Raw genomic sequence first — 71827 nt, forward strand, 5'->3', positions numbered from 1 at the left:
GATCTGAGCAATGGCCTGGCCTGGCCACCTTGATCTGAGCAATTCAAAAGGTTGCTCTGGTCCCAGCAGTTCCCATGCTGCTAAGCTGGCAGCTGCTTCTTCTGCCTACTCCTGCTTCCTTCCTCCTTCCCCTCCACACAGCATTGGCCCTGAAGATGCTCCTTAATAAACACCATTCTTCATAAACTCTACCTCATGTCTCTTTCTTGAAGAAGCCAATCTGCAACCATAGAAAGTGCTCAATACAAATGCCTGTCAAATGAATAAACAAAGAAATAAATAAATGAAGTCAGCCCGGGATTTTCATCATGCCAAAGAGAGAGCTGAATATAAAAGAGTAAAATCACAACTCAGGGTTGATGAGTACTTATTTCAAACAGTAGGAAATACTCTCAGATCTTTAGTGTTTTAGATCTTTTTAGAAGCTTGTGTAGGATGAATAAAAGTTGAAGTTATTAATACTCCACATTAAGTCCCAAATATCCCAAACTGGAGAAGCTAGGCTAATGTTAATGAACATTGAAAACTATTTGCATGTTGGCTTTATTTGGAGAAAACTATTTCCAGGAACTACTTTTCTTCTTGCCATGTTTTGGTGCCAGAGATAGAGGGGAATTCATGGGTAGCCAAGCTCTCATGAGATCAGCTAAGGCTCTTATACTGGACGGCCCCAGCCTGGAGCTCGCAGCTCCCTCTCCATCCTCCATGGGGTCTCCTACACTCCAAGCTTTCAAATCCGGAGGCACAGAGCTGGAGCACTACCATCTTGGATTAGCCTGTTAGTGGAGGGCAGGAAAATAAATGCAGATTCATTAAAATGAGGTCTCGGTATTTTCTATGGATTTCAGTTAATAGTGATCTTTAAATCAAATCCCCTAGGGACCAATATTAAGGGATATTCTAACTTAAAATTTCTTAAACTTTCAGACACCCAATGAGGCAGAGACTGTAGGTTATTCCTCTAATATTCATCTCTAATATTCATTTACTGGCCTTCCTTAGTAACAGAATCTAATTCTTATCTGTACTCATTGTCACTTAATCAAAAGTGACATGCTCTGTAGTCCTTAACAGCCAGCAGTGGCCATGGACTAGTTTAAGTTAGTAAAGTGTGAATGGAAATGCCACATGAGCAGTGAGCCCTCCTTCCCCTTCTTGCTGCCTAGAATGAACAAAGAGCATCACCTTGGATGATGAAGGCAGGATGACCCACTGGGGATGGTGGCATGGAGAGCTAGAAGAACCTGGGTTCTGAAAGAGCTTTGTTTTGTTTCGTTTTGTTTCAGAGGCAGTCTCACTGTCACCCAGGCTGGAGTATGGTGGCTACTCACAGGTTCAATCATAGCCTACTGCAGCCTCAAACTCCTAACCTCAAGCGATCTTCCCACCTTAGCCTCCTAAGTATCTGGGACTACAGGTGCACACCACCACACTTGGCTCCAGGAAGATTTTCGACATTCCCATACCACTTAAAACATTGACATTTAGGCTACTTTTGAGGAGTCTTTGTACTTACAGATCATGGAAATTACTAACAGATTAAACTTAGAACACAAAAGTACAATATTCTTTATGTAAAAAACTGGATAGTTTATAAAAGTAACACATAATTTGTTTCTTTTAAAATAAAATAAATGTATATTTTGGCATCTCATAATTTTTTGTAAAAGTGGATTTTTTTTCAACTTGTTACTTGAGGGTTTCATAAGTAAACACCAGTGTTTCTCAAGGAGCAGTTTTGGAAATCTAACAGGCGTGCTATGCATGGTGTATGTGGGAAAATACAGAAGTTCAAAGGGCACTCTAAAAGGGGACAATTTGCTTCATGTGATGACCTGTGTGTAAAATAGTCCTATTTTGAATAATGTAATTTCAGTTACACAAAGAAACACACAGGACAGTGGCTTGAGTGGACATTCATCTCAATGAGAAGTGATGGCACCTGGGAGTGTGTCATTACCAGTGACATTTAATTATTTTTTCTTTTTGCCTAGCTCTATCTCCTAGTTTTTGGACAATCGGCTTGTATTTCCTGTGTCATTTGAGCATATGTCCCCTCCCCAACTGGGCCCTTGCCTGTCGTCCTGTGTAAGATGCAGGGAATTGAGTAGCTGGGCCAGAGTCCAAGGTACACTCCAACCCGGACGGCAAACAGATTTGGGGAAAGAACCTGTGCTCACCACCTCTCAGAAAACCACCTTCCCTTTTTCTTCAGTTAAAAAAGTTCAGCTAATTTTGTTTGTCAGTCTGCTCTTTCCATTTCTGGGCAATGGTGTGCTTCCTGCTTTTAACTACGTGGGCAGCTTAAGCTGCCTGAACCCTGGCGAGGATGCTTGTGGCTTGTCAGGCACAGACAGTCTGCAGAGGAGAAATCTCCAAAAGTCTGTATGTAGAGAGGTTTGCTGCAACCCAAGCTAAATGTGAGTAAATATGAGCTGGTGACTGAGGCTCCAGGTGGCTGGGGTGCAGGGCCTCTCAGGGTGAGATTCAGCCCGTGGCCTGCCAGCCTCAAAGATGTGCTCCGTATGCGGTGAGGTCTGGGCTGGCTGGTATTTGACGGTGATTTAATACACAGCTCTACACACTAAGAGACTTCAATCAATGTTGTTGACTGACTGCCTGACTGGCTTTGACCTCGCCTGAAAGGGGGTGAGGGATGCTAAATAAACTGAAGGTATTATCATAATAATACCTGCTGACCAAGAACGTTGTCAAGATGAATGAGGTCCTTTGGAAGGGCAAAATGTGCTTCTCGGAAGAATGACACTAGATGAATACTAAATGTAACATCATTTGAATAGAACTTTATATTGCTTCAACCCTGCCTTGATCACAATATCAGCTAGAGGTCTTCTGGAAATGCAAACCCTCTTATTGAGAAAGTTCAGACAAAATGTGACCTATCTTGACACCAGCGGTTTGTTCGGTCTTTATTATCCTGGAATCCTAAAATGGAATGGATCTTGGAAGACTGAACACGTTGTCACACCCCCAAGGCCAAGACTGCCCCGAAATCATCTAGAGGTGAGTCTCTCCCTCCCCGTTCCCCTCCCCCAAGCCACCCCAGGAAGAGAAATTCCCCAACTCTCCTAGGTAACGATCCCCAATGTCTGTCCCATCAACACTGTCAGGATGACCTCTTTGTGTTTAACCTTAATCCTTTGAGAAATGATTTGTCAATTCCTTATTGTTTTGTCTTTAGTGGAAATAAAGAAAAACCTAATACTTTGTGCTTGTATTGAAATTCAGATAGACCGACAGACACACACACACGCCCACACACACACACACACACGTACGTTAATTCACCAACCTGGCGCTTTAAAAATTGATTTTGTCCTTAATTCAAGATAAACTCTAGCTCTTCACTGTGCCCTTATCTTTTTCTCATCTCTCTTATGCTCCTACTACCTAGATGCTATGTTTAACTCAAGCCAGAACTTGGCACTTGTTGCAAAAAACTGACAGGTAAAAAATTACATATGTCAAAGAACTAATGCCTTAGATGCTTCGCTTGGGTTTCTTTTCCCTTTTTTGCTTGGGAGGTGGGACAGGCCTGTTGAAGGTGCAGACATGAAAGATAATTCTCCCGTGAGCCCAGTGATAGGATTATTTGCTGAGTGAGTAATGGCTCCAGGTCTCAGGCATGTGTCACATATGCTGACTGTAGCTCTCTACGGAACCCAGGAAAACCATTAAACAGTGAAAAGAAGTTAGCCAATTATTTTATATGACTGAGGAACCTAACATTTTTGGCTGAATTTTTTAAAAATTGTTGTACCAGAATAGTTGAATTGAATAAAAATGCACCCATACATCAATGATTTTCCACTAATTGATATGTAGCTATACTTATCCAATCTGTCTCATGCATTTGTGATGTATTATATGAGCACCAGAATTAATCAGCTGGCATTATCTCTTGAAATGCCTTAAAAATGAAAACTGGAAAGAATAGTGGAACACTTGGTCAACAGACAACGATTGTGATGATGTAAAGAGACTTAGGCAAAACTGAATCTTCTCCTTCTTGATCTTCTAATTTTTACTCTTTGGGAATGGCATCTTGGAAGAAGCTTATCTTGAGGTATGTGAACAAGACTATTAAATTATAGGAAGCTAATTTCGTTTGTATGGTGGATACATTTGGGATTACATCAAGGAAAGAGCAATTTCTTTGAATGTAGTGATTTATAGCTCTGAGCCGTTGACGTGTGTAGGTGACAGAAAAGAAGACCGTTGTCTTCTCCCAACCCGAGGTGCCACCGAGCAAAAGTTCTGTGGCAGGTTTTAATGACTAGGTTACAGGAATAAAAACAAAAGCATCAGGGACAACTCAATGGCTTCCCTTACTGGCAAAAGACTTCCACAGACTGTCAAAAGTGATCATTGATGTGTTGTTTTGCTGAGTTGTCCTGCTAAGCCTTTCTGGAATGTTTCTATTAGTACCCCATTTTCTGTGTTTTTAATAGTCTTTTCAGAGAAAGGATTTAAAATGTTTCTTCTACAGCCCTTGAAACAATCTGGCTTATATATTCAGGTTATTTATTAAAATGTGTCTTTTCAAACAGTCTAGTTGGTACATTCAGGTTCTTTATCCAAAGGTATCATCTCGATTATCTTCTGAGGTTTGAGAGCTATAAATCTCAGATCTTGTAGTAGCTCCGTGGACATCAGGAATTCATCAGCACAGTGCTAGGACCAGAGAGTCAGCAAGCAGGGGATTCACGGTGTCTACAAAAGTTAAAAGCAACAATAACTCAAAGTATCACCATGCATTGAAAATTCCAGATCTTATTTGTGATAAAATATGCCTACCTGGGGGGAAGGAATTGCTGATCTAAAACAAATTCTAAACAATTACTGTGATTACTGTTGAGTTTTCACAGCATAATACTTAGGTAAACGTCAAATTAGCACATTTCTATTACCCATCCTTTAGTAAACATTTTATTGACATGAGTTGGTCAATTATACAGTCAGCCATGGGCATAACATACATGGACTTAGCTATGTGCACTGATGTCTAGAGTAAGATCATTAGGGTTCAGAATTTTTGAGCTACTTTGGGTGCAGTTGGAGTCTCTGACTTTTGCATTTGAACAGTGGTTTGGAGCCAGGAGAAATGATTACAAACTGATTATAAAGCTGAAAAACAAGAATTTAAATTACTTCAATTTTGTCATTTATGCATAAATCATTCTCTGAAACTTGCAGAATCCATTCTTCTCTATTTTTTCCAAAATATACATTATTTCTATTTAAAATAATCTATTTCTTGTTTGCTTTTATGCACTTTGTTATTATTACTTGTTGGCATGATTAAATATGCAAAGTTCATTAAAAAGTGTTCCATGATCATGTTTCTTTTCTAACCACTATTATTACTTGATTTATTTCATGATTGGTACTGAAAATAATTGTATCATAAGGTGTGTGGTTAAAAAACAACCAGCTTGAGGTGTCAAATCTGCCAAGCATTACCCTACCTGGGACAGATAAAGCCCCCTATTCAGTGGTAGCTATGATGATGATGATGAATATTGTTAGTGTGTGGTGCTGCATAACTACATCCAGGAAAGACTTTTGCTCATAGGCGCCCACAGTAGGTATCAGAAATATGTCGCCATCCTTTTCCATATCAATGCCTCACCTCTGGCTCACCCTCCCCCAGCAGATATGATTCAGCACGCCATGTTTGTCAAGTCCTTTATCACTGGCTAGGGGCTGTGCCAAGAAGCAGCCCTGCAGAGGAAGGCCAACTCATGGCTGCCCAGTGCAGAGATAAGGAAACAGAACTCCATAGAGGAGGTCAGCATCCTGGTCAGGTATCAGCTGAGTGGCCTGGGAGCAGACTTTAGCTTCCTGGTACAGCTTATTTGTGCACACTTGACAAGTGATATCTACAGAAGACGTCATCATCTTAAGTTTACAACTGGAGAAACAAGGGAACAGAAGAATTAAGAATTGTAACCTGAAGGAAAAGAAACCATAGAACAACTAAGAACCAGTCAGTGGCATTAATTTGCGGGCTGAAAATTTCCCTTAAGATATCAATAATAGCTAGTGGTTATGTATTGCAGACTTGGAGTAATTTCCTCTTGGCATGTAAGTCACCTTCTGCCACAAGCATTCCGTAACTCCAAGTGTTTACATTTATTGCTGTTTCTATTCAAACTCGTCTCTGCATCACCTTTCCCACTCAGTGATGTTCTCCTGCCTTTTGATAACCCAGGGTTTATCATTTTTGAATCTTATAACATGCATGAAGCATTGTGATGGGCATGAAGATTGCAAAGAGACAAGCTGGCCCCTGCCCTGGATGAGTCATAGACAGATTCTGCCTCAACCACACAGACAGTTAATAGGATGAAACGTCACAGTGATCTTTGCCTAAACTAGGTCTTGAAAGAAGGGAGGCTAAACAAAGAGGAGAGCGAGACAGGATGAGAAGAGAAGCAATAAGAAGGCATTGCAAGCAGGAACAGGAGGAACAATCACTATTTTGAATGCTAGTTTTATTCACGCTGAAACATGCAACACACAGCAATGTTATTGATCCCATCTCAATCTATATATGTTGTTTTTTAAATCATCTGTTCTTTTACCTTTTTAAAATAATGAAACACATGCTCCCTTGAAAATTTCTGAATTTTTAAAATTCAGAGCAGTATAAAGAAAGCAAGAGAAATCGCCCAAAATTATGTAAACTGAAACAACCAGTGTTAGAGGTTGGTAAATACTATCTAAATCATCCATCTTTGCATATAGACAGACAGAAAGATAGATAAATAGACAGGCAGACAAACAGAAAGACAGCTAGATAGAGATACACAGATGACCTCAGAAAATTGCATCACCGTATTTATACTGTTTCAGTTGAATTAACTAAAGTATTTTTACTTTAACAAAAGAAAAAGATGTTGAAGTAAAATATGATAAATCTCTAGATATCAGATAATATTTTCCTGCTGCAGGAAGTAATCATTTCTAAACAATTCTTTAAAGTTAAAATAAAACGAATATCAAAACCTTTATGAGGCTAGGTGCAGTGACTTACCTAGCACTTGGCTTCCCAGCACTTTGGGAAGCCAAGGTGGGTGGATCACCTGAGCTCAAGAGTTCGAGACAAGCCTGGGCAACATGGCAAAACCTTGTCTCTACAAAAAATACAAAAAATTAGCCAGGCGTGGTGGTGCTAGCTTGTAGTCCCAGCTACCTGGGAGTCTGAGGTGGTCACTTGATCCCAGGAGGCAAAGGTCACATTGAGTGGAGATCACGCCACTGTACCCTAGCCTGTGTGACAGAGCGAGATTCTGTCTCAAAAGGAAAAAAAAAAAAAAAACCTTTATGAAAGTTTTGCGTGGTGCAGTGCACCTGCAGTTTCAACTACTCAGGAGGTTGAGGCAGGAGGATTGCTTGAGGCCAGGAGTTTGAGACTGCAGTGTGCTATGATCATGTTGGAGAAGAGCTCTGCACTCTAGCCTGGGCAACATAGCAAGACCCCATCTCTGAAAAAAGAAAGAGAAAGAAACAAAGAAAGAAAGAAAAGGAAGGAAAAAAACCTTTATAAGATTGTAGTCATTATTACTGAGGATACATTTCAACTTTTGACAATATCTGACTCTGGCTGTGAAAAATGAGGACATAAACAAACAAACTGTTTAAACATAAGTTATTTGTCTTCTATACCTATGATGTTTCCATTAATTGTCTAATTATAGTTAATTGTCATTATCTCAGGCTTTTTCTGGGTCACTTACACAGCTTTTAGCCCTGTTAGGTATATTCTTGGTAATTCCTGTTATATGTATAAGTTATGGATAGAAGTACTTTCTCAATTTATGCTCTTGGCTTAAAAAAAAAAACTTATTTCATACAAGTTTTTCAATTTCATGTTTTTGAGATTTTTTTATTTTTCAACTTGAAATAATTTCAGACTTATCAAAAAGTTACAAAAATAGTAAAAAGAACTTTCTTTCATATGTCTTTCACCCAGCTTCCTCAAAAGTTAATATCTTACATAATCACAATGCAAGTATCAAAACCAGAAAATTAATAGTAACGCAGCCCTGTGAACCAGCCTTTGGATCTACTCCAATCTTACCAATTGCCTCACCAACGTCCTTTTTCCGTCCAGGAGCCAGTCTAGAATCACACATTGCATTACGTTATTGAGTGACTCCTTCTTCTTCCTTAGTTCATGTTCTTCATTAGTACCTTGATAACACGAAATGATGCCTTCGCTGGTGGGGAACTTTCTTCTGCTTCCTGCATTATGCCTTTTCCAGTCTGGCTTCTTCCTCTCCCTTTTCTGCACATGGTGCAGCCATTGTGGTTGCCCACTTATTTGGGCAACATTCCCCCCTTTTTTACTTACAGAATCCCAACCTTATTCATGCCTTGAGTGGAGATCCTTGATCTCAGATAAGATGTGCCAGACCACTGGGCTGTAGTGATTTGTGACACAGTCCTGGCCAAAGTGACTTCAGGCAAATTCTGAGCTCTGCTGGGAAGATTCTGGGAAGGATTCATTCTCTGCAACGAGAGAACAGGAAGTGAGCAGAAGAGAACAGCCCCACATTGCCCCTACCCTTCCAGTGACTGTGCCGTGGGGATGAGATGCAATGAGCTACTGCAGTCATTTAGTGATCAGGAGGCCAGTTCTGAGACAACCGCACAGCTAGCTGACCCAGAGCACTGAGGTCAATCAGCTCCCCACCTCCAGACTTGTTATATGAGGGAAAAAATCCCTGTTTGTCTAAGAAATTGCTTGCCAGATGTTCTGATAGTTGCAGCTGGAATCATCCTAATGGACAGAGCACACTATGTCTCTTCTTTTTTGCTGAAGTTTATTTGCATAGTTGCTTTTCCACTTTTCAGCATGCTTATGAGTGAGTGGTTCTGTCTGGACTTTCTACCTCTGGCCTATGGTGACTACACTGTCACTGACTTCCTTCCCATTTTATCTGAATCCTAAGCGTCCTCCCCTCTGCAGTATAATTTAGGGGCTGAGGATTGTAGTCAATCTATATTTCTCCAGAGGTTTACTTCTGCAGCGATTTCATTTTGTTCAATGGGAAGCTATTGGAAAGTTTTAAGGATGGATGTGATATGATCAGATTTACATTTTTAAAGATTCCTGTCCGCCATGGGTTAGGGGCAAGCATAGAAGAAGAATGTTTACTTAGCAGCTCCAATGGTCCCAAGAACTACAAAGAGATAATAGATGGTTTGGACCATTAGGGCATCAGTGGAGGAGATGAGAGGTGTTTGAGGTTTGCGTCAACAACTCTTGCTAGTGGATTTGACACAGACTATGTGGGAAAGTAACAAAGTAAGAATAAAACTTGGGTTTGGCGTCTAAGCCCCTGAATGAGTGGAGATGACATTCAGTAAAAATGAACATTGGGAAAAAAGGAAGATTGGGCAGCGGGTGGGTGGAACGAAAAACAGGAGTTCTCTCAAGCACAAGCGAGGAAGAAGCAGCCAGGAGGGCTCACTATGGGGATTTTCTTCAGTTCCATAGATGAGGTTTCTCTCCGCATGGGTTCTTCTTCTCTCTTCTGGTGTTGCATATTGTGGCAGACATGGTGATTTTCTACACACTGAGCAATGTCCCCATGCCTCTTCCTTGCTATCAGATTCCCAACTTTGTACGAGTCCTAGGGAGACACTGGTCTACCTTAGAAATCGGTGGGATATCCTGAGGGTGAGGCTGGAAGTACTACAACTTGACTTCTTACCTCCTGTCCAAGAGGGTACTATGTAAGAATTTGTTCATTAAATAGTAATCCTCCAAAGACCTTGGGAACTTATCACTTCCCTTTACCCTCAGTTCATAGATAAGGAAATTGGAGTTCAAAGAAGTGAAGAAAGTAGCCCAAAGTGACACGACCCAGAAGTAGGACAACGAGATGCAAGTCTGTGTTGTCTCTCACTGCGGGTTGTTCTAGCACACAGCACGTGCTGTCTCCAAGACCCCACCAAGCCCATGGGAGTGCTTCGTTCACCAAAAACAGCACCTAATTATCCCCTCTACATAACCATTTGGCACATACCAGTACAGTGGAAAAAATATTCCTGCTGTGAACTTGCCATCCCTGTCTCCCAGCACTATGGGACAATCTGTGTGGCAATGGCGCTGGGCAGTGATGTCCTCCCCTTCCTTAGAAGGGCTTCTAGCAGACTGTCACCCCTACTCCTACCCTCACTCCCTACCCACAAACAGTGAAGAGGAGATAGCAGGGACACGCTACTGAAAGAAAGCATTGGTTTTCAGAAATAGACTCTAAAAAGAAGAAGGTCAATGAAAATGTATGCTGTTTTTTAAAGACTTAAAATTTGACGGAAAATGTCCATTCTTATCAATGTGAGAGAAGATATCTGTGACTAAGTGCAAGAAACACTGGCCAGCTCAAAGAAGGCCTGCGAGGTGTGGACCTTCAGAAAGGCCCAAGCACTCTGAAGTGCCTTTGTTTGAATGTGTCTTCTTGTTACAGTAATGAGAAAGGTGTTGCCTTAATGAGCCATATAATGCAAATTTTAATGGTAAAATTAAATTTTGAATAAACACTAAGAAAAATCAAATATTAGAAATCCATTTCTTAAAAGCTTACAATGGTGACTTGTCAATGTGCTAGGTGAGCTTAAGTAAGATCATTTCAGATTATGTATGCAGTGCTGAACTATTTCAATCTAATTATGTTAAAATTGTGTTTTCATTAAGGCTTCTTCCTAACACAAGAATGCTATTAAAATTATTTTCACTGACATTCGCCTAATAAGCTGGCTTAGAAATTGCATTTACATTTGACCAGGTAGTTGTTTTTAGAATTAGTGATGCCTCAGTGGGAACCACCCCCACCTCCCATCCAGGAAGCGCTGGTGTGAGGATTAAGGGAGACACTGCCACAGACGAAGCACAGTGTTCACAGCCTGACACACCCTGAGCACCTTATGAGGCTGATGCATTATTGCTGCCATTCTCAATCTCCATCTATAATTATGCCCTCTGTGGCAACAAATATGCAAGTAAACAGGGGCAGTTGTCAGGCTCCAAATTTTGTAGTTATTTCTTAGTTACAGCCAGACATTTCTAGCCACTGACCAATGCAGAGACAGAAGATGGGAAGCCACTTCCAGGGTCCCATCCCACCCTGTGGGCTGATTTCCTGGAGTATGTCTTAGTCTAGCCATTGTAATCCTCAATGATTAGTGAGAAGAGAGGGAGGGATAAGGAATGCTTAGATATTAGCAAGACAAAAGTCAGTAACACTAGGATTGCAAGGGGTTTAGTTTCATAGCTATACAGCTACCTAAGAAATAGTTGTGAGAAATGACCCTTAGGACCACGGCAGCAATGGTGCTTCCTCCACCTCCTGGATTCACAGGACATATTGAGTACTCAATGACTAATCCAATTATTTACTTCCCACATACTTATTAGATGTTTACCATGTGCTAGGAGCCCTTCCAGGTCCTGGAAATATTGCAGTGGACAAGGAAAAACAAGACCTCTTCATCTTAACCCTCTAGAGGGAAAGCAGATAAAAACGAGAAAATAAACTTCAGAGGGTGATGGTCTTCCCTGTCATAGCAAAAGCATTCAGTAACGTTCTGTGGAACACCCGCTGGGTTCCAGACCCACCTTCCCAGAGAAGTTCACCAGGGAACTTAAGAGGGTGATAACTCTTTTTTTTTTTTTTTTTTTTTTTTGAGACGGAGTTTCACTCTGTCGCCCAGGCTGGAGTGCAGTGGTGCAATCTCGGCTCACTGTAAGCTCCGCCTCCCGGGTTCACACCATTCTCCTGCCTCAGCCTCTCCGAGTAGCTGGGACTACAGGCGCCCGCCACCACGCCCGGCTAATTTTTTGTATTTTTAGTAGAGACGGGGTTTCACCGTGGTCTCGATCTCCTGACCTCGTGACCCGCCCGCCTTGGCCTCCCAAAGTGCTGGGATTACAAGCGTGAGCCACCACGCCCGGCCGATGACTCTTATAAGAAAAGAAAAGAGGATACCTAACATAGAGTGAGTAGCAGAGCAGGGGTGCAGCAGGCGAGCTGAGCCTGGGTGGCAGGAGGGTAACACTTGGGCCGGGAACCAGAGCCAGAAGGAGCCAACTGGTTGCCATGTAATCCCACCTCTCCTTGCTCCCAAGCCACTTCCTGTAACCCTCAGGATACAGGCGAAGGACGCAAGGAGGAAAGGCTGGAATTAATCTTTCAACACAGGTTGGCATCATCAGATGAAGCCCAGAAGAAAAGGAGATAGAAGAATGAGCACAGGGTGGGTGAAAGGTGGTCTGGAAAGACCCCAGGGAAGTTCTAAATAAGTGACGAGATGAGGAGACCCTTAGGGAAAATCATTGATGATTATTAGACTTTCCTGATGGCATTCCTTTTAGGCTACCTGAATGTCGTACAACTTCATGACTATGGCTGATTCTAAGGTGACCCCCCAGTTATCCCACCTCCTGGTATTTATGCCCTTACATAATCCTCTCCCCTTGAGTGTGGGTGCGACTCGTGACTTGCTTCTAACTGGTAGATGAGTCACATAAGATTACATACAATTGGAACATCGGTCTTGCTGGTCAACTCTCTGCTTTGCTGGTGTTGGTAAATTAGCAAGGGATATGTTGGGGGCCATGTTGGGAGGCCCATGTGGAAAGGAACTGAGATGGCCTCGCCCAGCTAGAACCCAGCTAGAGACTGAGGCCCTCAATTCAACAGGAGGCAAGGAACTGAATTCTGCTAACAGCCTCATGAGCTCGGAAGTGGATCCTCCCCTGGCTGAGCCTTGCGATGAGATCCCAGCCCCAGACAGCACCTTGAATTCAGCCTGTTGTGGGTCCTGAGGCAGAGGGCCTACTAAGCCGTGCCAGGATTCCTGACCACAGAAACCGTGACATAAAAAAAAAAAAAAAAAAATATGTGTTTCAAGCCTCTGAGCTTATGGCAATTTGTTATATAGCAATAGAAAACGAATACGATGGCATTCATAAAGGTTGATACAGCTGCTAAAGCGTTCAGAGAACCAGCAAAGCATCACTGGGAGGGAAGAGGTCTGGAGCCCAGGGGGTTTCACAGAACATAATGTAATGTTTTTGATATGACAGGAAAGACCTGAGCACAGGAATGCTAAGAATTAAGATTTCCACTCGTGCTTAAGAGATTGTCAGAGAGACTGAGGTGGCCAGGTGGTAAACTCTTGTTTACCACACTAATTCAGTAATGTGAATTAATTCGGGAAATATAGAGTCATGGCCACAGATGGATTTTTTTGCTTATTACAAAGAAAAATTAGGCTGGGTGCAGTGGCTTACACCTGTAATCCCAGCACTTTGGGAGGCTGAGGGGGGTGGATCTACTTGAGGTCAGGAGTTCCAGACCAGCCTGGCCAACATGGTGAAACCCCGTCTACTAAAAATACAAAAATTAGACAGGCATGGTGGAGCACACCCGTAATCCCAGCTACTTGGGAGGCTGAGGCAAAAGAATCACTTAAACCCGGGAGGGGGAGGTTGCAGTGAGCTGAGATTGCGCCACCGTGCTCTAGCCTGGGTGATAGATCAAGACTGCATTTTAAATAAATAAATAAATAAACAACCCTGATTATAATAAAATAATATACAAATGTGATTTTTTTAAACAAAGTCATACAAAAGCTTATAAAATAAAGAGCAAATTCTTCCTCCTCTCCCCTCAGATTGCCAGTTCCACACCTGAGAGACTACCAGTTGTTATAATTTCTTCTCTGTCCTCCAGGAAATTTTCTGCATGTATCTAAGCATATGTGTGCCTTTGTCTACAAAGAGGAATAAACTGTATCTGCCCTTTGCTTTTCTCGTGACACGGTGTCTTGGAGACCCCTCAGTGCCTGTGCATTCCAATTAGCCATCCTTTTTCATGGCTGCTAAAATTCCTTTGTATGAGTATGCTTTATGTAACTGGTCTCCTGGTGATTGGCATGATGTTTCCATGTTTTCACTATGACAATAAATGTGACATGTAAATCTTTGTTCACTTCTTCAGTTGTAGGATGAAGAACTAGAAGTAGAATTGTGAGGACAAAGCATGGGCTACCAAACTGTCCACAAAAGCTGTACTGATTTTATTCCCACACCTATACAAGGGCATATTTTTTAGTGAAACTTTGGCCAATACTGCATGTTAACAAATTTTAGAATCTCTGCCAATTTAACAGGTAAAACTAGTACCTAGGGTTTTAATTTGCATACATCTGATGTTTTCAAGCTTCTTACAGGTGGAATCTATTCAAAGGATGCAGAATCCAGGACAGAAGTTAGACATTAAGAATGAAGCCCTTGGCCAGGTGCGGTGGCCCACACCTGCAGTCTCAACACTTTGTGATGGCAAGGGTGAAGAGTAACTCAAGACCAGCAGTTTGAGACCAGCCTGGGCAGCATAGCAAGACCCTGTCTCCCTGCCACCAAAAAAAAAAAAAAAATTACCCCAGCATGGTGGCATATGCTTGTATTCCCAGCAACTCAGGAGGCTGAGGTGGGAGGATCACTTGATGCCAGGAGTTTGAGGCTGCAGTGAGCTATGATCATACCACTGCACTTCAGCCTGGGCAACAGAGTGATACTCCAACTAAAAAATTAAAAAAAAAATTAAAGCATGAAACCCTTTGCGATAAATGGAAAGAAGAAACAGTGTCATTTCAGAGCATCTTCTCAAGGGTAATGTACCCAGCACCCCACAGGTGGTCATGATCTTGGCAGCCACCTCATGAAAGCTCAGAAACTTTCTTCCTTATCTCAAAATTGCTACATACTTTGCTTAGAGTAAGATTAGTGCATTATAAAAGAAGCAATGTGCATCAGGCACAATTAAAACATATATTTGAGTACTTGATGAATGTCAAGAATGATTTGTAATCAAAATGTCCTTCTACAGAGTCTTCAGGAAAGAACTTATGATTCTCAGGTGATCATCCTCCTGAGTGTGGCCATGCTTGAAGGTTAAAAGAGCCTAGACACTTTTCTTCTACTTTTTGTTCCTTCAAGCTGAAACTCCATCCAGTGAAAATTGCTTAACGGGGTCCCTCCATATAAACCAATAGGTGTTATTTTAAAAAAAAGACTCACAGATTTATATAAAAAAGGAAATGCTTAATTCACACGTATTCGGTTTCTGTTCTGACTGTTTTCAACAGCTTTTGAAGTAGCCTGTGAGCTCACAAAGCCCTCAGCTCAGTGCAACACAAACATACAGCGAAAGCAAAGGGGCTACTCAGGTCTCTCCGTCTCGGAGAAAATGTGCCAAAGACTGGATTATTTTTTAAATCTATTTTTGCAGTGAAAGGAAGCCACAGGCATCTGAATACTGGCTCTCTAGCTTGACACCTAATTTCTGCCAGGGTATGAAGAGCTCCCTTCTGAAACTGCACCTCTGGAATTTGGGTTGGTTTAAAACGAGATTGGAGCATTTGGGTGGCTTTTGTTTTTGTTTCCCGGTTCTCCTTCAGGCTAGCATTTCTTTCCTCCAAAGGACACTGTGTACTCACCACAGGGACTCCTGATTATCCCAAAACACAAATCCTGATTCATTTTTTAAAGACTCATGATTGAGGGCTCGTCCTGTATTTTTGTTTTCCCCCAGCTATAGTCTACCTGAGCCAACAAAATGAGTGTATTCATTTTATTTTTAAAAGCCTCCTACAAATCTTCAGTGACTCTTTGAGTATAAAATATTCATACCTTGACTCCAAATTACAGTTGGGAGCATAACCACTCAACAAGTACTTTTAGTTCAGATTCATTTTAGATTCATACAAGCAGAAGAAGGAAACTTGGGAAACACAAAGTCTCCTTTGAAGGAAAGAAATCCTGAATGAAGAAACAGGGGGATATACTGCCGTCTTAAACCAACCCAAACGCCTCTGCCACAGTCGCAGTTATTTAGGGTGGAGGAGCGGGCTCTGGCAACTAGAGAAGGTGGCCGCAGCATGGGGACACCCGAATTGAGGAGCTGTTTGGGCAATAAGCTGATTTAGAGAATTAAGGTAAGTCAATCAAATGTAACTGTGTTCCAGCTACATCAACTTTTATCAAAAGTATTCAGCACTTGTGGAAGCTATTCTGAGAGTTTAGTCACATCTACTGCAGACAGCTAGAAAGGTGATTTTACTATGAATTTGGATGCCAAAAAAACATAATCTCGATATTCAAAACCCATTTTTTGATTTCCGTGAAGTGCTACCTGGCAGGTCTGGTTGCAAATCATTTTGCAAATGCAAATCCCATTCTCAAAAGTTTCAGGAGTTTTTCTTGTTAGCAATCCTCATAATTGTTGCAATCCTGGTATAGATATTTTTAGAATAAAAAAATAAAGAAGGCTCCTGGACTTTCAGAATGGAGACATTATGCTAATTGGAGATGGGAGGTTTTATTTGACAATGGTTTGAAAGAAATTCACCAGCATTTATGAAGTCTGCTGGGCTATGAGATCTTTGAAAGATACAAACATAGTAAAAGGCAATTTTTTTTCTGCCAATAAGATTAGGCTTTGCTACCATTTTAGCTAACCTAACTAAAGCCTTACTGGGAAAAGGCCATACGTGGATGCCTTTCAGGGATCACATAACTGGAAGTCCAGAGGTAGGGAAGCTTTTGAGTTTGTTTGATACTGTGGCCCAGTAAAAAAGTCAAGGCCTCTGGATTCTGTTTTTCTCGTCTTCATTCTGTGTGGTCAGCATCATGCAGGGTTGCAAATGGATCCCAGCAGCTCTCATGATTACAAGTTTCTTCCACCACCTTCAGAAAGGGAGGGCAGAGATGACTTTTCAGAAGAGTACTGCAGCTGTTTTTCTAATACCTGCAGCCTGCGTGGCTTACATGGCATAAAGAGTTCACTCTTGAGTTTATACCTGTGGCCAAGGGATAAAGTTGAACCTATTAGTTCAAAAGTGGGCCCAAGACACTTGCCAGCACCAGAAACTCCAGGCAAAGCCTTCTTCTTTAGCAGAAATCTTCTTCCCCTTTAGGACTGAGCTAGAAAATCCAAACTAGGGCACCCATCCATTCCAGTGCCCAGAGGAAGAGCAGCAATTTTTAGCCACCAAAATCTTCATCAAGAAATTAGAATTTTAGAGTAAATCCAAGACAGCCAAGACAGCATGCTGGAGGCCCTATTTGAACAGGCTATATGGAATAGATGGCTCCTTCTCAAGGGGCTAGAACCAGATACACCACGTCCAAGGCCTTATCCCAGCCGGTCCTAGAGAGTCTTAGTTCTCATTCCTCATAAAGGGCATTCACCTCACAAGAGCCACATGACCCAAGGCATAATCTCTGTGCAGTGGAACTTCAGCCAGTGGGAGGACAAAGTATCTGAATGCAAATTCAGTTAGCCCAACACCACACCCCTTTGTGCCAATGCTGAAAGTAACCAGCAAGACAACTGTCACTCACTATTCTAGCTCTTCCACTGGCCCACTGATTTCCCACTAACAATAACACTCTCTTATCTTGATTCTCAAGTGCTGTTGTCTGGAACTGAGTTCTAGTATAAATACGCCAATGATGCTCATTCAGCAGAACCAATGAGGTTCGTTCTGGGCAGCCACAGAAAAGGCAGAGACCTCCAGCTTCTCACTCTCTCAAGGCTGGCAGATAGCAGCACCATGAAGGGCACCAAACTATGAGAAAGTATTTAATTTACCTAGAGATGAAAAGTAAGCTGCCAGGTCCCGAGCATCCTCTCTTCTCCAGCTCCTGGACACCTCCTGTTCCTGCCCTCTTCTCAGTTGCCTTGCATCTGGATTACTGCAAAGTCCATCTATTTTCCTATTTCTAGTGTACCCTCACTCTACATTCTAGATGTTTCTAGCAGGTTAATCTACCACTTTAATCATGTGACTTCCCAGCTTTGAAAAATTCCGTTACTCCTCATTCCCTGTTAAAAAAGAAACCAGGATTTTGGGCCTGGCTTTCAAGGTCCAGCACAATCTGGCCAGTCCCTGACCTCCCTGACCGTCTCTCACCTTCCCCTTATGATCTGCCCATATTCCCACCCTACTATCCAGTCACTATTTCCGGAACATGTCTACGTCTCTGCTCCATATTATTTCTCATGCATTCCTCCCAAATGGGATGTTCTTCTGTCTCTCCCACCCAAACCCAGCTTAAATGCCTCTTCACTGAGCCTCCCCTCTCAAAAGCAATTTGCTTGCCTCTCATCTAGCAACCCAAATCACCATGTGTTGGATGAATTTATAGGTGTACATGTGAAGGAGCAGATCATATGCGCCACAGCTCATCCACAGAAGGTCCCCAGTAAATACTCATCATATGAGTGCGCAAGAATTTACAATTCTAAGTCATCTCTTATTAAATTACTGCTGAGTTCATCATTTCCTGTAAAGGGAACATTGACATGTATGTCTAATAGGTATATTACTCTCTGTATTCAATTGCTAGGGCTGCCCTAACAAAGTACCATACCCTGGGAGGCTTAAACAACAGAAATGTATTTTCTTACCATTCTGGAGGCCACAAGTCTGTGATCAAGGTGTGAGCAGGGTTGCTTTCTCCTGAAGCCTCTCTCCTTGGCTTGCAGATGGACGTCTTACATGTTCTTCTCTCTGTGTGTCTGCATCCTAATATTAAATAGGCCCCATCCATTAAATGACCTCATTTAAACTTAGTTACCTCTTTGAAGATCCTGTCTATCTCCAAAAATAGTCACCTTCTTGGGTACTGGGGGTTAGGACTTTAACATATAAATTTTAGGTGGGCAAAGCACATAACAGCGTATATATTACACACACAAAGTGTGTATACACATTCACACATAAACACATGTTTGTCATTTTTCACACTAAATGTTAACAAGGTTGAATATAACAAAATAAAGAGTAAGAAATCTAGACAATACATGGAAATATGTGTAACACAATGTTCAATTTTAAAAGACGATAAAATATCTCATTTACTGTCATGGTTATTAGGTAAAATACATAGTATAAAGCATATGAATTAAATAGTTTTATTTTAGTGTGGTAAGATTTAGTTTTGTGTATCGATTAAATGGTACTATAGCAGGACTGACATTCCACACCACTGTTCCCATGTGCCAAGAAAAAATGACTTCTTTATTTCCTATAATTGGACTCAGCTTTGAAGTTCCTCCCACTTTTTTTCCCTGTAATGACTGGGGGAAGCTGCGCAAGCTGACTTGTGGAGAGAAACAGCCTCCTCTGTGTAAGCCGCATCAGTCAGCCTCTTAGCATATCTATTCTAAAGCCACCTTCCACTACAGCTGTTTATCCTTCTTGTGCCTCTTCAAGGTGCCTCCAGGAAATGCTTATGTCCCTTTAGGTGTTAGGGGAGGCCTGGTCCCTATGCGGAGCTCCTGTATTTGTGGCTCCCAGGTAAAGGGCATCTCCCCTCCCCTGGTCGAGACAATATCCTCTGGTGCCACTGCAGAGTGCCGGTTCTGCCTGGTTCTCTGGGGGCAACTATGTAAGCTCCCCTTGCTAAAGTGTCTGTTGAGCATGGGCCTGGATCAGGACTGTTGGGGGGAGAGTCCACACACATGGCTCCCTTTCACCTTGGGGGGACTGCAGATCCAACTCACAGCAGGCATGATGGCCTCATCCCTCAGGGACTGCACTTACCCCCACAACGCCCATAGCAATGCCCGGCTCTCTTCCTCACCATGGAGGAGGTGAAGAAGACTGAACACACAGTGTCAAAACCCCGCATCCCAAACCCATGCCCGTCCTTGCCATTGTGGAGCTGCCGTGTTGGGGGGTCTTGCTGGGGAGGGAAACAGGAGCATGTGTTCATTTGTCTCTTGAGTCTCACAGAATACCTCCTAGATGTTTCCCTACCCTCCCTCTTCCTGAGATCGGCCCTAAGGAAGGCTAGACTGGACCCCAACTACTCCTCTCCTTCTTCCTCTGGCCCTCCTCTCAAAAATCAGGAAGATACTCCTATCTGCTTCTTGTTGCCTGCAGTGCTTTCACATGGCCTCCTGTAACCTCCCCTTGCCATGGCTCATGGAAAACCTCTAGGGTCTGAGTCATTCAGTCCTCATTCTGGATATGTAAGGGAGGATTTGGGAGTTTAAAACTTTTTTTTCTCTTTCCCCAAAACCTGGTTTTAAGATTATTTCTCTGCTGTTGGGCTCAAGAAGGAGAAAACTAAACCTCAAAGTAGGTCAAAGGCATTTTGTTCTTAGCCTTAGACTCTCAAAGAGTGGCCCTTGGAATGGGAGATTAGCATTGCCTGGGGGCTTGTAAAAAATACTGACTCTCAGCTCTCCCCTCCTCACTCCAGACCTTCTGATTCAGAATGTGTAATAAGACCTCCGGGTGGCTCCTGGGCACTAATGCACTGATCTAGGAAAAACTCCTCAACCTGTCCCTCATGGATTCCCTTTCACTTTCACAGTGGATGGGTTGAAAGAGAATATGACTGATGAGGCGACAAAGGCACTGGTTCAATATTTTCAATAATAAAAATTTGCTCTCCTATTCATCATCAACAAAGGTGTATCTCTGCAAGAACCAAACCCCTGGGAAGAACCAAACCCTTTCCATGCTCAGAAAGGTTTATGGTTTTTGAGATGAGTTCTGAGACCTGTTCAGCATGCACTTCCCTGTGTCCGTGGCCCCCAAGCTGTGGGATAACCAAAGCCTGGCAAAGCTCCTACCCTCCACTGATCTCATGCCACCTTCACAGTCTCTGGACAGCTGGATGTGTTCACTTTATTTTAAAAGGTTAAGCTTCTGAGGCTCAGTAAAATTAACCAATTCACTCAGAGTCACCCAGCTCCCAAGAGACAGAGCTGTGGCAAAGCTGGGTCATTTGAGTCTATGTCCAATGTCTTTCCCAAGCTGTTGAGAAGGAGAATGCCTAGAGTAAGCTTGTTTCTCTTTCTTTAGAAATAACCACTAAAAAAAAAATGCTTGCCTTGAGTTAGAACAACTTCTGTGTACAAATTCTGTGTAACTCAGGATTTTCTGTGGGAGAATATGATTGCCCTCTAAGATATCAATTTAAAATGTTAGAATTTTCCTTCACATAATGATGATGTTGATGACGTAACAACTAGTTAAGGATCCAGTTTTACTGGAGGAAACATTAACCACCCTCAAAAGAAATACACCCTTGGCACCCTTTTCTCCTCCTGGAGTAGGCACCTGGCTGCACAGGTGAGTGCTTGGGAGTTTAAAGGCAAGGCCTGCAGCTGCCATGGATGACATCTGTTTTATGATCCTCCCTAAGGGAGCTTCTCAGGCACCACACAGCATGTGGTGTAAGTCAGACCACTTCCAAATCAAGTGAAGATCCATCCAGCTACTCTACACCCTGCAATAACCAACATACAGAGAAACCATATAGAGTGTTCTGGGTACTGGTTAATATCTACAGCAGGCCCACTCTGAGTCACCACCATGTGCATTGCAGATCTAATCTCCATGATGCCTGGAGGAAGGAGAAAGCATGATCTTGTTTGAGGAAGATGAGGAAACTGAGGCCTAGGGAGGTTAAGTGCCTGCCCAATGCTACTCAGCTCATAAGTGAGAATCAGACTCAAATCGAGGTCTTGAGTCTAAAGGTCATGTTCTTTCCCACTACCATCCATCAATTTCTCTCCTCAACCAGTGAATACCATTGGCTTAGACCACCTGTTAGGCTGTATGAGAAGTCTCAGGGAGAAGCAATTACTAACAGAACCCTGAGGAAAAAGAATGCCTGGCAGGGGGCTGATAAGAGACTCTTGGGGATAGGGAAGCAGAGCTCCCCAGACATCAAAGGTAGTGACTAACAGAGAAGGTTCTGCCCACTGTGTTGACACAGTTGCAAGGAAAAGGTGGTGTTGATGAGTAAGACCAAGCTAAAGCAAAGCTGAGCTTTTTCCCAGCCCAGTCCTAGCTCCTTCTCTCACAACCCTTTGAGAAACAGTGCTTTCAACGTGCAGGACTGGTGTGCCTTCACCTTTTCTTGTCAAATTTTAAGTAAACCCAACCATGACCCTTCCAGGTACTTGGGACATGCTGCAGTTTTAATGAAGACACACCTTAGAACATTGTAATGTAGAATTTTCTACCAATCTGGTGGCCAAAAGTTTCCTTCCCAGGCCAGTTGCCTTCACATTTTTTCTCACAAGAAAATGTGGTGATCCATGCAATTGCCCACTTAAAAGCAGGAAATTGGATCCCTCTGGGTTTTGGACTCCTAGGAAAGGGGGTGCTCCATAATAAATTGTTTAAGGGAAGGAACCAACCTCATCACCTATCTCTCAACACCTGCACACACCACCTGTCCACCAGCTGGTGCAGCCTGCAAGCCACTCAACCTACCCTCTCTACCTTCCCAAGTCCAAGCAAGATGGAGGCCTCTGCCCAGATGCCTTATGATTGGCTGTGGCTGAGCACTGGCATCCACTCAACATCCCCAGAGAACTCAGACCCCACCACAGACATCAATGGTGGGAGATGAATAGCAATTCCTCTGTGAAGACCCTTGAGAATTCATTATATGGGTTGTTCTGAACACTCCTTTAAACATGCAAATCCCTTCAGTACCTCTATACTCGTGATGGAATAGAATATGAATCAAAGGCTCAGCTCTTTTTATGCTCAGATCATAAAGTCTGAAACATAGCAGGTTTATGTGTGGGGTTTTTTTTTTCAACCAGAGGGCATAGTTAAGGCTTTACTTACTCAGTGCTGGCTGAAAGAAGCTTAGGAAAGGGGAAGTAGTATTTCAAATGTTATCTATTTTTAAAATTAAAATGATTAATGACTAGAACATAAAACTCAATTATTGAGTTTTATCACATTGAGACTGTGATTAAAAATACAGAGAGGGTGGAATCTCCAGATAAATTCCAAAGAGTCTTGTGATGGATTTAAGGTCCCATTAGCCTCATGGGGATCAAATCAAAGGCTTTTGGTTAAAAGTAAATCTGAGACTCAGGAGTGAGAGTTCTTACAAGGACAGGAGAAATTCCACCAGTACTTTGTAGCAATGGCCCTGAAAACTGGAGGACTCTTCTGACACATGGTGGGAATTATCACCGTCCTGGTATTTTGCACAAAAGTGCTTCCGGTCAAATTATAAGCGCTTTCCTCTGTAGTCTATTTGAGCCCCCCAGATATAGTCCCTTTTCTTGCCTCTGGTGTTCAGGGAAGAGCTAGATATCTAGCCTTTCCTTGAAGATTTTCCATGATGGTAGTATCTTATCAGGAGTCCCTATTCACTGCAAGTGAATCACCACACCAGGAAACTCAAAGCAGGGAAATCATTTACCTTCTATTTAATAGGGAACACAGTTCACCATTACTCAATACTCTAGCTGACTCTTTCACCACTGAGCATTGGAAATGCATAGTTCTAGAAAGTTTCTGTTCAAACTGGGCATTTCCATATGCCTCCTTCAAGTAATGATAATAATAATAATAAAATTTAATTAAATTTAAAAAAGCCTTGGCCGGGCACGACGGCTCATGCCTATAATCCCAGCACTTTGGGATACCAAGGCGGGCAGATCACCTCAGGTCAAAAGTTCGAGACCATCCTGGCCAACCTGGTGAGTGAAACTCCATCTCTACTAAAAATACAAAAATTAAGGGCCAGGTGTGATGGCTCATGCCTGTAATCCCAGCACTTTGGGAGGCCAAGGTGGGCAGATCACCTGAGGTTGGGAGTTCGAGATCAGCCTGACCAACATGGAGAAACCCCGCCTCTACTAAAAATACAAAAAAAAAAAAATTAGCCTGGCATGGTGGCACATGTCTGTAATCTCAGCTACTCGGGAGGCTGAGGCAGAAGAATCCCTTGAACCCAGGAGGCGGAGGTTGTGGTGAGCCAAGATTGCGCTATTGTACTCCAGCCTGGGCAATAAGAGCAAAACTCTGTCTCAAAAAATAATAATAATAAGTAAATAAATAAATAATTAACCAGGCATTGTGGCACACCTATAATCCCAGCTACTCAAGAGGCGAGAATCAGGAGAATCATTTGAACCTGAGAGGTGGAGGTTGCAGTGAGCCGAGATCCTGCCACTGCACTCCAGCCTAGGCAACAGAGAAAAACTCCACCTCAAAAAAAAAAAAAAAAAAAAAAAAAAGAAGCCTTGGGCTCAGTGAGCATCTTGAGGGAAGAAGAAGGGTTCTCTATTCTGCATTCAGCTGCTGACCCTCCAGGTGACACTGACCTCACTGTTCCTAAATGTTATCCCTAAAAAATGGGACAGTAACATTTCTGAATGCTGAGATATCTTTCCAGTACCTCATTGAATAGGCCCACAGGTCGTTGGCAGAATATCATGTTTGGTGAATGCAGGTGACTCACCACCCATGACTCTGAAGACTCAAGTTTGAAAAGTTGATTCTATCTTTTTTTTTTTTTTTTTTTTTTAGATGGAGTCTCACTCTGTTGCCCAGGCTAGAGTGCAGTGGTGTGATGTTGGCTCACTGCAAGCTCCGCCTCCCGGGTTCATGCCATTCTCCTGCCTCAGCCTCCCAAGTAGCTGGGACTACAGGTGCCCGCCACCAGAACCAGCTAATTTTTTGTATTTTTAGTAGAGACACGGTTTCACCATGTTAGCCAGGATGGTCTCGATCTCCTGACCTCGTGATCCGCCCACCTCGGCCTTCCAAAGTGCTGGGATCACAGGCGTGAGCCACCACACTGTGCCAAGTTGATTCTATCTTAAATGAGTTGAAGGGGACTCGTGGCCTCTCCACACTTGAGAATGCAGTTTGGGAGTTCAGGAAATGTGATTAATATTATATGTCTACTGGTCTTTCCCTTCAGCCATTCTTAAATATATTATTCACATTTGAACCTCACAACAATTACAACACATGTATCATTATCCTTGTTTGATGACTAAAGAGCTGAAGCTCTGTATGGATGAGGCCTCTAAGCTCTTGCCATTAGGAAATGGAGACACTAAAACTTAGATAATATCTGAGCCCTGAGTATATCCCACATGCCTACCTCCCACCTGCCACCATGTGTACCTTTGTGCTTCAGGGTAATTTCTAGCAGCAGAACTCTATCCTACCCACAAAGGACTGGAAGTACCTGGAGAATTAAGACACCTGAGCAGCCATTGTCAGTCAGTGACTGACAGGAGTTGGTGCATTAATACCTCAGCTCCCCTACCCCTGCGAGGGACAACTCTGAGGCACATGTTCTACTCTGGCTCCCAGAAGTCCCAGCAGAGTTAAGCATCAGTGCCCCACAGTAGTAACCTGCCTGATGGCAGGCCCCTGCCTGGCTGCCTTCCCTTTCCTCTCTCACCTCATCACTCCCCTACCAGCATTTCCTGGCCAAATATCCTGCTTGCACTCAAATCTTTGCATCAGAGTGGATTTCTGGGAGAGCCAAAACTAAGACACAGAACTTTTGAGCCCAGGTTTTATGTTTTCATTTTACCTGACACTTTCCTGTCTGTGTGGGTTTGGAGTTTTCTGGAGAAACCATCAGAGGCCTGATCTACCAGAGAGGTAGATCTCTTCTTCCAAAACTGAGCTGTCTCCACTGTGTGTGGAAACTGGAGGGGATGTTCCCACACCCATCCTCTCTATCAGGGTTGGTGCTACAGCCTCCCGAGTGGTTGTCTCAGCTGGGCTCCAAAAAGGCAGCCTTTCAATTGGAGTTTAGCATGTGGTGTGTTTATAGTCAGTGGGGCCAATTGGCAGGGATTGGGGAGATGGAAAGAAGGCAGGAGTGAGCAGAGGGAGAATCTGGTCCCCAAAGCAGCCTTGGCCAACTGTATGGTGAGCCCCAGAGCTGGCATAGTTCTCAGAGTTATCTGAGTTTGGCTGAGATGGCCAGGCCCTTGTAGACTGTCATCCAACAAGACTGGATTTGGGCCACCCTAGAAAAGACCATGACCTCAAGGGAAGTGCTCTCTGCAGTTGAGTTGACCCCTGAAAGGGCTGACAGCTGAAGGCAGCTTGTGGTCTGTACTCCCAGCAGCAGACCAACAAGCCCAGTGACACCTCAGTGTCCACTGAGTAGTGATCCTGGTTTCAATCTCTACTTCTCTCCACCTTACTGAGAGAGGAGCTGTTGCAAACCCATCCTGGGCTTTTCTCTCCTGCTCAGAACACTCTGTGACTCTCCATTCCCAAGGGAAGAAGCCAAACTCCCTAGCCTCAAAGCTCCTCAGACCAATTCTCTCTTGTCTTTGAGCTGTTCTCGCTGCCCTTCCCAGGAAGCTCCTGCCCTAACACCCACTGCCCAGTTGCTCCCCCTGTCTTTGTGCTGGCATTGCCTCCCCACCCCAACTCCAGGAGCCCTGTGTCACTTTCGGCCTGGCAAACTTTCTTTTCCTCCAGTGTTTGGCTTAAATATCAGCCCCTCAGGCAAGAAGCACCCCTCCCTTCCAGCCAAGGAAGAGTGAATTGCTATTATCTCAGGGGTGCACAGTCCTGCTGCTGCAATGATGAATTTTGTTGTGTTCATACATATTTCTGGTTTACTCCCAGCTGTGTGAACTCCTGGAGGACATTCATGCTGCCCCATGAGCTGTAATGTGAGCTTACGGGACATACTAGGGATTTGGTGTTTGTCAAATGAATATTGGCTGAGCTTCTCTGGGAAACAAACAAACGTGCCTTTAAATAAGAGCTAAGGCCAACATTAGGTCACACCCCTGTCACAACTGTGGCTGCAAATAAAAAGGAGAGGGCCATCTGCTGTGGGGCTTTCAGCAAGCTTCTGCACCTGCAAGCTCTTCATCATAGACTGCTCTTGGGTGCCCAGAGCCACCTGGTATACTCTCGTAGACAGCTTCACGTGTCTGGAATGTGTGAGACCCCTGCCCCCAGGAGGGCCCTTAAACCAATGATGGGTGCAGCGCTGACCTTCGTTCACACACCTGAGTCCCCTTCAGGACCAGTCTGAAGCTCCTCTCTGCTGGGCGTAGCCTGAAATGGCCCACACTGGGCTTCCCTGCCTTCCCCACTCCCTTATAGACCTCTCTGAGAAGCACACTGACTTGGTAATTCTCATGCACAGGAGTCCTCTCCTCAGGCTCTGCTTCTGGGGAACTCACCTGAGACACCGATAGTAATAGACTGACTAATGAACTATGGAATATACACACTGCACTGCAGTTAAAAGGAAGAGGTCATTCTATACGTGTGAACCTGGGAAGACCTCAAGTCATACTTCTGTGTGTAAAAGTAAGTTGAAATCTGATAAGTGAGCTAAAGTACTATTTAAGGAAAAGAAAATACTGAGTAATGCTATTGGAAAGTTAAGAAGTGCATTCTCCTTCTCAACACCCACCCCTGTGCACTCCAGCGCTGGGCTCTGCACCCCCTGTCCAGTGACCAACCTGTCTTCTGTGTTTCCCAGCAATGAGCAAACCAGCTGCTGATCATGGGGACCTCTGCTCCCACTCATCAACTAAGAAAGTCCCTTGGAAAAGGGAGCAATATTTTTTATGAACTATGTAACTATGTTGGTGAGCTTAAAGAGTATGACTTTCTCAGTTACCCGCAAATGAATCCAAGTGGCATTTTTTTAGCTAATGGGTGAAACTTGACAATGGTTCCACCCCCAGAGCAGGCCTCCTGGGCTGGTCTGAAGCAGCTGGTATGGAAGAGGGTGTCAAACTGGCTCTGGCAACTGAGGGTCCTCCTAGAAAGATGGATGGAGGAGGCTTCTGCCAGATTCAGGTCACCTGGAGAACATCACTTGGAAGAAAGATGGCTTTACAGATGGGAGAGGAGGGGAAGTGCAGAGACTACTAAAGGAACAGAAAAGGAAATCAGAAAGTGGAATGGTGAACAGCATGTTACCGGGGAGGGTAACAGGGAGGTTGCAAAAACATTTGGAAGCTGAGGCTTCTAGGACCAAGCGACCTCAGGAAGAGGGCAGAGAAAAAATGGAGGCAGTGTTAGCATGTAGTAAAGACTTTAGAAAAAAATGGAAATATGGAAAAGTTGGGAGTTATTAACAGCAGTAAAAATGAAATGCTGACTTTAGCCTTCAAACGAAGGGAAAGCCATGGAATTGAAGACAAGTTCTGGCGCTTGGCTAGGGACAGTCACAAGTGAGTAGAACATGTTTTCTAATTCTGGAGCAGTCTTTGGCCCAGAGCTCAGCACAGCTACTATATCATGTATAGAGATGAGAAATAATCTTTTCAAATGTGTGGTGTCATTTTGAGCAAATGTGTTTATTTTTTTTAAAGGGTTGTTTTAAGTAAGAGTTGAGAGGACAAATTATAAAACATAGTATAATGCATCTCTGTGTAAAATGTTGAGAACTTTCTCAGCTGTCATGCTGAGAAGCTGCAGAGGATACAGGAGAGAAGAAAAAAATTGATTTAATGTTCTCACTATGCCAGACTCTGGGCTAAGCCATCACCATGAGTCTCACTCATGTCATCCTTACCTAGTCTGAAGAGGTGGCTTCTGCTATTATCCCCCTTTTGCAGATGAGAAAACTGAAGCTTCCTTGCAAGGAGAGCTAATGAGCCCTCAGCTCCCAGTGTATACGGTCACTTAGGCTTTCTAGATGAGAACCCACAGTAAGGAATGCATTTTCCATCCAAATGCAGATACACACACATTTATAACAGAAACAGAGGTTTTCCAAGACTCTGTTTACTATGTGAGATGCGTTGAGAACTTCTATTCCGTTATTTTCTTTTCCAGTACTTGTAATGAAGTAAATTGCTGTCACACACATTAATGGGTCACGAATGGAAGTTTGAAAAGCTTCCGTCTAGGATTTGTTATTATCTAATTCTATCTCTTCAAAACCAGTGCTCACAGGTAAACTGGGTTTTTAAATACAAGTAACAGAGAATCTGTGCTCTATTCTCCCATCCACCCATCCATCCACTCACACATCTACCCATCCATCCATTCAATAAACATTGATTATCACACAGACTTATAGTCCAGATTCCTCATTACAGGAACTGATGCTATCTCATCAACTCTCTGCTCTCAAAATGGAAAAACTCAAATCATCAAACCAGGCAAAAAAGTCAGTAAATAGCAAATATACGTCCTAAAAACATCCACTGAGAAATTATAGATGCTTCCAAAGCTAACATCTTTGTGCATCCCCCTATCTCTCCACCCCCAGAAAAAATAAACTCTTCCTTCAGACAACCAATCACAAAAACAAAGAAACATGCAAAGCATGATAAGTGAAAACAATCACCATAACGTTCCAAGATATTGGTATTGGAGGCATCACCAGGCATAAAAAATGAAAACTAAAACCACGCATGCCCAAAGTATGCTTGCATTCTGAATTTTTTGTGAGTCCTGCTAACCATGACCACAGGCTGTTTAAAATTACACCATTTGCCTTATTTAATTTTCTTCTGCAGTCATAAATATTAATTAAGTGAAGCCACATAGAGCCTGCATTTCAATCCTTTCACTTCCTGAGGACCATAAGCAATTAAGAGCCACAGCAATTTAAGTACTAGCTGGTTCTTTAGGTCTGCCCCGTGACAACCACTTTTTTTTTTTTAAATTAAGTCAGATTTATTAAGTCTTGGTGGTTTCTTTTTCCTACCTGACTTCTGGCCTGTGGGTGTTCCGAATTTAATTTCTCCTTTTATAAATAGGAACTGTTTTCCTGCAGGGGAGGGGGCCTGGTCATTTTCTCTAAAAGACGATGCAGAAAAGCATATGTTTTGATTAATAAGAACCAGAAATATTTATGTGCAGCATGTCAGCTAGCTGGTGGCCAAGACCGCACTTATCAGTGTTTGTTTAGAATTATTTTATGACAAAATCAAAAGAGATTATTGTACAATGTAGGGAAGATATAAGGTAAAATGTGGAAGTCCTGTCACAATCCTCGTAAGTCCCACGCTCTAGGTGTATCATTATTAATAGTTTGATGTGTAAACTTCAACCCTTTTCCATGCAGTGACAGAATCAGGGTTTATTTTTATAAAACTTAAATCAAGTTACTCATATCCTGCAACCATTTAGGTCTTCATTATAAAATGATCATACTTTTTATATTGTTTCATAGAGATATCACTGCTTATAATAGCTAGAAGATACTACGCAATAAAGTTGAGTTATTGTTTATTTAACTATATTTCACTAGCAATAACATCTTGGGTATATTGTAGATAAACTGCACACACACACACACGTTAAATACATACACACATAGGCATACACACATGTACAAATGCACACTATTCCAATAACCTGGAAACTTTACCTCCGAGTATTTTCTTTTCTCCCAGGTTTCTGATAACTTCTCCATCTCACTAAAGGAGTGCCTTTTGGGAAGAAAAGAAAATTATAAAATGAAAACAGGTCAAGATTTGGGTCAGAGGGCCTAGGCTGTGATCGGAAGGGTTGGGTGAGCCATCAATGTCTCTCACCCCAGTTTTCCGAAAACCAAAGTGAACTCCCTTATGTAAAAGGCTTGCATGAATCATCAAGTCTGAAGAAAATATTAGCCTCTACCCTGACTTCTCTCTAGTCTTTGAGAGCTCAGTCATTTGGAGAAGGGTAGGTAGAGGAAACTCTTGGGTAATGTACATGAAGAAAGAATGCTGTATTTCTAAATGTAATGTTAAGAGGGAGAAAAGGATGAAAGAAAACAGGTGAGTAGAGATAAAAGTCTCTTTTCACTTTCTACTTAACTATGAGAATGGGGGTAGTGAGGGTCAGATCAGAGCTCCCACCCCAAGGGACTCTGACCCATGTTTCTCAACATTAGCATCTACTTAGCAGTTTATTTTGAAGAATTAGAAGAATGAATTTGCCAGATTTCACACTTAAAGGGCACACCTAAACTCCTAAACTTTTGAAAGGTATAGACTTATTCATGTAGACTCCTCCGGAGAATCTTATGTGTCACTTACATCATAATTTTTCATATAACATAGTATAATTCATTCTCAGGCAGCATTACATATTCCAACCTTCTCGACTAACAGAGACAACCTATGGGGTGATTTAGTAGCCAGGTGTGAAAGGGACAACTGAAAAATAAGTTTGTGTGTTATATCCGGTTCCATCCAGGAATCTCAAAGCAGCTTAGTATAATTTTTCACCAGTTTTATTATCCCCAATCCACACTGCCTTAAAAGCACACATTGATTAATTATTGGTCTAAATTTTTTAGTGTTTCTACATTAATTATTTATGTGCCTTTATAAATATGGTAGGAATTTTTTTAATTTGCCCCCAGAAAGAAATATTTTCCCTCCCTTTTAGCAGTTCATATGTGAAAGAAAGGAGCCTTTCCAGAATGAATGCTTCATTTCAATTCCCCCAAAGAGAAAAATTATCTTATCACTAATTAGGAATGTATACTGCAAATTAAATAAGCCCAATTTGAAAAATTATTCTCATCTTTGAGACACAAATTTTAATTTCTGAGCATTTTCTGTTATATATGTTGGGAAAAAATTGAGTGGCACACTAAGAACAGTTGTATTTCTTAACAAAGGGGTTAATTGTGAAGCCTATGGGTTCAGTTTTAATTTTTCCTAATAATGTTATTTTCTCATGCATGGGTAGGCAATGCCAACTCAATGTCAGTCCAAATTTTGTGGAGGAAAATTCCCATTTCCAGTTGCCATCACAAGAGACTCAGGTCTTTTCCAGGAGGACCATGAAAATCTCATTTGAAACTCAATAAGCAGGAATTTCTTCCTCACTTTCCCTTCTTTTTGATCTTTCTATTTTGTTTCTTAAATGCATATTGGGATCAAGGAAGAGGTTCAGGGGATGTTTGGGAGAGGTCAGTCCTATCCCTTTTTTCTTTTGAGTGGGAAGCCCTGCATAGCCTTCCTGAGGGCCAGCCCAGCCCCAGAGGTGGGCAACTGGGCACAATCAGTCTGCGTTCTCTGGGGCCTCTTCCTTAAGGAGAAAATTTATAAAAGTCTTGGTGAGTGTTTGCTGATGCAGTGAGGTTGCAGCTGACACTACTCAGTCTGGCTTTTATATATATATACTTTTAAAATGAAGTTTCCACATTGAGAACTGATAATTGCCACAGGTCCCCTTTCCTACCCAGTCAACCAGGGAGGTCCCTGTCTCCGGAAAACACAGCATAGGAGGGGGAGTGTGGGGTGAGCTAACAGTGCACCATAGGGGGCATGGGGGGTGGGCAGCTGTGCTTTGTGGGAGGACCACTACATCGCTTGGGCTGCACAGAGAAGTTCTGACTTCTGTGGGCTGGGGACCATGAACTGTGGCTGCGAGAAGAGTCCGTGTGGCTCAGAGCAGCTGAGAGGCGAAGGACGTAGATGCACTAGGGAACCTGCAGGAGCTGAAAAGGAACGTGTACTTCTCATTTTATCAAGTCATATATCACCACCTAGCTAGGGATAGACTACAGGATCCTTGAGAGAAACAGGTCTTTAAAGCTGTGCTATTCCACCTGTGGTCAGTGGACAAGACTGACAGCATCAGCATCCCTTGGAAGCTTGTTAGGAATGCAAAACTCAAGCCCCTCCCTGCGGAATCAGAATCTACATTTTAACAAGATCACCAAGGGATTCCTATGCACATAAGGGTGTGAGGGGCCGTCCCAGTCCTAGTTCATTCGCCCAGTCCCAGTGGGTCACTGTTGCAGTCATATGGTACCCCTACCTGAAGCTCTCCTTTTTGCAGAGAACTCCACAATCTTTCCTCTGCAGTTGCTCTTGGGAGTGAAATTAACAAAGAGCTAAATAATGCAGACACGTGTATTGCAAAGCATTAGGAGCTATGTTTGACACAGGATGAGGCTCCCAAGCAGCACCCATCACGTGCAGCAGCACCTCTGGCCGCCTTCATCCTTCTTCCTCCTGGAAGCCAGAAACCCCTAGTTATCCCTTTGATAGGAAACTGATATTGTAGAGGAATTGCCAATGGCAACAGGACAGAATTGGGCTACCACAGGGCTGCTTGTCTGCCTGACAACTGAGCCCTTGGTTTTTCTATTGATTCTGGGTCAAAACAGGCTCTTTGCCTTGGGTTTTAGTCCATCTCTGCCAGCAGATAGACTATTTTAGAATGGTGAAATGTATAATCTTCCCTTTGGAATAGGTTTTTAGCACTTGGAAATTCCAGGGTCATGATTGGAAGAAGCCTCAAAAGTAAAGAGGCTGGGACCTGTGGCAGAAAAAGGGAGAAAGGAGGAAGTAAAAGAGGAAAACAGACTTAGTTTCTAGAAGCCCATGGCTTTGCCTATTTGTCCACCATCTGGAATATAGTAAGTGCTCATTAAATATTGGCTGAATGAATCCAAAACATATAAACTCCCCATCCTTGTCATTGCTTAATATTAGAGCAAGTTATATATAGCTCTTTTTGTTGATTCAGAGCATGTGTACCATTTGAGATGGAAACGAGAAGCAAACAACTGCTTCCTAAGCATCAGCCAGGAAACCCAGGACTTAGTAGCTTCTTTCTGATCTCCATGTCTCTCATATGCTTCATTGTTTCATGCTTGTTGAAAGTGCATTTGTTTATCCAACTAAGTAATCAGCAGCTCATAGGCCTAATGGTATCACTTCTAAATTACCTCCCTGTATAACACAGAGGGTTCCTAAGAAAGAATGCCTGGGGTTGGATTCTCCAGATAGGCTGTGACTGATGCCCCATGACTCTTGTCCTTCATAAAGCTTACTGCTTGCCTGTTTGGCAGGAATAACTGAGATTTCTCCCAAGAATAACATCCAAATGTATGAAATAGCTCTCAGGGCCACAAATGCAGATGCATCTAATTTAAGCATCCCTCAAAGAAAAGTTTATTCTCACTCACCATGGTATGTTGTTATTGCTACTAAAAGTTGCCATTTTTTATTTTTATCTCTTCCAATTATTTTAATTACCTGCTATAATAGTCCCACATACCAGAAATGTGCTAAAAACACAAGAATGGTGAACAGGATGTCAAGTATATACCAGAAATATTTGTCAAACCCTGGCTCAGAATGGGCAGAGCACTGACTTTCTTCACAGACCTACACAGATGGGAGTGGAATCCGCAACTGCTCAATCCATCCACTGAGAAATCCCATAAAAGATGGACAGTCCACAGCTGAAACCCAACCTTCGGCACAACGATCAAATTCTACATGCATAAAGCAAGAGATCTGTGTGCCAGATCCATCTTAAATGCACCCCACCCAGAGGACAGAGTCTGTCTCCTTCCCCTAAACAATATGCAGAAACCACCCTGGTAAGTCAATACCTGTGGTTGACATGAATATTTCTTCTCAACTCAGGGAAGATCACAGTTCATCCCCTGATACCGGTAAGACAAAATAATAATGGCTTGTTTTTCAGAACTCAAACCTGTCGTCAGTTTGTATGGTGGCTTCTCTGATCTCCTTTCAAGGATGAGAACTGAATGAATATTTGCACAAGTTATTTTGCCAAAGTTTCCTTAACATCAGATCCAATATCCTTATTACATATTGCTCCATAAAATAGTAAAAGAGAATGTAATAATAAAGTAATGATATTAAATGATACAACCCATACTGCAAAAAATATAGATTGAAGATATAATTCTACAACCAAACATAATCAATGTTACTAACATCGTATTTATTTAATTCACTTTATTTTCTCATTTTAAAAATGTATGTTCCATCTTTTCTTGTGGATCTTGCGGTGGAGAGATAGATTGCATGCAGGTGCAGAGTATTACACTTAAAATGTTGCACCTTGCCTCCCTTTTTATCAGCATTTTCCTGAGCTTTTGCCGAAGGCTGCAACAGGCTGATTTTTTTTTTCTTTTACATAAATACCCTCTGATCAGGTGTTCGTAGCTAATGACCTTTCCAATTGCCCTCTCCATAAACAACTGGTCTTTTGACCATCTAAGAACTATGAAAGCCAACATAAGTGTTTGAAGGTGTTCTCAGTGCTAAGCAGACAAATTTTGATGGTCTGATTTTTTTTTTTTTTTTTTGAGATGGAGTTTTGCTCTTGTTGCCCAGGCTGGAGTGCAATGGCGTGATCTCAGCTTACTGCAACCTCTGCCTCCCGGGTTCCAGCGATTCTCCTGACTTAACCCCCGAAGTAGCTGGGATTACAGGCATGGGCCACCACTTCTTGTTAATTTTGTATTTTTAATAAAGACAGGTTTCCACCATGTTGGTCAGGCTGGTCTTGAACTCCTGACCTAAGGAGATCCGCCCGCCCCAGCCTCCGGAAGTGTTGGGATTACAGGCGTGAGCCACCGTGCCAGGCTGATTTTTTAGTACATTTCAGAAACAACAACCCATCCAAAGAAAGTGAAATGTTGATTATAATCTTTGACACATGATATGCCTTTTCTTCATTGAGACTTGAGATTCATCCAGAGAATGAATAAGGGGTGTTTGGACATCTGCTTTTTTACCAATTAAAAAGCTTATAAGAGAGTAAAAATGCATATTTTCCCAAGACTGTGTTGTCACTTTTCCATCCCCTCTGCCTTCATCTTGCCTACGTATCTGCCTTATGTTGCCCTAAACACATTGGGGAACTTTGAGCAAGGCCTAGCCTGGGTGTTTACTCTCTGAAAGGTTTTAAGAATTGGAGTATTAATGGGACTTTTATTGTTTTTCTCCTTAGGTATTTCATGGGTTCTCACTTAGGAAAATTGAGTTCTGTTCAGTGATGCCCCTTCTGCACTGGTTAGTTTCATGTGACAAAGAGAGCTCTAGGGAGGACTTTTGCTAGGGGAACGCAAGATTGTTTCAGCAAGATGAAGGCCTAAAAAACCTGGATGGCCTGGGTGTTTTCTTCCCAGGGAGAGCAGAGGAGGCCTGGATTTGAACTCGAGTCTTATGACTTTGCCTTTGAGGCAACATCCAAAATAAAAATAGCGTGCTAACCCCAAGCACAGTCCTCAGTTATAAAGCAGCTTTATTATAGAAGCCGGCGGTGACCTAACAAAATGGAAAGGGAAGGGCTTTGTAGGTCTCGGCCCTACATGAGCGTAGACTAAAGAGGGATCGGGAGAAACATCTGCAGCCCAAGTTCCCCGCGAACTTTTTCCTGGAGAGAAACTCCGGGAGCAATCTTCAGCATTCAAGCCTGAGCCAGAACTCTGGATAACCCTTTAGAAATCGGAGCTCCGGGAAGGAGGAGCTCCAAAGACGGCTGAGCTGGAAGGGAAGCGAACCCCAGGCTGTCTGAACGTCCCTGCTTCCTTCGCAGCCCGTTGGTGTCCCGCTCCCCGCTACCTAAAGCTAACCGTAGACCCCACTCGCATTCCCATGGGGCGGGCGTGCCAGGAGGGCGCGGGAGCGGCTGCTCGAGACTCTAGGCGGCGTCACCCAGCCCTACCCTACCGGAGCTCCCAGAACCTCGTCAGGGTACAGGAGGGCGGTTTGGGTTCGCGCACAACTTCGGGGTTGGGGCTCCAAAAAGGCCGAGTTCCCCCGAAGGCGTTTTCGGAGCGACTGGGAGAGAGGGGGAGAAGGTGCTCGGGTGCCAGAGCTGCGGGGTTGGGATCGCGGGGGTAAATGAGGACTCGGGTCGGTCCCGCGGGCCTGGCGGCCGACAGGGGTCGCCCTGTTACTGTGGAAGCCCCCGCCGAGCGCTCTCTGGTGTCCCTGACCCCATCTACCAATAGTGCTGGGGTGGAGGTGGGGGCTTGCAAAGTCAGCTCCTTGGAAGGGTAGCGCACCCTACTGCGGCCCTCCAGCTCGCTCCTTCTGTTCCTGGAATAATTTCTGGGACCAAATTTTCAACCAGGAGCAAAATAGAAAGGGGAGTGGGCACCCACATAAGCTCACAAACACTCTCATACAGCACACGCACAGACTAGGTCAACCATAACATTCTTTTGAGTTTTGGGGGTGGGGTAGGTGTGTGCGTGCGTGTGTGTCTGCCCTGGCCTGCGGAGAAAGCTTTGAAAAATTGCTCATTCTTTGAGCTCCAATGCGTACTCCTCTTTCCCTGCCCTCGGTGGAGTGATGAAGTTGCTCCCATCCACGCGCTAGGTGGGACCCCGTGGGAAATGCTGGGGATCTATCCCCTCTGACTCCTCTGCGCACACCTCCACGTTCACTACGTAGCCGTACAGACCATCAAGCCCCTTCCCTGGCGCACCGGGCTGGCCTGCCCCTCGTGGGAGCCTTCAGCACTCTGGGGACCGATGGGCATGGCTTCCGCGGAGATGCAGACCTTGAATTTGTGGGAGAATCCCGCCCTGGCGCTCACTCAGCGGGCTTATTAATGCCCTCTTTATGAATAGTGCAAACCATCTGCATTTCAGCAGCAAAAGGTGCTGCCGGCAGCTTCCTCCTGTGTCCCAAACCGTGCGGACCTGAGTCCTGGGGTTGGGGAGGTGGTTCCCCTGTGCCTACTGCTCCCTCCTCGCTTGCCTTCCAGCCTTACCCTTACTCAAGCTTCAATGCGAAGCTCCGTGTCTGCCATCTCGCCTGTCTTCTGCCACCATCCCCCCCAATTTTGGACAGGTGGGCTGGATGCTTTCTCTGTGTCTGAGGGGGTGGGTACAGGGCTGGATCCCGAAGGCCCAGCCATGTTTTCAGAACCAAGAAAGAGCCTACACATCCAAACACCTGCAATATCCATCCCCCCACTCCAAATCTGGGCTCACAGGCTAACCCAGAACAGAAGACAATTTTTGAACCCAAGAGCTGCAGGGGAAATAAAAGTATACGATTGCTGGAGTTTCAATTTCTATAAAGCAGCCCCTCTGGAAGACAGAGAGGACAGAGACGCTCTTGAAGTCAACTCCATATGCCCCATCATTGATTCCTGGATTCTTCTCTCCTCACCCCTCCCTCCCCACCTCCTGCCCTGTTTGTTTTAGTTACGAAATGCTGTGGGCACCTCGGTTGTGACTGAAAAGTAACCTTGAAACACGCCGGCCTGAATATCAGAGACAAATCTCAGACTCCCAACCGTCGGCCGCGGCTAGAGGGGCTGCTTGCGCCAGGCGCCTGCCGCCCCACTGCGGGTCGCTGGCGGCAGGGCTCTGAGGAGGCGAAGAGCCGAGGCGGCCAGACCGTGCGCCCCGCGAGTCTCCCGAGGCCGTTCCGGGTCTGAACTGTAACAGGGAGGGGCCTCTCAGGAGCAGCGGCGGGCAAGTTAAAGGTGTGTACATAGTTTTTCTAAATAGGACAGCGCTTTGCAAATTGGCTGTCATGGGCTTGCTATTTTGACAGAGAAAGAGCACTGAGAGCGAAGAAACCCGGCATAAATAAATCCGGCTTTCATAGGGATCTGCCGGGCACGGAGGCCGGACGCGCCCTCCGACAGGCGCACCGGGCGCCCGGCGCTATGGGACGGGGCGGGGGCTGGAGGCCGGAGCCACCCCCGAGGGTGGTCTCCTCCCAGGTCCCTCCTTCCTCAGGGGACTCGCCGTGGACCCGGGAGGAAAGGGGACTCGACCAGGGATCTCGCGTGCCCGATCGCCCGCCCGGCCCGCTCCCCTTGTCCGCCCAGGAGTGCCGGGCGCCGCGGCAGCGGGGCGGGCGGCAGGCGCTGAGGGGCAGGTGCGGAGCGCCGGCTGCGGCTCCCTCTCACCTAGGTGTGAGCTGATTATTCAAATGGGCTGCCCCGGGTCTGGGGATTGGAGGCCCGCGCCAGCGCGCCGCGCTATATCACCAGCCGCCCACGTCACTGCGGCACTTGTCCGCTCCGCGGTCCACACCTCCTCCTCCTCCACCACCTCCTCCTCCTCCTTCTTCCTCCTCCTCCTCCTCCACCACCTCCTCCTCCTCCTTCTTCCTCCTCCTCCTCCTCCCCACCCCCCAACCAGCCCCCGCGCCGCGCGCTTCCCGCCGCCTCGGGGCAGCTCGGCACTGCCAACCTCAGCCGCCACCCGGCAGCCCGTGAGCGCGGCGGCGGCGGGCGCTCCCTACCGCGGGGCGCTGGCCTGGGCCTCCTCCGCTCCTCGCCCCCCCCACCTCCCGCCCACTTCCAACTACCGCCTCCGGCCTGCCCAGGGAGAGAGAGAGAGTGGAGCCCAGGGAGAGGGAGCGCGAGAGAGGGAGGGAGGAGGGGACGGTGCCTTGGCTGACTTTTTTTAAAAGAGGGTGGGGGTGGGGGGTGATTGCTGGTCGTTTGTTGTGGCTGTTAAATTTTAAACTGCCATGCACTCGGCTTCCAGTATGCTGGGAGCGGTGAAGATGGAAGGGCACGAGCCGTCCGACTGGAGCAGCTACTATGCAGAGCCCGAGGTAAGCGCTCGTCTTTTCCAGGGGGAAGTGGAGCGGCGGCGCTCGCTCCTTCCCCAACCTCAGGACCGCTTCCCTCGCTGGCACCCCCTACCCCGCCCCACAACCCCAGCCTTTCTCGGCAGCCGCCTTTTCCGCCCTCCTTGGAATCAAATGGGTCTCTTTTTTATACGACACACTGTTAGCCTTGAGATAATATTAACTTTGTGATCAAATATTGACTTGCGGCGCCTCCAAATCCTCTTCGTGGCCGAGCCACGCACTATCCTAACAGAGTTATGTTTGGCAGCGCGCGGCTGGGGAGGGGTGGGAGGTCGGCCGGCGAGGGGGTGGGGAGCTGAGGAGGAGAAGATGGGTAGGAGTTGGGGGCTGAAGTGGAGGCAGAGTCAAAGACTAGTGGACAAAGAGAAAGAAAGTTTGTGCCTGCAAAGCTCAGCTGCGTGTGGTTCAGGTCTCGGTTCCTTCCCTATTGCCCGGTTCAGTGCCTCCGGCCGCCCCCGCACTCCGCACAGGCACTGCCTTTCAGTTTCCCTGGGACGAGGGAGGGGCTCCCTGGAGGGAGATGGGACAGAGCGGGCCCGGGACAGTCTTCGCTGGAGGCAGCCCGAGGCGCCCCGTGCGGTGTCCCGCAGGTTGCTTGCTGCGACCGGAGGTGGCGTCCGGGGACTTCGGGCCTCGGCGCCAGCTCAGTATGCTGGTAGGATAGTTTGGGGAGACTCTGGGGTAGGGGAATGCATTTGGGGTGCTGGCTTGGGAGTACTCCATGGGACCCCTGTTCTAGAATCTGGGCGAGGTGGAGAAGGACTAGAAACGGGCCACATGCCCAAGCAGCAATCCGCTCGCCACCTTCCCAAGGGCGATCATCGATCATGACTGTCCCTGGATGAAACAGACTCGGAGTCCCGAGACTGGGCCACAGGGGAGGAAAGGGCTCCCCGGAGGCCTCCCCGGAGGTGGAGGCCTGGGCAGTGGGTGGGAGGTCTAGGCACCCTCCAGCCGCGGTGCTTAACGCTGTCGCCTCCCTCCCGGGGCTCTGTCCGCAGGGCTACTCCTCCGTGAGCAACATGAACGCCGGCCTGGGGATGAACGGCATGAACACGTACATGAGCATGTCGGCGGCCGCCATGGGCAGCGGCTCGGGCAACATGAGCGCGGGCTCCATGAACATGTCGTCGTACGTGGGCGCTGGCATGAGCCCGTCCCTGGCGGGCATGTCCCCCGGCGCGGGCGCCATGGCAGGCATGGGCGGCTCGGCAGGGGCGGCCGGCGTGGCGGGCATGGGGCCGCACTTGAGTCCCAGCCTGAGCCCGCTCGGGGGGCAGGCGGCCGGGGCCATGGGCGGCCTGGCCCCCTACGCCAACATGAACTCCATGAGCCCCATGTATGGGCAGGCGGGCCTGAGCCGCGCGCGCGACCCCAAGACCTACCGGCGCAGCTACACGCACGCAAAGCCGCCCTACTCGTACATCTCGCTCATCACCATGGCCATCCAGCAGAGCCCCAACAAGATGCTGACGCTGAGCGAGATCTACCAGTGGATCATGGACCTCTTCCCCTTCTACCGGCAGAACCAGCAGCGCTGGCAGAACTCCATCCGCCACTCGCTCTCCTTCAACGACTGCTTCCTGAAGGTGCCCCGCTCGCCCGACAAGCCCGGCAAGGGCTCCTTCTGGACCCTGCACCCCGACTCGGGCAACATGTTCGAGAACGGCTGCTACCTGCGCCGCCAGAAGCGCTTCAAGTGCGAGAAGCAGCTGGCGCTGAAGGAGGCCGCAGGCGCCGCGGGCGGCGGCAAGAAGGCGGCCGCCGGGGCCCAGGCCTCGCAGGCTCAACTTGGGGAGGCCGCCGGGCCGGCCTCCGAGACTCCGGCGGGCACCGAGTCGCCTCACTCGAGCGCCTCCCCGTGCCAGGAGCACAAGCGAGGGGGCCTGGGAGAGCTGAAGGGGACGCCGGCTGCGGCGCTCAGCCCCCCAGAGCCGGCGCCCTCTCCCGGGCAGCAGCAGCAGGCCGCGGCCCACCTGCTGGGCCCGCCCCACCACCCGGGCCTGCCGCCTGAGGCCCACCTGAAGCCGGAGCACCACTACGCCTTCAACCACCCGTTCTCCATCAACAACCTCATGTCCTCGGAGCAGCAGCACCACCACAGCCACCACCACCACCAGCCCCACAAAATGGACCTCAAGGCCTACGAACAGGTGATGCACTACCCCGGCTACGGTTCCCCCATGCCTGGCAGCTTGGCCATGGGCCCGGTCACGAACAAAACGGGCCTGGACGCCTCGCCCCTGGCCGCAGATACCTCCTACTACCAGGGGGTGTACTCCCGGCCCATTATGAACTCCTCTTAAGAAGACGACGGCTTCAGGCCCGGCTAACTCTGGCAGCCCGGATCCAGGATAAGTGAGAGAGCAAGTGGGGGTCGAGACTTTGGGGAGACGGTGTTGCAGAGACGCAAGGGAGAAGAAATCCATAACACCCCCACCCCAACACCCCCAAGACAGCAGTCTCCCTTCACCCGATGCAGCCCTTCCGTCCCAAACAGAGGGCCACACAAATACCCCACGTTCTATATAAGGAGGAAAACGGGAAAGAATATAAAGTCAAAAAAAAAAAAAAAAAAAGCCTCCGGTTTCCACTACTGTGTAGACTCCTGCTTCTTCAAGCACCTGCAGATTCTGATTTTTTTGTTGTTGTTGTTCTCCTCCATTGCTGTTGCTGCAGGGAAGTCTTACTTTAAAAAAAAAAAAAAAAACTTTTGTGAGTGACTCGGTGTAAAACCATGTAGTTTTAACAGAACCAGAGGGTTGTACTATTGTTTAAAAACAGGAAAAAAATAATAATGTAAGGGTCTGTTGTAAATGACCAAGAAAAAGAAAAAAAAAAAAAGCATTCCCAATCTTGACACGGTGAAATCCAGGTCTCGGGTCTGATTAATTTATGGTTTCTGCGTGCTTTATTTATGGCTTATAAATGTGTATTCTGGCTGCAAGGGCCAGAGTTCCACAAATCTATATTAAAGTGTTATACCCGGTTTTATCCCTTGAATCTTTTCTTCCAGATTTTTCTTTTCTTTACTTGGCTTAAAAAATATACAGGCTTGGAAATTATTTCAAGAAGGAGGGAGGGATACCCTGACTGGTGGCAGGTTGTATTTTATTTTGGCCCAGGGAGTGTTGCTGTTTTCTCAACATTTTATTATTCAAATTTTCAGACATACCAAAATTGAATGAATTTTACAGTAGGCACACAGGGACCTGCTCCCGAGATTTTGCAATTAACATTTCATTATATTTGCTTTATCACATACTTGTCCATCTATCTTCACCTCCATTGGTCAATCCATCTTATTTATTTAAATCCACTTCAAATTTGCAGATACCAGTACACATCCCCCTAAACACTAAAGCAAGCACATTATTAAATGGAACTCATGTGGTTTATGGTTACTTTTTGAATTTGGGGGTTAACTTTACACACAATGAAATACACAGATCCCAGGCAGACCATTCCAGCAGGTTTATTTTTAAAGCCAGTAGAAGATCACTCTCCACATATCACAGTTTTCCACCTTGGCTCTTTGAATGTGCCCTGTTGTTGTGGTCTCTTGGGCCGCACAGCTTGCTTATCTTGGGGGAAGCCTGGATTTCACATGTTTTTGCTGTACTTCTGTTCTTGGGCCTCCCTTCAGGTCAAATGAGCCTGGATCAAACTTGCAAATTTGTGTTACAGCACTTTGCCTGTTCACCACTGTGAACAGTGGTGGAATTGGGACTCTGCCTGGATCTTCCAGCCTCCTCTGTATACAGGCGCCACCCTTTCCCACTCTTCTCCCTGGAGCAGGTATTGTGCACAACCATGGCAGAACTTGCTAACCCAGAAAGACCTTGCTAACCCAGAAATGGCGAGACACTTGGTGTAGGGAAACATTTAGAAGACCTTCTCCTGGAATTGGTTTGAAAGGATAAATTAGGGTAATAATCCAAGTCTGTTTTTTAAAAATAGGGTATATTTGGGAGTGAGGAGGAGGTAAGGGGTGTCTGGCCAATCGACCATGATAGCAGTGGAGATGCCACTGTCGGCAAATTTGCTCCCCATCTCCCTCCAAAACTCAAGGCCCTTGCAAATCTTCTTGTAAGTTAGGTAAGGTTGGCAATCCAGGTTTGCAGGGCCCAGGGGATATGCAGGTATTTTGTGAGCTTTCAAGGACTCTAAAAGTATAACGAAAAAACCCAGAGTGAATTCTTATACACCATGCTCCCTCTGCCCCCAGACGACTCTCTGGCCTAAAAGGACGGCCAACGGCAGTGAAAACCAAGGCCGAGAGCGCAAAGGGGAGTCTGCTGTTGGTTTTGCCCAGGACATCTGCTGGTTGGGCAAGGGCAGGATCAGTGTCGTCGCGGGTCCGGCAGACTTGGGAACCACTCCCGCGAGCAGTTAGCTTGCGGTGGATAAAAACACTCTGGAGGCTAGGACTTTTTGCCTCAGGTTTCTAAGCTCAGGCTCCTTTTTTCAAGATTAGACCTTTGGGCTTCTTGACCATCCTAACCTGGAGTGTTCCAGCTACGCCCCAGACCTGGAGACTGCCTTTGCGTGCTACCTTGCTGGGGTCTCTGCCACCCCATCCCCCACCCCGCCGCCATCCCCAACAAGCCTGGCCTTCCCACCCGCTTGAGGGGGTTTGGCATCGCCTCCGCCTCCCCCCTACCACTGCCCCCCTCCCGCCTCCAAATCCCTTTCTTAACATGCCACATTGTCCCGAAGAACACAAGGAAGAGAAATTGGGGAGGGGGGGATCCGGAGGCCACAGCCAGCAATCAGGCCGTCGCTCCTCCTAGCAAGGACACACACGTCGTGAGCCCGGCCTGAAATGTGTTTCATTATCACATAAAAGGCTCCCGTGGCGAAGGAGCCGAGAGGCAGGGCCGGGGGCCGAGTGGGGGACAATGGAGGCTGAAAGCGCTGCCCTAACCTGCTATGTTTCGTATGGCACGCCCATTGTGCGAGGGTCGTTTTAAACTACTTAGCGCACCCCCCTTCACTGATCCCGGCCGATAAGATATAGTTCTGTCCGAATACATAAAAAGGATGTCGGGGAGCAGGCGCTTTCGGAGGCTTTTCTGTGCTTCTTGTGTCTTTCACGCCCCCCTCCCGCTTAAATCCCTCCCCTAGCCCGGGTTCCGAGCTTACGAGCTCACAAATAGCCTCTGCGCGCTTTCCCCAACTCTACGCATTGTGGGGTGCAGAGGCTCTCCCCCCTCCTTTTTTTCCTTTTTTCCCCACGCCTTCTGCGCGCCGGTTTAAGCAACCATGATCTGTGAATAAACAAAGTCTGTAAACAACCGAAAAAAACATTCTAGATCCGAATTCCAGGAGGGTAAACTTTCCATGCCACGTCACACTTCAGCAAATTTGCACAGATATTATATTGCCTCCCCCCTCCTTTATTATTCTTTTTTTTTTTTTTTTGCCAGGATCCCATTGTACTTAACTGAATTTTATAACGCTGATCGATATCTTGGTAAAATATTCATTTTTAAACTAGCGGGCAGTGAAATCTTTGCTTTGTGTGCTAAAGTCAACAGTCGCTTGGTTTGAGCTCAAATAAATGCGGGGATGCCTCGGCTCGGAGCAGTCGGCCTCCTCCCTCCGCGCGCTGGACGCTCCGCCGCCCGCCCGCCCGCCGGCCTGCCGGCCGCCGCAGGTAGGGAGCGCGCCCACCCGGGTGCCGCGCCCGGCTCCCCTCCTCAGCGTCCGCACCCCACTCCTGTCCGCGCACCGCCCCTCCCCCAGCCAGTCCTTCTCCCTTCCAGGGCTCAGACGCCCGGGCGGACTTGGCTGGTGGTAAGCTCAGCCAACGGAGACTCAAGGGGTTGGGTTTTTTTTGCAGGGGGTTCGGAAAGTGCATGACTTGGAAGGATGAGGGGTCGTAGAGTTGCAAACTCAGACGGCTTAGGCTCTGAGCTCAGTTAGAGGAGTTTGGTAGGTCCCCGAGGAAGCCACACAGGCTCCTCGAGCGGCTCGGATCTGGGGACTCGATCTGAGAGCAGCGTGTTTCCGGAGAACAGTGGAGGGTGGGGTGTGGGGAACCCCCTTGGCCTCAGAATCTAGTGTGGGAGTCAGCAGAAAACGATGTGCGTGGTACATGGGAGTTTGAAGAGGCTGAGACCAGAGCGTGGTGACGCCCTCCCCTTGGCGCGCAGGGGTTCGAGTCCAGTCTCAACTCTTTCTCGGACACAGGCAGGCCGAGGAGACGGTGGCGGTCGGCATCAAGCAGCAGCAGGGGAGGGGCCGCGCCTTTCTAAGAGGCGAATGAACCTTAGTTCTGGCTGCAGGAAGCGGCTGGTGGCCTTTGCGCACAGCCGTGCTTGGCGGCAGGCAGGTTGGGGAGCCTCTGGGGTTACGAGCTGGGTCCAGGAGAGAAAGTCAGAAAGCAGATGCAGGGCCATTTATCATCCCATTCTCCCTGCAACCCAGTCGCCGATTTCCCCCGTTCCACGGGCAGGAGCACGCTCGCGCGTGCCGGGCTTGCCCTCAGGGATTCCGGAGGACGCGAGTTTGTAGGACCCAACAGAACCAGCCACGTCTTTCCGCCGCCTGCGGAAAGGCGTGGACCTCGGAAAAACAGTAGTTCTGCTGCTGCCCCTTGAAACCTCAGGACTCTCGGTTTTCGAGAGCAGGGTATGATAAAGTTGTATTTCCCCAGGTGTCTACCAGCGGCCCCCATCCCCGCCCCCACGCCAGATCCACATTCTCCCTGGGGTCTTTACTTTAAATGCCTGGGTAGCAGGCACTGTGAGAGGCCCGTGCCTGGCTCGGTTACTTTGGGTCTTTGGTCTGACGCGACAGGGAACTGGCACATGGAAATTGCCCACCACCCCCGACCGGAAAGCTTTTCCCATCTGCACCGCAGTGACCAGACTTCGAACCCAAGTGGGCAGAAATCTGTTTCGTTGTTCAGCAGGGTCAGTGTTATGTAGTCACCTTCCTGTGTGGGGACCCTTGGTGGCCCCTCCTCTCCTTCCCTGGTGCCTTGGGCTGTGCGCCCGTGTCCACCTCACCCGAAGCCTGCTGCGGAGGGCGCCCGCCGCCCTCCGAGCCCCAGCTCGCCTCGTGTGGCTGGTTATCTTCGCTGAACATGATGGGACGCCTGCAGGACACACGGCAAGGCTAATCGTTTTTAAATAATTAATGCCTCCCGTTCCGCTGGTAATGCGCGGCGTCGAATCCGTCAATTACTTGTCATTAGACGGGTGTCGCCCCACGGCCTTCCCTGGGGCCTTTGATGGCCCGGGGTCCCCTCGCCCAGGCCACTCCACGACCTAGTTCAAAGGTGCCGTGCCTTTGAGAGCCGGGTACGGAGTAGCCGTGACCCTTAATTCAGTGCTAGTTTTGAAAGAAAGACCCTCGCTGAAGAGATGTAATCTTCCAAATGGCCAATTTAAACGCCCGATCTTTATCGCCCGCCTTCTCCCCAGCTTCATAAAGAGAAGCCGCTCCTCAATGCTTTGGAGGCCTTTTAATGTGGGAGTGGGGCGGGAAGAAGCAAGAGATAAGGCTCAATAGGGCATAGGAGGAGGCGTTAGCCCGAGCAGGTACCTGAAGTTACCTGGGGGCAACGCGTTTTCTTCGGGGCAGTGCATGCTTCTACACATCCGGGGGACTGGAGGTGGCCCTGGCTTGGAGGGAGGGGTGGCCGAGACGAGATCTGGAATGTGCAGACACCAGTTATGTTTCAAAAAAGCAGCAAGGCCTTTTCTGACTATGCACTTTCACCCTGCAAGAGAGGGCAGGAAAGGAAACATTTTCCTCCCAAACACGATGAACCTGGAGTTGCAAGCAGCTCGTTCTGGCTAATGTCGCAAAGTGGTGGGCATAAAGTCCTGCCATACAGAATAGACCACCTCCACCCCCACGCACACCCTAGTGCCATTAGCTCCAGTTTGTCGTCCCTGCTGTAGCAAAAGAACAAGGTTTCAGACCTGAAATCCTACTGGGTGGCGGACAGCATGGACACCAGCCCTGGAGGCAGCACCATGGCAACCAGGCCAGCCAGAGGTTGTCGAGTAAAACGTGAAACTGTAAAACATACAAACAGAAAAAAATAATCAATCCCCAAAGTTTGCAACTTGACTTAATTACACTTCTTGCTCTTTCCTTCCCCGGTCAAATGTTCTTTTTACAGTAAATAAAGACTCAAGGGTCTAGGGATCTTATCTTTATCTGTCCCCTTCTGAGCAAAAACAATGCACTGTATCTTCAACCTTCCTTAAATGCAAAGACATCTCCACTGTAGGCTTTATAGCTAACTTTAGATCAGAAATTTACTGTAGCCTCTATCCCCAGGACTGGCTTTCCTCTGAGAAGAGGTAAAAGGAGATGGGGGATGGAGAGACAAGATAGTGATACTCTATTTTAACAATGGATGGAAAAAGGATGAAGGCCTGTGACCCACACCCTACCCCCACCAGGGTCCTGGGCTGTTCTTTAGGTCTTCAGCTCCACACACGTGGCCTTTCTAGAGCAAACCACCCTGATTGGGATTTTCTGAAAAATTATTTTTTAATGAGAGGCACCGGATGTGGGCAGGATGTTACAGGCACCTCCAGAGACAAGCAAACAAAAATAGCGTAGAATGGATGAATGTCCTCAGCGGAGCTCAGCAGGGTCCCCAGCTCCTGGCAGGCCTCTTCTCCCTTTAACAAAACTCCCAGGGAGTTCCCTACCCTGCAGCACTCCAGGGGGTGCCGCGGAAGCCTAAATCCTGGGCCATCTTCCCCATTCTGTTCATAGCCTTCCTGCCCACTCTCTTATCCCTTTTCTCCTTTCTTCTCTAAAACAATCATGTGTGTCCCCAGTTGCCCCCTCCCGCTATTGTATTTGTTGATGACCTAACACGCTCCCACCAAAAGCCACACACAGAAAACCAACAACGTGGGATGGGAGGAGAGACCAATTATGACTGAGGCTAACAAGCAGGGAACACCCAAGTTGAGGCCGGCTGTCTCCTGGGAGACTGATGGAGGCTTATTTTACAAGCTGTAATTCCGTCGCAGTCCCTCTTGCTAGACTGGAGGTGATGCCTATTCTCCCCTCCCCCTCAGTCCCTGCACCCTTGGGGCCTAGTCCAGATCGTTTGTATCCTCTGCAGAAGAAGCTGCCACCTTGTGCTAAAGTACCACTCATGAAAAGGTAGAGAGGACAGGGAGTTTTCACAAGCATACCTTCACAACAGTGTGCTTATTTTTTACGTTAGCTGCTGTTTGTCTGAGCTCTGAGCTCACTGCCAACATTCACATGGACTGGTCAGATGTCATTGTCACCACTTCCCCCGCCCCCCGCAGGTTCACATTAAAAAGCATTGACTTACTTGTCCTCAATCTCTCTCTAAAGAAAGGGTGATATTTCACTGTTAGATAACACAACTGATAGCTGGGAGTGCTAAAAGAAGCAACAAATTAAGTTACATTCATTCATGCAAAGCTAGAGGTCTCACTTCCCACCAGGGCAAGTGCCTGGGGTTTAACCCTCTCTTGTTAATCAGAGGCAGCAATATTCCCAGCAGTGTCACGAGACGATGATGGCAATACTATACTTTCTTGACTTAAACATCATTAAATTTATTGAGAGAGAGTATTTCAGACTCACAAACGTATGTGTAAGGGAAAAATACTGGCGGGTAATGCAGCATTATAACTTTGTAATGAGAATTGTTTGCTGTTTTTTAGTTCTACTTGCTTATGTGGTTCAATCTCTGCTTCTTTAAATGGTTGGGTCCTAGTTTATTTTTTAATAAGTAAATCAGCCTTCCCATTGTTTCATTTATTTGAAAATAATAAGACACAGGTCCAAAAATAAGCAGGGATGTTTTTGAACTAGGGTTGGTAATGATCTGAGCAAATGCATGTGAATTTTGATTTGGTATTTAATGAAAAATATAATCTCAATTTATTATTCCTTCTATTTTTATAAAGCAGAAGTAATTATATATTGAATTTTGTTGGGAAATTGTTGCTTACTGAAAGGAAAGCATATATATAATTCCTAACTTGAATTCATGAATGTTAAAAGTGCTTTATTTGAAAACATAAAACAATCTTTGGAAGTATTTGGAAGAGAGGGCTTGGAAGGCACTAAGGCCTGAGGTAGATAGCTGGATAATCAAAAAGGACAGATGATGATTAGATGACGTTTTCTGTGAAGGAACAGGGTGAGGTTCCAGGGCAGGAGCTGGGTTATAGAGAGCTTCATATGGAAGTCACAAGCATCTTTAGCAAAAACATCAGGATGTCAACATGTACGCCCTTCAGTATAAAATATACAGCTCTGCTCAAGCTTTTTGATTGCTTTACCTCCACAAACCCATTTTAAGTTTCAAATAAAGGAGATCAATTTCACTATATATTTTTCATTTGTTCTGTGATTCTGAGCTACATTAATCGGGGCAGTTAACACACAGAAAGAAGTTGTAACTTCAGCAAATCTATCCCCTGCTAGCTGAGAAAATCCTCTCTCTAGAAAAGAGAGACTTTTTCTTCAGAAAAGTTAGTAAATTTCTTGGCAGAAATTTTGTTTTACTATTTTAGTGTTTTCAGTGGCCTTCATGCCCCCATCCATGTCCTGCCCTCTCTTATTTTGAATGGAAACTCTAGTCAGTCCAATCACCATTGAGTGGGGTTCTCCTAGGTGCCAGGAACCATGCAAGGTGTTTTCCTGAATAGGATCTCTTTTTAAGCTTCCCACGTCCTGCTGGTGGAAATCATAATTTACAGGTAATGGTCTTGGGGCTGAGAGAAGTTAGGTAACTTGCTCCAATTTCACAGCGCAGTTTTGAGCTGGAGTCTTTCAACTCATATTCCCTCAACTTATTCTGGCTTCCCAGGACTCTGGGACACAGAAAATTCCTATTTCAGTGAAGTAGGAGGCCAGCCTTCACCAGAACTCCAGAATCTGGAAAATGAGCAGGGACATCTGAAGTGTTAGGGGGAGGCTGGAAAGAAACTGGAAGATCTCAGAAGAGCCAGGCTTTGGTACTCCCTGGAAGGATGGCACAAACCCCGTGGACTGTCCTAGAAGAGACAAGGATGGGTGATGTCTGGGATCAGGCTAGATTCTCATGCTGTCTTCTGGGGTAACACAGTCAGAATTCTTATGTGGCCATGGTCCCTTGAAGTTGGGCAGAAGTTCATTCAGGCCTGGATCACGCTTTTCTGCCCACCGATGCTTCCAGGGCCAGCTAGCCAGTGCTGGAAAGGGGGAGGCAGCAAGCAGGCTCTTACATTGTGATCAGAAGGAGAAAATGCCAGAGAAGAGAGAAAATGTCAGGGGCAGAGACTAAGGGCTGACATATAAGTTTAAAACAATCCACGTAGCCAAATCATTTCTGAGCTACAGCCTGTCTGCCTTATTCCCTACCGAAGGATTCTGGGAGCAAGGTCTAGGAATGTCCTAAGAGGCTCTTGCCTCTGACCTCCCCCTGACCTGCACCTGGTGGCCTGACAACCCAGGTGACAGCATAGCTGGAATGCATACACCGCCCACAGCTGGTCCCCAGCACACCCTGGCCCCAGCCCCCATGGCAAGCCTCCCCCTCCCACCCCTCACATATATACCAATGCAGATCTCCGTAAATACCTGCCTCTGGGTTTTGCCTCTGAATAGGATGCCGGCCTAGGCGCATCAGCCTGCAGCCCTCAGGGAGGGAGGATGCTGCCCAGCACCCAGTAGGCCTGTCGACTAGAAGAGCGCCACTCCAGCAGAGTGCATCTGAGTGTGCATGTGAACAGTGGCTAACCTTGTGCCAGGCTCTGGGGACACAGAGTGGAAATGAGCACTAGCCCTCCTCAAATCAGGGCTCAGGCTTGGCTTGGAGGTCTCCTTTACTTTTCAATATCCGGGAAGCTAAGTTCCCTGGCCTGTCCATTTTCAGTGGTGTGAGATTCCCTGCAGACTTAGCATCTTCCATTTCGGCATTTCAGAGACAGGCAGACAATTGGATTCTAAGGCCAGCTCCTCACGTGTTGGCATGTGGATGGCCAACACTTGGAAGTGAACAGAGTTCTAGATAAAATTGTATTCTCACTCCAAACTGGATAACTTAGTGTTAGACTAAGGTGGGGGCACAAGAATGACACAATTACTCACAATCAGATTGTGTGCTGAGCCTTGTAAAGACGGCCAGAGCAGAGGAGAATGTCAATTTTGGGGGCTGTTTATGGGGGCGAGACAGTGGGGGAAGCAGTAGCCAATCTATATTTTGTCCTCTTTCCATTTTAATTACCACCTCCCCCAATCAGCAGAGTTTACCAATTAAAGGCCAATCTCTCTTGATTTCTTTGCTTCAAAGGACATTTCGATTCACCCAGGCAGACAATTAAATCCCCCTCGTGCCTCTCCCTTCCCAGAGCTCAGGAACAAATGCATCCCTATCTCTTCCCAGCATCGAGCAGTGGGAAGGAGTTGATCTCAGGTGCTCACCTGCAGTTATCAGAATGCCAGACTCATTTAGGGAGCTCAACTCTGGAAGCTGAGGCGATCCTTTCATTGATTGTGGCAAGCGCGGTTTAGATTTCGCCCTTGCTCAGTAAACAACTAAAAGTAACTGCATGATTTCTCCCTTGCATTCCACAATCTCTCTCCTCCTTCCCTCCCTCCCTTCTCTCTCTCACACACCACATGACACACACACACACACATCCTTTCCCTTTCTCAGGCCCAGGCCTCTGGGCTCCTGGTCATCATGAAAGAACAGGCGATCACTATCCCTGTATAACACCGTTAGCTAAGTGCCTCCCCATTCCCAGCTGCTGGATGTTTTGCAGGGGTTGGGGTGGGTTCTGTGACTTCTTCCCAGGACTCATGACTCTCCCAAGGTGCTTACCCTCCCAAGTTCCCAAGCCCCCAACCGTGCCACATCTGGAAGTCCCCACCTGTCTAGAATGCTTTCCAGAGACTTTCCCGACCATTCCTCCCTTGCCTCCCTTCCCCCACCCCAGCCCCTCTCCCTGTTTCTTGCTGCAGCTCAGACCCAGTTCAATGAAGTTGAGGGTGGAGGACAGATTCTGTCTGAGGTGCAGCAGCTCTGCTTCTGGCTGAGGTAGCCATGTCTCAATAAAGATCTGTTTTGGGGGTGAAAGCGAATTAAAATGGCAAACTCGCTCAGTGATGATCAAACTTCTAAGGTCTTTAACAAGATCTCCATTCACTCCTCAATTACTAATAGAAAAAGGGAAAGATGTACTCTATTGTCCACCATTTGCATTCTCTGAATAGATTGTGTGTTACAATTAGCCCTCCTCATTAGCTCCGTCTCTAAGAATGGGTTTGCTGTGCAGCAATTGTGAGGAGCGTGCGTACTCTGCCATCTATTTGTGTAAAATAAAGTAGGCATAATTGCCAGCCTTCCAAAACAATAGAAAACCTTAGTACAAATCCTAACAATTATGATTTAAAATTTAATAATTCTTTTTTTAAAAGCCAAGTGATGAAGAATAGTTTTCTTGCAGACACTGGACAGTCAGCCTGCCACGAGTGTGTTTTTTAAAAAAATTAAGCGACTTTCTCTTTCAAAGTCTGTTGTCTTTCAAATGGAATTTTTTCTTGTTTGCCTAAATGCCTTTCACATGATAAAAGATATTTTTCAAATTAGATCACCTCAATTTAAAATACAGTTACCTATTATCAGCCAGCCTGGAGCATAAAGCATTTTAAGAAGTCTCACAGATCTATTTTATTTTTTAGGATTTAGAAGTTTCATGGATCCTTTTCATTTTTAAGGATTGTTAAAATAAAACAAACATTGTAATTTGTAAATTCTTAAGATTTGTGATAGCAATATTGCTCACAGTCTTGAATACTCCACATTAGTCAATAGCAAGCAGATAAATATATATATATATATTTCTAAATGAAGGGTTGCTCTGGAAATTAGACAGCCATTTTATTACATAAGGTATTCTTGGACAAACCAAAAAAAGTGTGTCCTCACCTTTTCCAGCACAGTTTTGTAAATGGAGTATAAAATATATTTGGAGTTTTGATAAATTTATTAGGTGCCAAGTATTTCTTTGCACAATGTCTGTCTAGTTTGTGTCCTGAGGGCAAAAAAATGTGTGATATTCTTGCATTACAGTTTTGTGGTGGCTGCTCACAGGCAGGTCACATCATCCTACTTTCATTGTCATTGGCAGTGCTATTTTGTTGAATATCTGTTTTGCTATGACTAACGCTTATTTCCCAATTTCACCTTGCATTTTCTTCTACATTTTATGTTTGATAAAATAGCTCAATAGTGGTAATTAAACCTCTCCTTAAAAGGTATATCTATATATTTTTCAATGCTTGTCTTTCTAGCAATGAAATCCACATTAAAGACATTTCTGGGAGACGAAAATTTCTTTGTTATTTTTGGATTGTTTAAAACTACTAACACAATATGGAAAAATAATGCCAGGTAAAAATAGAATTGCTTCTATATCAAATATGAATTTGTTTCCTTTACTGCCTTCCTTTTTGCAATGTCTGTGCAGGTCTTCCCACACCTTGGCTAGTTCAGTAGATATATTCAGTTTAGATATATTTTAGTTGGTCACCTCTGAAGCTCAGACAAATTGCCGGGCTAAGTTTTGAAAAATAATTTAGGAGAAACTTGCAGATATTTTGAGGACGCAGGGTGTAACCTCCCATGGCACCGAGACAAGCGACATACTGTTTGGTGCAAGGGGCGAAAAACACGACCTAACGGTGTTTACATGTGTATTCAGCCATGAAATTGAATATTATCAAAGTTGAAAAAATGCAAATCAAATTAAAACCAGAGAAAATTGTCTTTGGAATTACAGCGGCCTGGAGCCCCCAAGTGTTTGCTTGAATTGAATCATTTAGAAAAGAAAAAACATCTAAACTGCCCCCTCACTATTCTCGTCCGCCCCCACCCCAGGCACGAACCTTGTTCTTTAATTCTACCAGGAAATGTATCAAAGTTGAGGCATAAATAACTTGACCTAGGACAAATCACGTTGGAATATATATATATGTGTATATAAAAATTAAATGCCTCCCTCTATCTAGGTGTTCACAGAGTCGCACCTGCTTCCGAAATAAAGCAGCACTCCCTTTCCTCATTCCTGGGTGAGCCCCTAGCCGCCGGCTGGCGGGCTGGCTCGCGCTCCCAGAGAGTGGCCCGGGGACCTTCGGAGCAGCCTTCCTCGGGCTCAGGCTGCGAGAGCCGGAGCGGGTGCTCGGGCTCCGGGAAGGCGGCGGGTGCCCGGGTACCCGGGGCCAGGCAGCCGGGGCGGATCGGGCGCGCCGGGGTCGGCAGAGCAGCCGACCGAGCCCCCAGTCCCCGCGGGTCCGTGGGGCTGTCCCGGTTTGGCGAGCTCCGGCTGCCAAGATGCGCCAAACGCGGAACCCGGGTTGGCCCTCCGGGGGGTTCTCCTCGCCCCCTCCCAACGCTCACTTCGCTGACATAGAACTTCCAAAGGTCTTAGTGGAGGAGGCCACAAAAGGAAAATGCCTGCTAAATGTCACTGGGGGTCGGGGGAGAGATCGAAAAGAGCACGAGGCAGAGGGACGGTCATTCTTGCTTTTCCCCCACAAATTCTAGAAAGCGCAGGGAACCGATCCTAGGCAGCCACTCCCCACCGGACCCGGCCTATCCCACCCCAGTCGCCATGGGCTCTGTCAGCTGTTTTCCTCTCCCACCCTCCCCAACGCTCTCCCCCCTGCGGGAACACTGGCGAGTCCGGGGTTTCTCCTGCAGGTGCCAAGGTCGGCCCCGTCCGGGTGAGCCCGCTGGGCACCGCGCAGAGAAGGGCCGGGCGAACAGGCAGACAGCCTTGGGTCAAGACTGGGAGCGCGAGCCCGCTGCGGTGGGAGCCGGACCCAGGCAGCCACGCCCACCAGTCTTAGTCGGGGACACCAGAGGGGGCTAGAATGGGGGGCGGGACGCTGGTGACACCGGCGGTGGCTAGGATGTGCTGGCACGGCCCTGGAGACACCTTCATCTCATTTAGTGACCTCACGATTTTCTTTTCGCTCCCCCAGCCTGCACTTTCTTCTCTTCGAACACTCGTCCACCCTGCTCCAGCCCGAGCTGCACCTTCTCCGACCCGGTATCTCAAAAGGAGCTCGAACTCCTTTTCCTCTGGGGAGGAGAAAGAGTGGGCGGCCTCCGCGTCATTCTGTTTCCCTTCCTCCTCCTCAGTCCTGATAGAATCCAAGGGCTGCCCTTGTTCCAGAAACATAGTAACTGCATTCCAGCTGACTCCGATGGGGGCGAGCGGCGGAGTAGTGGAAGCCCATTTTTATTTGAAACCTGTCCCTATATTTTCCTTCCCAGGAACCCCTGGATAAAGACCAGCTTAACCATGGCTGAGAAAACAGACCCAGGCTTCCCAGGGCGGTTAACCTGCCGGCCTCTGGGCAGAGACTGTAAGTTGGGGTCGTGTTTGGGAGACTCGGGACCCTATTTCCAAGGAGAAATGTGGGGGACATGTTTATGTTTGTTGTTTTCAAAATCAAGCAAAGGAAACAACAGCCAATTAAAATGAAATATTGTTATTCCCCTCGCACTTCGTCAGTGATTTGCCCCCAGGGATTCACAATTTTCCCAAGCCTGTTAACGGGTGACAATGAGTGAGTGTCTCCCGTAATTTAATTTTCCTGTCACACTAAATAGAGCTACATTGTAAACCTTAGATCTACTCTTACTGATAGGATCGCCTTGTTTTGCCATTTGCACCATAAAGACCCCCAAAAGGGACACTGTATTGTGACCTCTACTCTTGAATTATTCAAGAACTTAATGACATTTTCCATTTTAAAAAGGGAACTAATTGCCATTGATGCAAAGCATGTGACATTCTCCGGGTACCCAGTATGAGAATGTAACCATCTGTATGTGCATAGAAGGCTGAAGAAGGCGGGTACAAACAGGAAAAACACATACAATCCTAACGAGTTCAAAATGGACACTGGAATCAAGCGTAGGGTTTAATTTCACCCCAAACCATGACACATAGCTCCACAAAATTCCCTTCATCAGACCTAAAGTCTGCATAAAACCTTACATCAATTCAGGCTCGTTTTGGGGGACATGACATGACTTTTTAGCTAGGACTGGAACATTAAAAATTTTGAAAGCCAGTATGCCTTTATAAATGTAAAATTACTTTGATGTCAAGCAAACTATCTAATAATTTGCTTCCCTTCTTTTGTGGCTCTTTAAAATTATTTATTTACTCAAAAAGGACAAGAAAACCCCATAAATTGGGATGGAACCGCATCTCAATATTTGCTGTTTGAATCAGTCTTGAGTTTCTAGGAAATCCGTTATTGAAATTCTTCACTAACTAGAATTATCTCGCTTCAAATTACTTGGAAATGGATGCTTATCTTTTTTTTTTCCAAAGAAAAGACAAAACAAAAACAATAACCACAAAAAACTCCCAGTGTGTTTCCTACTCTTCTTTTACTTTTTCTTGGAGGAAAGCAAAGGGAGAGAAATGGACTTCACCAGTGTTCTTTGGCTTCATCAATTCACAGGTCAGTGTGCAGAGATTCTGGGATGCTGTTCCTGGTTTATCTGAGTCAGTCCACTTTTAAAGTGCGAGCGGCATTAGGAGGTTGGGAGCAAAGCACTTTCTTGTGCTGGGCTGCAGATGCTTCTTTTGAACTTTGAGTGATGCTTGGGACAAGGAATGGTCATTTCTGCAGGGAACAGACAGCTCCTTTTAGAAGGACGCTCTCATAAACTACCCCCTCCCCCCAGGCTTCATTGAGAACTAAGTATCCTTTCTGTGTTTGGCTGTGAATCCACATCTCTGTCGTGTAGAATTTCTGGAAAAGGAAAATAAAATACATTTGAACAACTAACTCGACTTTTATAAACCCCACGTTATGTCAACATGTTTGACACAACTGGTGCTGGTGCAGCCGGAAGTTGTACAAAACAGAATGCCTGACACTCCCTCTGTTGAAGTGTATCAAATGCTATTTTAAAGGGAATTGCCATAATACTGTTATTACCCCAGTTATGTAATAGAGCAACTGTTTTCGTATTTCTCTAAAACAAACCTGTTTCCCTCCCTGGTATCATGTGCTTTTGAAATCTGTAACATGGTAGGAGACATGCAGTCAGGATATATAGTTCCCATTGTTAAATAATGAAGACATATTTAAGAAATATATTTGAGACATTTTCAAGTCAAGAAAAACAGAGATATGTATGAGAGGAGTGGCCAGCCACCTTCTTGCATGTCCCCTGTGATAAAAGCAATGCTTTATTAGTCAAATGTTAATTTAGTTTTAGAGATTTTTCACTTAGTTTTCTGCATTTAAAACATTTTATAACAATTTGAGATAGACTGTAAGACAATAAATGATAAGCGTCTCTCATAGCATTCTCTAGTTTATAATCCAGGAATTTTTTCACAGTGACGGTATATTTTCAAAATGAAATTTTAATTCACTGTTCAAGTTGCCATCATGGATAAATGACAGTCATGTTTCTTTTGATTTTAAAAAACAACTATCTTGATCAGGGACCACTTGAAGGACACGTTAAGTACTGTGGAGATCGCGGTGTCCTTAGGGCAGAGCAAAGTCCTCTTCTGGCCCCATTCCGAGACCTCATCCTCTGCTGAATGGATATCTGTGTTGGTAATCCAGAACACCATGAGGAGGGATTTTATCGTCACTGAGCTCCAGTGAATGCTTCTAGAAGAGTTGCAAGAGATTCTGATTGAGTATTATGTTTCACCCAATTCCTGTTCCCCCTCTTTACCTCCAATATAAAAACAACTTTGGAAAGCATTCCTATTTGGCCTTTGTAAAAGGGTAAATGAAATACCTATGTCATTTTAGTTCACCTGTAAAATGTGTTTCTCATTTCTTGATCAAGCCTGGTGTGAAGGGACACATTGGACTTTAAATTGTTTTATACCCTTCATCTATTTTTTTTAAAGATCTGAACTGTTGACGTACAGTTTTTAAAATGCTAGAGCTAGCAAAAGTTGACAACTTTCCATCTGATTGTATTTATTGAAACATGTGCATCTACGTATATTTACTGGACTTCTTACTGTCCATTTTTCTTCCCCTAGGAAATGGCATCAAGATAGTTCAACTAAGACATGGTCATTAAAAATATTATAATAATACCTTTTTGAAGCACTCAATTTCTCCTGTTTACTAAATATTTATTTCATCAACATAGGCTGCGTTCCACTGTGTCAGGATTCTGCATGTGCGTGGAGCACTGTTCCAGCCTGAGAAGATGGTTCTGAGGCCACTTAGCAAGACATTTTCCAGCATAAGCAGGTTTCTCTGTGGAAATATGACACCCTGTTCTGGTGTGTTGTCTTTCCTCAGGGAACTTAAGGGGTACAAAGTTCCTGAAAATGTTCTTTATGCTGGTTGAAGCTCTTATGTCACTGTACTGATTCCCTACGATGCAGATTTGAATCACAGAGTAATTAAAATATGGATCAAATAAGGCTGGGGTTCACCAAGGCTGAAAGCTGTAGCCATTCAAGGCATAATTTCTGTCATGAAAATATAGGACCTTTTCAAAACATGCCTTCAGGATGGTGTTCCCTTTTCAAACAAAAATCTAATGACTGTATAACTCTGCTTGACCACATTTTACACTTTCTCTAGATTTGCTTATTTACAGCTACTGGAACAAAAAGATGAGATGAATAAAGCACACTGATTGTCCTAAGAGTCTTCTGTGACTAAAAGCACATGAGCTTCTCCCCAGGCTGAGCTTTGACCCTCCCAAGTATTTCCCCAAAGGCCATGACACTGCATCAGATTGCTCCTGGACGCTTTCCTCAGAGTTTTCAACAAATATAAACTGAGGAATGGAACACAGCACCAGATTTGCTAAGCAAGAGGCAAGGGTCCCAGTCCAAAGGGGTGCTGTGTGTGAATACAGAGCCCAGGAGAAGGGAAGGAGGTGCATGAACATCGGGAATTGCAAAATCTTGCTGAACCAATAGACCAACAGCCATTAACATTTGTCAATGCAAAGATCCTAAAATATACAAGTGTGGAGTTGTCCTGCCATAAGAACTGAAGCTGTGACAATCACACTGCCATGGTAGATATTTAAGCTCCCCTGAGATTTCTGAATCTAACAATGAAGTAGCTAATTTTTGGGAATCTCTTTCTATGACCAGAAAATACTCACAAACTCAGAGTGATTGTTTGGGGTGAAAGATGGTCCCATGCCTTGTGGGCCTCTCTTTGCTAACTATACAACGTTGGAAATGAACCCCTCCCTTACAGGAAGGTGAACAGCAACCGAAGTGAGCCCATCCTGGGAGGGCAGTGTGGGTGTACTTTCCTCAAAGAGCCCTGAACACAACAGGGCACACAAACAGCCACAGCACCCTCAACAATGCCCCGCCATCTGCCCACCAGGGCACACAGATTCACACAGATTCAGTGACACATTCCAAAAAAAGGGAATTAGGGAGGACCCATGGCATGGCCAATGTGGAGAGAAATTTACTACTCTTAGCAGTGCCATTGCTAGTTATTGGAGCAAAGAAGGGCATACAAGGAATGGAACACAACCTGTTTAAAGTAATAAATGTCAACCCTAAAGTGCATGGAAACATCCCTCCTTCCCTTTTGAGGACTGTGTGCTTCACAAGCTGGGCATTTGCTGCATGGGGTTTTCTAATATAATGTGAATTTTCAATGTGCTTTGTCTCTGCAGAGTGGCTTTAAAAAGCCCTTGAAGTCCTCAGCTTTAAGTCCATGCTAATAGGGGAAGTCTTTTTTTTTTGGAGATGGGGAGCTTTGGTTGGGAGAAACATTGACCCAGACTGCACTCTGGGTAAACTAGGGCAAAAGACCTGATATCATCTGCAGGGTACTTATTAACCACTGTTCATTTGCAGGATCAATATTTCCAGCAAAGGAGTCAACACTCAAGATACACTGCTACGTCTCACTTTTTCCTTGACACAACAGTTTATTTTATAAATGCATCTGCTGGAGAAGAAAAGGCAGTACCAAGGATTGTGTCTTTTATCTCCAGGATATGCAAAGCGCATTTATTTTCAGCTTTTATCTCTGGAATTGTATGTTGATCCCATACATATAGATTGATTTTGTTCAGGTAGATAATGAAAAGTCAAGTGGAAAATTACACAATGGCATTCACGATCCTAGTCTTATATCGGTATATAAATTGGTTTATTATTTCATTCTATTAAAGAGGCTTTTTTTTTGGTACCAGGAAAACTTCAAAATGCATTGTGTTGTCAGCCTCACTGAATTTTCTTTTGGAGGAGGAGGTGGGGAGGGGAAGCCAAAGCCCCGATTTCTCCTGCTCCTTTTGCTAATTGTATTGGCTAAATGAGCTTTCACAGAGGGGGGTCCTGGCTGCTTTTTGCTCTCCCCCAGCCCACTTGTAGGTTGCACACAGGGCTTCTATCACTCTTTCTGGGTCAGAACAAAGATATCTACCGTGCACACCCTGTGACATAAGTGGATATTTATTTCATCCCGGGCAATTCTAAATTTTGTCATGATGACTGAAAGAGGCAATCCCCTCCTGAGCATTAAGAGGCCAGGGGTGAGAGGGTGGCAGCATAGAAAAGCCACCACCCAGAGACAGCTTGGAGCCACAATCCTAGAGGAAATATTAATAAACATCTTTTGGACATTTGGTAGCCCGTGGAGCTTGCTCCAGCTTAAAGCAATTAATTCAGGACACTGACATAAACTCTCCAGATCTTTGACAGCTTGGAGCCGAAATAAAAATGCTAGTTCTCCGGGGAAGAGAAGAGGATGGCTAGCCCTTTTCTGGACTGTTTGCTTATAGGCCCAGAGAGCAACCTTCCTTGCAGAATGAAATGCAAGGGCACAAACAATGTACCAGGGAGAGAATAGAAGATGGGAATGAACAGTTTGAACTATTTGCTCAGCAGAAGGGCACCACAATGCTGGGGTAGTGGTTTTCCCATGCGTCCACTGTCCCTTCTTTGGGATCTTTTGTTGTCCCCTGTCTCTTTTGGCCAGATAAGAGCACAGCTGCAGCATTGCAGCTAACAAGTAAGGCCGTACTTGTCCCCCTAAATCTCGGGGTGCCTTTACTGTAACAAGTTATGCTCGGCTCTCTTTTCTTTCACAAGAGGATGGTGAGGGAGAGAATGGAAGAACAGAGGGGACGGACGTATAGGACACTGACACTGCCTACTATGTCTGATTTCTTCTTTCTTTCTTTCTTTCTTTCTTTCTTTCTTTCTTTCTTCTTTCTTTCTCCTTTCTTCTTTCTTTCTTTCTTTCTTTTTCTTTCCTTCCTTCCTTCCTTCCTTCCTTCCTTCCTTCCTTCCTTCCTTTCCTTCCTTCCTTTCTTTCTTTCTCTCTCTCTCTCTCTCTTTCTTTCTTTCTTTCTTTCTTTCCTTTCTTTCTGAGGACTTTCTTTCTTTCTTGCAAGCTGTGATCAGATGCAATCTTTGTGGGGCATTTAAATGGAAGGGTTCAGTGATGTGTATTGCTTGTCAAGCCAAAATGTTGCCTTTTGAGGGAAAGGGGGAGAGGTGTTCATCGAGTGCAGGTAAAGGGGGTTTGGGGGCAGAGATTTTGATTTAAGATAACCAGACTTCTTCTGGCTGCTGAAAAGAGGCAAAAGTTTTAAATTGTCAATTTTAAAATTGTGTTCAGTTATGATTTGCCACTTCTGAATATTATTTTGAATTTCCCCTTTCATGCTTATTTTGTTCAGAATCCTAGTGAGTAGAGGTTGCTGGACTCAGGGTAAAAGCAGGATGAACTGGAGATGGGACATACAAGGTACTTTTGTAATTGCCATAGATTATACCTATAATCAGAGTAAATGTCATCAACAAGTAATCAAAATATTTTTTACATTTGCTCTTCTAAAATCAGAGCCTATTTTAAATATAAGAGAAAGTAGATGCGATAATAATATAAACTACAATTACATTAAATTGATATTAAAGTCAAAATCTAACACAGATTTGCACTGTTGGGTGTGTGTTCCAATTCAGTGGGTTTTTCCACTGATGTTGATTTCGGGAGCCAGGCTTCAATGTTTAATTCTATTGTAATGTGGTTATTTAGCCTGAATGGTTTTATAAAGTGAAAAGGCAAAAAATTTAATTCCAAAGAAAACTAATGTTTCACTATGATTGTGTTAAACATTTCAGAAGCCCACCTGTGGGAAATACAAAGTTTTAATGCTGTGTTTTTTTGTTTTTGTATTTTGTCTCACCGACAAAACTGGCAGAAAAAAACGCTTTCGTATATTTTTCCTGCTGGGTGGTCAGAAGGAAAGGCCATGAAGCTAAAGGTCTCCCATTGAGACGCTGTTCTGCAAAGAGCCGGCCTCACGTGCCGCCGCCAGAGAAGAGAGCACCTGTTCATCTCGGCTCACTGTGGGGCTGAGCTCAGCGCTGGCAGGCGAGGGGCCACACGCATCCCCCACAGCCACCGAGAGTGCATCCCTGCAGGGAAATCATATCCGACATGCCTGTGCCCACACCAGACTTAAGACAGCCTCTAAAATGTCCACGAAGCCATTGTCCAGTAGAGCTGTTAGTTTTAACACCAGTGAGTATTACCTTTGGTTAAAAGGATGCATGTGTATAGGTGTATGTGTGTGTGTGTGTGTGTGTGTGTGTTTGTGTTTTTGGACTTGTGTGGAGAATGAAGAAAGGGTTCCATTTAGGCATTTGCAAATATTCGATGGCATCATGAAAAGACAAAAAAATCCTATAAAATATATCATATTTTGCTATGATTTTTTGTGTACATGTAATAAAATTATTAAGTATAAATTGTTCTGTATTTCTTTGCAAGCATAAATTCTAAAATTTTGTATTTAGTACAGAATAATTCATATCACATAATAAGGGAAAAATACTGTATTTTTTCCTGATTAGGTGCTTAGACTAAATGTATCTGTTTTTTGGGGGAACTGAGGCCAAGATGGAAATTGTAGTCTGCCTGGGTGAATGTAATTCTTTTCTCTAATTCTTGACATAGAGAAAAACTTGCCCAGGGAAATTTTTCCATTATGGCATTTAACATTAATCTGAAAACCATGGAGAATCACTGTGGATAACTCAGGGAAATAAGTGGAACTCTTCTTCCATTAAAAGAATTTCCTGACCTTGAGGCTATGCATTTCCGCAACATGGGAAATGGATTTTTATTTCCAATTTCTGCAAAGAGTACACATGCAACTGGTATCCATATAAAGCCCCACGTGTTGGGAGGCCACTGAGGGAGGAGCAGAGCTGCAGCAAGGGCAAATGCACAAATAACAAATCAAGTTTAAAGACCGTGGTCAAATGCAAGGAGCAAATGATACTGATCTTATATGTGAGGGGCTTGGACATCACACCAGCTGCCACGGAGTTTGATTAATGAGGCATTAAGGAGATGGAGTGACACTTACAGCTAGTTACTTATGGTGCTAATTTCAAAACACTTTGCAATAGACAAAGAGACTCGGCTCATAATGCAAAGTAATTTGTGGTGTGTTCCTGGTGAATGCATTTAGTGAAGCAAATATAGTTATGCGGAATTTAAATTAAGGTTGACACTAATGTAAACAGAGCCCAAGAACCACTGTCCAATAATTTGATGAGGACACAGGTTTTAATCAAGCCTCTTCCACTAAAATAGCAATTTAAATCCCTATCGTTTAAACTGGATAAAACGCTTAAGCTGTAAAGGCTGGGGGGAAAAATAGAAATTTACTTGAAAAGAAAAATGAAACAGAGTATCTCTGGGGGAAACCTTGACTATGTTTTAACCCAACTGGGATATACATGTCGATTTAAATGCAGGTCGATTTCACGGCCAGATTCCAGGTATTTGAAGGCATTTGCTATGTATCTTTTCTGTTGTTGTAAAGTTATGGTTGGACACATTCTGGTTGTATTGATCTCAGAGTAAAAATGCTCCTAGTAATAAGAAAGTGGGGATTCTGATTCTGAGGCCCCAGAATCATTTATGTATTAAAGGAAGAAATCTACCTGCTTCCCCCTGCAACCAATTTCTATTTGAACTAAAAAAATTCAAAACTGGGGGAATATGAGGAAGGAGTGTGGGTCTGGTTAGAGACCCTGGCCAGCCATCGGAGAGGTCAGCTTTTCTAGAGGGTACCACGTCCGCACATGGCTTTGTTCGGGTTTGCCTGTTTATTTCCCTTACTCAGATTCAATGGGGAGGGGGTCAGCCCAGTCATTAACATTAATTAAAATGCCAGCAGCCTAGGTTCCAGGGCCTGGGAGGCCTTGTATATGGGAAACAAAACCAAAGAAAATAGCAATTTATTCTGCCCTGCTCTTGGAGGGAAAATAAGCGGTAGTTTGGCAGCACTTCCTGGGGCTCTGGACTTTACAGCAAAAGAGCAGGAAGGTAAGGGAAATCAACCCTGAATTCGAGTTACGACCCTGCCCTCTCCAACCACATTCATGATGTCTAGGGAAAGGAATTTGGCCAATGAGGTGTTTTTAATATCTATTCCGAAGAAAGGACCAAGAACAATTTGGGGAGGAAAAAAAGCTGTAAATATAAAGTGCTCTGAAAATGCTCCGAGCAGTAATATTAATGGTCACCCAACTTAAGGACTTAGAGTCAGGAATGGAAGGGAAATGGGAAGCTGGAGACTTTGAACTTTGGGGGATGAAGTGGGGTCCACCACGAACTGAGCACTGATTATGAACTAGGCACCATGGGCACAATTAGGAAGAGGGTCTCAAACAGAAGCAAATGGAGCCCATGGAGGTTAAATTACCTTCCTAAGGCCACACAGGCTTTGCGGGCAGGGCCAGACTGCTCGGATTGGCTCGGTCCCTCTTAGGAAAGACGCCTTGTTCTCTCAGTCCCCGTTACCATGTCGCCCTGAAGTGGGTATCTCATGCTGCTTTGGGAAGCCTCCACTCCACATCTGGCAGGTAAACAACATCTGAAACTCCCATCCTGCAAACATGCAAAAGAGGGGAAGGGGCATTTGCTACTCCAGCCCTTCGGAAGTTAGAGGAAATGAGTGGAAAGTCATCGACTTTCATCACAGCTGCAAAGACAGCAATCCCCAAAACAGTGATTCTGCATGTCTCTTTGTTTCTATAAAAAGACAGATCCTCGACATCTGAACATCGGGCCTTATAGGCAGAGGGGAGAGAAGCCCGGCCAGGGCTGCCTTAGGAGATGCAGCTGGCAGGCAGGCTCCTGCTCCCTTCTGCTAGACAAGAAGGAGCAAAGAGGATGGAGGCTAGTAGGGATGGGAGGGCCGGTGCGAGAACAGAGTGTGCAGGCCAAACTTGGAATGTCAGGGCATCTTCCAGAATGATGAGTATATGTGCTTTTAAGAAGAAAGAAAAGATTAGTTGGGTGATGACTTTGGGGACCCCCCAGGCTTAGGTTCCTCTAGTCTCACCTGGCATCCCTGCTGTGGCCATGGGGAATGGTACTCTCGGCCAAGAAGCACTTGGCATTGACATAGAATTTTGATTTCTGCTCTTGGGAGGCACCATGTGCCTGGCCTGTGTATGTGCAGGCCAGAGTGACACAAAGTCAATGCTCAGGGCAAGCCCCAAGCCCTGGAGGTGGGGTATGTGCTTCCCTCACCTGTGCTCCCCTGGGGATGCTTCTGGCTGGCATTCCATTTGGCTCCTCACAGGGTCCTGGCCGGCTGGAGCCCCTGCTGCTTGTGGCCGTGACCAGCCTAATGATGCTTCCCAGAGTTGACTATTCCTTCTTGCCAGCCTCAACTTCCCCAAGGCCTCACTCCTGCTTTCCGAGGTCACCTGCCTGAGGCTGCACACGCACACACACACACCCTTCCGGTTTCCAGCAGAGAGAAATGTCTTGTGAGCATCTGTCTCCCCGAGGCTGTAGTGCTGTCCAGGCAGCCAATATTGAAGGAGCAGCATAGGAGAGGTGTTTGGCTATTTCCTTCATTTTACTGTTCAAATCAGGGTTCTGGAGACCTCATGACTCAGATCACTTGTCACACACTCTCAAAAGCATCTTATTCTTTTTTTGTGCTGAAACACTGATACAGCATTTACTTGAGGTGTGGGTGCATTTTCATCCTCATGGCCCCAGACATGGGTGAAAGGCTTGGAAATGCCAACTCGTCTATTGGCCTCAGTTTCTCTCCTCCATCGGGGGATAAACAAAACAAACAGTTTCACAGACCATTGTGAAAAAGTTTGTTTTGGAGAGCGTTTTGGAAGTGAATGATGCTGGAGATGCATTTTGGCCTAATTTCCTGTTATAGAAACGTGGGGCAGAATAGATGTGACCAGAGCAGGCAGTGCCAGGCTCTTGACTTTGACAGGAGTCCTCACATTCTTTCACCTGCTCTGTGAAAGAAATCCGAACCTGTTTTGCTTGCCCAGCCTCTTGATTTGGAATCTCAGTGCAAACCCCAACATCAACAAAGTTGCTGTGGATTTTTATGATTATCTTAAGAATTTGTCTCAAGTGAGGCTAGAGTACTCTCAGGAGAAGGGGTGGGGATCCTGATCTGCACCCCTGCTGCTCTCCATGGAGCACACGTCACCCTCTTTTCTCCTTTCCGGTCTCTGCATTGCAAATGCCCCCATCTGTGGTGCAAAGCCTACTTTCTTACAAGAACCAATATCTTTTTCCATGTAACTCTGGGCCCAAGGACTTACACTGACTTCCTCTTAAATAGGGAAGAGATGGCTGAGTTCTTATCACCCTTAAAGCACTCCTTCTTCATAGGAAATATTGACCCCTTCCACACCAGACCACAATACCCTCCTGGACAGAGCCTGAGGTCTCAAGACAGTGGCCTGGCCACTACAAGGGCCCTGGGATGTCCAGGAAGTCTCTTTCCAGGCTCCAGCTCTTCTGCTCAGTTATTCCAATGAAGACCTAATTCTGTATGCCCATGTGGGCCGTCTCTGGTCAAATGCCAGCATTTGTGGTTGAAACTCCTCTTAGAGAGGCAGCTGGCAGCGGTAAGCCCCTTGTCCTGCTGGATGGGTAACAACAAGTTGGCAGGGACTGGGTGGGGGTGGGGGAATTCTCCATTGAAATCTTAGACCGAAATGATGAGATTTAGATCTTTTGTTCAATGTGGGTCTTCAAACAAGCATTTCTGGGGCTAGATCCAAGATTGGGTTGTTTCTCCCAGATCTTTATTTCTAGGTTTCGCCTCCTCCCTCCCTTTGCCTTCTTTCTCACCTCCAAGGTTAGAGGGGTTTTCTGGTGTGCCTCCTGCCTCTTTGTCAGGCCTCAGGCTCCCAGCCTATTAGGGTCTGCTGGTGTTGATCACAATTTTTACTTTCTCCTACAAAATTCTCTGTATGTGCAGGGGTATTGGCAGCTCTCCCAACCCCAGAGTATTTATATAACCAATTCGTTATGCAGGGTCTGATTTTTTTTTTCTTTCCTGATAAATAGAAAACTTTTTGTTTTGCTTCAAAATGCCATTTGCCCCATGCCTCTCCTTTATAGACTACCTCCAAGCAATGGGTCTACTTGTTATTTATGAGCAGTGTTATAAAAAATATTTAGAGATGAGGGGTGGATTCTGATGGCTTAGGGAAATTTCTGGGGTTATATAACAGACCATGCTAGTTATCCACAAGGTAAAGAAATACCAGGTGGGGTGTCCATTGGCCTAAATCTGCAGGATATTTTTCATATTTTTATGAAACTCCCAATTCACATTCTTTTGTTACTTAAGAGTTAGTTGGTCAAGGTATTGGTGATATCTCCACTCTCTCTTTTTAAAATTATTTACCAAATCCTTTCATTTCTTCCTTCAATTTTGCAAAAATGAAAGCAATGCTCAGAATGTGGTCTGTCAATGAAATGGAAATAATAGGTATGGAATATCTAAAAAAAAAAAATACACCTAGTTTTCCATTCTCTCTGCCAGCATCTACTGCAGGCCCTTTGTGATAAGGAAAATGTCCACATTAGTTACTGTCAGCAACCTCCAGCATCAGCTTCCAGCACCTCCTGTGTTGTTAGAAATAATTTGTGTCTACAAGGATCTGCTAACATCCTCCTAGAGGGGTAGTTTGTGCAAGCTGCTCCCCCCACAACAATCATTCATACTTTTTTTTTTCCAGAGATAGCATTTCTCTCTGTCACCCAGGCTGAAGTACAGTGGTGTGATCATAGCTCACTGCAGCCTCCAATTCTGAGATTCAAGTCATTCTCCAGCTTGGGCCTCCTGAATAGCTGGGACTACAGGCACTTGCTGCCATGCCTGGCTGAATATCTGTTTTTTGTTGTTGTTGTTCATTTGTTTGAGATATTCCATACCTATTATTTCCATTTCTTTGACAGACCACATTCTGAACATTGCTTTCATTTTTGAAAAATTGACTATAGTTCATCATGGAAATTATATAATTTTTATATTTAAGACTGGTATTTTATATGTCTTGATCTACTGAATGTAGAGTCTTGAATTTTCTGCTGGTCAAAATGGATTAGATGGTTTGTAAGAAAGTAAGAACTTAAAGTTTCTTGACAACATAGTAAAAGTATTGGGAGTTTACAGTGGATTGATTGAGTAGATGGTCTCTGAACCCACACACCCATCTGAACATCACAAAAAACAGAGACCATGAGAAACTTGTACATACTTAACGTGATGCAGTAGAAAATATGCAACATTTTTTGACAAAAATCAAATATGGACCACAGCAAGCCTCAGGTCTAACTTCCAGCTGACAGAACATACAGGGAACAGAGGAACCTATTAAATGGCACCATGTGGATGGCACCAGTGAGATCCACATGGTGGGAAACTCTACAGGACATATTACCTTGTTTCTTCAAAAAATAAGCATCAAGAAGAAAGACAGAGAGAGAGAAAACTTACAGATGTAAAAGAGAGAAACACGTGTTAGCCAAAGGTCATGTGAGGATCATGTGTAGACCTTTGGATCTTGATTTTAATAGAACAACTGTGCCTTACCCTCAAATAGTGTGAGAGAAATGGGCAACTTTGAACACTTATGTGCTATTCAGAAATTACTGTTAACTTTTTAGATATAGTAATGCTATGTGGCTATACTTTTTTTTTTTTTGAGATGGAGTCTCGTTCTGTCACCAGGCTGGAGTGCAGTGGCATGATCTCTGCTCACTGCAATCTCTGCCTCCTGGGTTCAAGCTATTCTCCTGCCTCAGCCACCCAAGTGGCTGGGATTACAGGCACACACCAGCACACCCAGCTAATTTTTGTATTTTTAATAGAGATGGGGTTTCACCATGTTGACCAGGGTGGTCTCAATCTCCTGACCTGGTGATCCACCCACCTCAGCCTCCCAAATTATACTTTTAAATGATTGTATCTGTTGGAGAAGAATTCAAAAGATTATTTAAGGAAGAAATGATTTCATATCTGGAATGAACTTGCAATTAAACCGGTGGGAGGACAAAGCGGGTTGAGTAGTGATGAATCAGGATTGGCATGGGCTGGTATTGTGGGAACTGTGTGATGTGATGTACTATTCTCTTTAATTTTTCCAAAATAAACAAATGAGAAAATAGAGGCTCACCTTCATGAAGATATTTGCCCCAAATCTCTCAGGAGTTTAATGTTAGAGATAGACTGGAGTCTGGAGTGGCCATCTTCCGATCCACTGGGGCCACATGCTCTTCTTCTAGACTCTCCTCAATCTGCCTCCTCTTGGTGACTGCTGACCTAGTTGAAGAAGTCCTCTGTACAGGATGCTTCTATTGCCTTGATACCATCCAGAGTCCTTTCTCAAATCTCTACCATTTTGTTTGCCAAAAGGCACTGAAAAAGGTTGACCTCTGAATGACAAACCCAGTGGCCATCTCTCTAGTGACATTATCGGTGACTGTGGCAGTAGTGGATATGGTTGATCAGCCCCTCCTTGAAGCTCTCTTGCCCCCACACTTCCATGATGCTGCGGTTGCTGGTTTTCTTCTGAAGCTGCAGTCACATCCTTAATGAACTGCCCAGCCTCCTTCCATCCATGCATGGGGAGCAGCTCTGCGCCCAGGTTAAGCCCCATGCTCTTCTTTCTCTTGACTTCTCCATCTTGAGCAGGCAAACTTCCTCTGCTCTCTTTGTAGTCCTCAGCTCTGTGTAGGAGGCACTCAGCATTTCCTGCCTTCCTCCCCTCTTCAGCTGCTCTCCAGACCTCCCTACCTGGAGGCCCCATCATCCCCTCACAGTATCTCTAAAGAATGAATCCTTCCCTCACCCACCCCTTTCTATCTCCTAAGGTTCCGTATATACTGTCAGCTCTCCTTTTGTAATGTTTACTCTGTGACGTCGGTCTCCTTAACCATCTTTACCTAAAACGTTCATGTTCAGCACCTTGACTGACCTGCATAAGAGGTTTCCCCAGCAAGAAGTTCTAAACTTCAGCCTGGGAAACATGGAGAGACACTGTCTTAAAAAAAAATAGCCAAGCATGGTGGCAAGTGTCTGTAGTCCCAGCTCCTCGGGAGGCTGAGGCTGCAGTAAGCTGTGATCGTGTCCCTGCACTCCAGCCTAGGTGGCACATCAGGATCTTGTCAAAAAAGAAAAAAAGGAAAGAAAGAAAAAGAAATTCTAAACTTACTTCTCCACCATCCTCCATTTGATCTCAAACTACTGTTTTAGTCTCATTCCTCACCACACAAATCCCATGCTGACCTCCTCGCTGACAACACCTTCCCTGAAGGTTTTGCATCTTCCCACTTCCGTCCTCCTGGCTGGCTAGCAGAGCCCTGCTTAGGTTACAAGACCTAGATCACTGGAAGTCATAGATTGGGATTCTACTGTCACTCTAGCTTATTTGTCTTAGCTTGGCATGCAATGAAAAGATGTCTGTGAACCAGCCAATCCTCTAAGGTATGTGGCCTCAAACCAGCATTCAACCTCTCTTGTCTTATTTTATTTTAACTATTTATTTATTCAGTTTTTGAGATAGGGTCTCTCTTTATTGCCCAGGCTGGAGTGCAGTGGCGCAACCTCAGCTCACTGCAACCTCTGTCTCTGGGGCTCAAGTGATTCTCCCACCTTAGCCTCCTGCGTAGCCAGGACAAGAGCCCCAGGCCACCTTGCTGGGCTAATTTTTGTATTTTTTGTAGAGACAGGGTTTCACCATGTTGCCCAGGCTTCTTGTCCATTTTTTAAATGAAAATAAACCCAACTCAATGCCCACTATGCTGGATAAAGCTCGCACTGTGCCTGGACCACTGGGTCTTATGTCATTTTTAGGGATCCACTTCACCTCATAACACAAAAGAGAGAAAAAAAAACTAATTTCAAGTAGTGTACTATGCTGTGCGACCTTGAGCATCTCCTTAACATCTCTGGATCTATTTCACAAAGTATAAAATCAGGACATCAACATCCTCTTGCAGCTTGTTGGAATGACCAATTTAGTTAAAAAGATGGTGCCCTTTAGCATCTTTCCTGGCACATAGTACGTTTTCAATAAATATTAGCTGCTATTGTCACAATAGCTACTTGCAAAATCTACGTATTTGGGCACATGAGTCAACTCAATTATCTATTTTAAATTGATTTTATCTTTATTAAAATGTTATGGTTGAGGATATGGAATGATTTACTGGGAACAAGATGGAAATATATACATTTTATTTATTCTGTGTGTGTGTGTGTTTCTGCGTGTGTGTGTGTTTTTTTATTAACAATGTGTGGGGGGTATTGG

General features: G+C 45.3%; 1 protein-coding gene and 1 long non-coding RNA gene across 3 annotated transcripts; both read left to right on the forward strand.

Annotated features, from left to right (window-relative positions):
- Nucleotides 1-15860: 15860 nt before the first annotated feature.
- LOC105740766 lies at nt 15861-35833 on the forward strand. The gene is made up of 3 exons (XR_001116846.2): nt 15861-16032; nt 33961-34180; nt 35566-35833. It is a non-coding gene; the product is annotated as an uncharacterized LOC105740766 (long non-coding RNA).
- Nucleotides 35834-37845: 2012 nt separating this feature from the next.
- On the forward strand, nt 37846-42191 carry FOXA2 (forkhead box A2). Of its 2 annotated transcripts, XM_030825836.1 has the most exons (3): nt 37846-38061; nt 39080-39149; nt 40190-42191. In XM_030825836.1, the coding sequence occupies exons 2-3, from the start codon at nt 39081-39083 to the stop codon at nt 41492-41494; spliced, it is 1374 nt and encodes a 457-aa protein (XP_030681696.1). In that variant the 5' UTR covers nt 37846-38061; nt 39080; the 3' UTR covers nt 41495-42191. The 2 variants fall into 2 exon arrangements, with proteins under 2 accessions (XP_030681696.1, XP_030681695.1); XM_030825835.1 differs by lacking the exon at nt 37846-38061 and having other exon boundaries at nt 38874-39149.
- The last annotated feature ends 29636 nt before the right edge of the window (nt 42192-71827 follow it).

This window comes from Nomascus leucogenys, chromosome 13, assembly GCF_006542625.1.
Source record: "Nomascus leucogenys isolate Asia chromosome 13, Asia_NLE_v1, whole genome shotgun sequence".
Taxonomy (NCBI): domain Eukaryota; kingdom Metazoa; phylum Chordata; class Mammalia; order Primates; family Hylobatidae; genus Nomascus; species Nomascus leucogenys.

Bases quoted from the DNA above. Each gene is read 5' to 3' on its own strand.
- FOXA2 (XM_030825835.1), top strand. From the start codon at position 39,063: ATGCACTCGGCTTCCAGTATGCTGGGAGCGGTGAAGATGGAAGGGCAC. The intron at 39,150-40,189 runs GTAAGCGCTCGT...CTCTGTCCGCAG, and splicing joins GCTACTATGCAGAGCCCGAG to GGCTACTCCTCCGTGAGCAA.